The sequence below is a fragment of the Salmo salar genome, chromosome ssa10 (genome assembly GCF_905237065.1).
Source record: "Salmo salar chromosome ssa10, Ssal_v3.1, whole genome shotgun sequence".
NCBI lineage: Eukaryota > Metazoa > Chordata > Actinopteri > Salmoniformes > Salmonidae > Salmo > Salmo salar.
The window spans coordinates 10,408,355-10,469,302 of NC_059451.1; the positions used below are offsets into that span (position 1 = coordinate 10,408,355).

Consider the following 60,948-nt stretch of genomic DNA (forward strand, 5'->3'; position numbering starts at 1 on the left):
ACTATTCTCAATTTAATTTTGTGTTTACTAATACGGAAAATTTGTTTCGGTTTAAAATGGCCCATTATAAAATGGGCAGGTGCAGGGTAAAAAATACATGTAATCCGTATGCACTCGAATAGAGAATGGAGGCCGCTTTTGTGGTTCGTTTTTCAATCATGCCGGGTCTGGTCTTATAAGAATACTTATTTTACTCCATGCATCAGCCACTGTTTGAGGAGCTTGCAGCCTATTGTTGCGCGACAGAACTCAGTATGCCATGGGCTCTCCAACCCTGTTACTGCAGCTACCCAGTGCTTAATTTGGGAAACCAAGTGAAATCTGTTCGGGAACATCGAGAGTAACATGTTTTCACAACTAAACATATTTCATTAATCTGTAGACAGCCACTCTCTCTGAGCACTTCAGTAAGGAATGAAGGAAAGCGTAACGTATGCGCTGGGAGTCAGGAAGCAAGTTTAGGGAGTGCATAATTGAATAAACAAATGAACAAAACAAGAAACACAAACAACGCACAGACAGGAAACTGAAACAACGACACCTGGGGAAGGAACCAAAAGAACCGAAGTTTACCTACACCTTAGCCAAGTACATTTAAACTGCCACAACATTGGAAGTATGCTTGGGTTTGTAATGCTTTTCGTAGGAGAAATATCAGAGTCAGGCGCAGGACACAGGGATGAGTGCAAACAAAACGTTTTTACTCAAAAACAATAATCCAACTTCTCCTACAGCAATAAAACATGGCTGGGAGAAACACCTCCAACAACCACAAAACAGGAAACAATCACGGACAAGACAAACATGAAAGCCAGAGGGTTAAATAATGAACATAATCAGGGAATATGAAACAGGTGAATATAATTAAGACAAAACCAAACGAACAGGGAAACATAGTACGGTGGTAACTAGTGAGCCGGTGACGTTGATCGCCGAACGCCGCCCAAACAAGGAGAGGAGCCGACTTCGGCGGAAGACGTGACAGGGTTATTGTCCATTTGGAAGACCCATTTGTGACCAAGCTTTAACTTCCTGACTGATGTCTTGAGATGTTGCTTCAATATAACCACATAATTTTCCTCCCTCATGATGCCATCTATTTTGTGAAGTGCACCAGTCCCTCCTGCAGCAAAGAACCCCCTTAAACATGATGCTGCCACCCCCATGCTTCACGGTTGGGATGGTGTTCTTCGGCTTGCAAGCCTCCCCCTTTTTCCTCCAAACATAACGATGGTCATTATGGCCAAGCAGTTCTATTTTTGTTTCATCAGACCAGAGCACATTTCTCCAAAAAGTACGATGTTTGTCCCCATGTGCAGTTGCAAACCGTAGTCTGGCTTTTTTATGGCGGTTTTGGAGCAGTGGCTTCTTCCTTGCTGAGAGGCCTTTCAGGTTATGTCGATATAGGACTCGTTTTACTGTGGATGTAGATACTTCGTACCCGTTTCCTCCAGCATCTTCACAAGGTCCTTTGCTGTTGTTCTGGGATTGATTTGCACTTTTCACACCAAAGTACGTTCATCTCTAGGACACAGAACGCATCTCCTTCCTGAGCAAAATGACGGCTGTGTGATCCCACGGTGTTTATACTTGCGTACTATTGTTTGACAGATGAACGTGGTACCTTCAGGCGTTTGGAAATTGCTCCCAAGGATGAACCAGACTTGTGGAGATCTACAATTTTTTCTGAGATCTTAGCTGATTTCTTTAGATTTTCCCATGATGTCAAGCAAAGAGGCACTGAGTTTGAAGGTAGGCCTTGAAATACATCCACAGGTACACCTCCAATTGACTCAAATGATGTCAATTAGCCTATCAGAAGCTTCTAAAGCCATGACATCATTTTCTGGAATTTTCCAAGCTGTTTAAAGGCACAGTCAACTTAATGTATTTAAACTTCTGACCCACTGGAATTATATTATATATTATGATACAGTGAATTATAAGTGAAATAATCTGTCTGTAAACAATTGTTGGAAAAATTACCTGTGTCATGCACAAAGTAGATGTCCTAACCGACTTGCCAAAACTATAGTTTGTTAACAATAATTTTTTGGAGTGATTGAAAAACTAGTTTTAATGACCCCAACCTAAGTGTATGTAAACTTCCGACTTCAGCTGTATATAGGGCAGGTAATCAACGAGGTGATGGAGTCCAAGGGAGTCTAATGATGTGCAGGTGCGCGTTACGATGGTGACAGGTGTGCGCCATAATGAGCAGCCTGGTGACCTAGAGTCCGGAGAGGGAGCACACATGACAGAGAGAGAAAAAGAGATGGAAACGCATGGTGGTGAGATATTCTGTAGCTAAAGGTAATGTCAGCCTATTAATGATGAAAATATTAAAAAATGACCTATTACAAGGCTATTCAAAATCCAAATCCACTATTCATTCATCCTTTACTCTCCCAGACTCATGGATTGAAGGTTTGGAGCGTAGAACAAGGTAACCAATCCCTCCAGTATGCATAATAATACAGTCCACACTCAAAGGCGATTACTAGAATTTGTTGAATTTTGGAGTATAGCTTAGACCAATTATGTACTAAAGACATCTTAAATCTATGCATTTTTTAAAATGTTTTTCTGCTGTGTGTAAGCTGGAGGCTATTTGGCTATGTATTGTATAACAGCACAATCACTATTTGAATTCATTTTTTTTTTTTTCGGCCTTGGGCATATGCATAAGCTCTAATATATGCGTATGGGTGTTTTTGAATTGTCATCAACATAGAAAGCTCGGTCCATTTTGTTGTGTTTGGCTTTGAAACAACATCCACAACGTCCATGTTTTCCACTCAGTTTCAACCTGTCGTTGAACTTTCTTCAAATTGATCATCACAGTGAGGGGAGTTTTAAAAGCATGATACTGTGTTTGATATCATTTTTGATTGCTTTGGCATTGATGTCAGAGTGGTTAGAGGGACAACAGAGCGCTGAGTACCAGCGACCTGACGTCATTAGCAAGTTGGGTACTACCAATGCATGTCCAGGGAGTGTAAAAGGAGATTACCGTGACTCAATGGTCACGTGGAATTTGACTGTGGTCATGACTCATGACTGCCGGTGTGGCGGTAATACATTCACCGAAACAGCCCTAAGCACAATGTACTGTCAGATGCTATAACAAAGCTACAATCAGCATATTTCTGAGTTATAATAGTGCATGGAAAGTATACAAAGGGCATGTGATGTAAGACCTGGCCAACAAAGAGGGGAATGAATCTGTAATGGAGATGAGATAGTGAGGTTGGAGAGATGAGTGGTGCCGATAAGTGGGAAAAGTGTTAGAGGGGGCTGGGAGGCGCTGACGGAGGCACTTCTGCCAGCCGCTGGCCTTCTTGAGCATGTCAAAGGCTTTGCCGAGGCAGTGATATTTGCCACTCCAGGGGAAGGCAGAGATGGCTAACACTGCACCCCTCTCTCTGTGTGTGTGTGTGTGTGTGTGTGTGTGTGTGTGTGTGTGTGTGTGTGTGTGTGTGTGTGTGTGTGTGTGTGTGTGTGTGTGTGTGTGTGTGTGTGTGTGTGTGTGTGACAGGGCCGTTTGAGTAAAGAGCGGTTCGGTGGCGGTGCCCTCCTGTCCAGAAACCAGTCCCTGGAGGAAGAGTTTGAGCGTGCCAAGGCGGCTGTCGAGGTAAGCGGAGGGGGATTTCAGACACATCACACATGTATAGGGTCAGACAACTGCACCTGGGCCTTTTCAAGCACTTAACTCTTGAATTGTTCCTAAAGATAGACACAGGGTTGCTATATTTCTCAATATTATAGCAGAACTCGAGGGCACAGAGTGAAATAAGATGAGTGAACTTTGTTAGTAATACAAGGCACTGCTTCATGTCATAAGTTACTTTGCCTCAGACCCGAAGACTTCCCAGCGCTAATGCATGGACTTAAGCATAGTGTGCCAACAGTCTTATGGTGTGCAGGATATCGGGTTTCAAACCCTGCCCAGTCACACTCAAAGTAGAGCTTCTTCACCCTCACTGTTGAGTCTCAATAGTCTGTGCTAGCTTTCTGAAGTTCCAAGTAGCCATCCATCATCCATTGCTTCTTTCACCTATCATGTGCCCTCAGGTCAGTGCTATTGAGATGCAGCCCTTCGGTTCTGGATATAGGCCGATGGATTTGCTGATTGGTTCATTAAGGTTTAAACCAATAAGTGACAGCGATGTCACATATTGCAATAAACCTGAAAACATTGACAGAGGAAGTTTCTAATATCACCTTTCAACTTCACTATAAAGCCCATTATCCTAACCATCTTTGATAATAGCTGTTATGACACCACTGTCTACCAAAAGCTGCTTTGAGGTAGATTTATTTTTGACTCATCAAGCCCTCCTATCTCTGTGCAAAATGATCTCTATTATATCTAAGACAGTGTGCTCTCTCACTCCGCTGACACTCGCTGACAGCTTAATAGTCTATGCTAAATGCACCAACTGGGGTTCATTGGGGGTTTGACCTAAAAAAATATGCACAACCAGTGGATTCCCCACCTGTTTAGCACCCCCAAAAATATATGGTTTATTGATTTGTCAGTTTGCAAACTATATATATGAAATCCTTGAGTTAATAAAGCTGCATACTGTACCAACATGGTCTACTGTCTTTCTTGTGTAAGGCAACTCCAAAATGCAGGTGTTTCATCCCAGCTCGGTGCTTTCTGTGGTGGAGGGGCAGCCAGCAAAAGCACAGTTTGTAGGCGTTGGTAATGTTCTCTAGTTGCACCATGATTGGCTCAGTGTTCTGTCACTCATGGGGACTCTACATCACTACAGAATCTACAGGGCGAGCGAGGCAGTTCAAGCCCTCTTGGGTGCTGCCGTAGATTTACAGTAGAAGCCCCGTCCAGGCTCAAGGTCATTGCAACAGATACCATTACATCAAATCACATGTTTATCTACCGTAGCTTTGATTGGACTGATCATGTCAACATCCTACTTTCAAAATCTTACACGGCTAGACAAGCATTTATCATCATGAATCGCATCGATAATCTACCCAGCAAATCGCATATCCAAAAATAAGTGGTTTGGAAGGAATCAGTGCCTTACTGTGAGCGTCACAAAGCAATCACTATTGCGCTCACAGTAAGCCACTGATTCCTTCCAAACTATTTATTTCCGAATTTGTTAGTGTGTGTCAGTGGAGAGTGTGTGTGTGTGGTCCAAGTCTGGGTTTAAGGATTAAAAACATCTGTCTGAAAGGGTCTCTTTTCCAAGCTTAGAAGGATAAACATTCCCACACCACACCATGGGTCAGAAAAGGTTGAATACATTGACTGTGCTGTAAATCCAGCATGACTTCATCCAGAGAATGCCAGACTTTGATGACAAAGTTTGATGACAAAGTTTGCCCACAAGAAGGACCGGCACGCCACCTTCCTGTTCAAGTGAGCACAGCACAACAACGGTGACTCTAAAAATGTCTTGTATGTTACTGCATAAATGATGTAATATGCCAGGGAGATATGCATACTGTAACTGAGAAAGTAATACTAAGTGTATGTTGTGTAGTAAGCTGTTAGTAGCCCATGTGTCTCACCATAAGAGTTGGGTCCCTCTCCTGTAGCCTACTGTTCTGACTTGGTGGTGCACATGTAGCCTATAACGTTAGCCTGTTTTAGAGAAATGTCATCATTGAATATTGTAAGAGCTGTCATTGTCTGCTTATATGCCGTTGTTATTTATCCTACGGTTCTGACTTGGTATACAGGGAGAATACTGTAAGAACGACCCATGTTCTGAATTCTGTCACTGTCAATTTCAAAAGCCCTGAACAAATAAGCATATCGACAACGTCCCTCTTAGCTCACTTATTATTGTCTTGATCGAAATTACAGCTTGCCTCTTATCTGCTCATCGTTCCTTTATGCTATAGTTTGTACATCTCCATTGTTATATTGCTTATATACAGTGCATTCGGAAAGTATTCAGACCCCTTCCCTTTTTCCACATTTTGTAACGTTAGCCTTATTCTAAAATGGATTAAATTTTAAAAATCCTCATCAATCTGCACACAATACTCCATAATGACAAAGCCAAAACAGGTTTTTAGAAATGTTTGTACATTTGTTAAAAATAAAAAAACAGAAACCTTATTTACATAAGTCTTCAGACACTTTGCTTTGAGACTCAAAATTGAACTCTGGTGCATATGGTTTCCCTTGATTATCCTTGAGATGTTTCTACAAGTTGATTGGAGTCCACCTGTGGTAAATTCAATTGATTGGACATGATTTGGAAAGGCACACACCTGTCTATATAAGTTCCCACAGTTGACAGTGCATGTCAGTGCAAAAACCAAGCCATGAGGTCGAAGGAATTGTCCGTAGAACCCCGAGACAGGATTTTGTCGAGGCACAGATCTGGGGAAGGGTACCAAAAAATGTCTGCAGCATTGAAGTTCCCCAAGAACACAATGTCCTCCATTCTTTAATGGAAGAAGTTTGGAACCTCCAAGACTCATTCTAGAGCTGGCCGCCCGGCCAAACTGAGCAATCGGGGTAGAAGGGCCTTGGTCAGGGAGGTGACCAAGAACACAATGGTCACTCTGACAGAGCTCCAGAGTTCCTCTGTGGAGATGGGAGAACCTTCCAGAAGGACAGCCATCTCTGCAGCACTCCATAAATCAGGCCTTTATGGTAGAGTGGCCAGACGAAAGCCACTCCTCAGTAAAAGGCACATGACAGCCCGCGTGGAGTTTGCCAAAAGGGACCTAAAGACTCTCAGACCATGAGAAACAAGATTATCTGGTCAGATGAAACCAAGATTGAACTCTTTGGCCTGAATGCCAAGCGTCACGTCTGGAGGAAACCTGGCACCATCCCTACGGTGAAGCATGGTAGTGGGAGCATCGTGCTGTTGGGATGTTTTTCAGCAACGGGGGCTGGGAGACTAGTCAGGTTTGAGGGAAAGATGAACGGAGAAAAGTACAGAGAGATCCTTGATAAAAATCTGCTCCAGAGCGCTCAGGACCTCAGACTGGGGCAAAGGTTCACCTTCCAACAGGACAACGACCTTATGCACCCAGCCAAGACAACAAAGAATTGGCTTTGGAACAAGTCTCTGAATGTCCTTGAGTGGCCCAGTCAGAGCCCGGACTTGAACACAATCAAACATCTCTGGAGAGATCTGAAAAAGCTGTGCAGCGATGCTCCCAATCCAATCTGACAGAACTTGAGAGGAAATACAGAGAAGAATGGGAGAAACTCCCCAAATACACATGTGACAAGCTTGTAGCTTCATACCCAAGAAGACTCGAGGCTGTCATTGCTGCCAAAGGTGCTTCAACAAAGTACTGAGTAAAGGGTCTGAATACTTATGTAAATTTGATCAGTCTTTTATTTTTAATAAATTTGCAACAATTTCAAAAACCTGTTTTTGCTTTGTCATTATGTGTGTAGATCGATGAGGGAAAAGAAAACATTTTCAAACAAATTTGCTACATTATCTCTGGGACCCTCAGGATGACAAATTAGAGCAAGATTATTGAATGTAAGTACATTATTTACCTTCAGAGGTGAATGTATCAAACCAAGTGCTATGATATTTTTTGGTCAACACATATAGATTCAATGGCTGTAAAGATGGGGAGAGGTCTATCCATAACAGAAATGCTCTGCTTTTTTGACACCGCACTCCACAAATCAAGTCCTGCAGGCTTTTTATCTTATCTTGATTATTGTCCAGTCATATGGTCAAGTGCTGCAAAGAAATACCTAGTTAAGCTGCAGCTTATCCCTCTTTATTGTAATCAGAGGGTAAATATTAATACTATGCATGCCAGTCTCCCTTGGCTAAGAGTTGAGGAAAGACTGTTTCTTATAAAAACAAGAAGTGACGCAGTCAATGTGTTGGAAATTCCCAATTGTTTGCACTTACCCCACCAGACATGCCACCAGTGGTCTTTTCACAGTCTCCAGATCCAGAACAAATGAAAGGAAACACTCTCACAGAGCCGTGAGTGCATGGAGCTCCCTTTCATCTGATACAGTATAGCGCAAGTGAACAGCAAATCTGGTTTTAAAAAACAAATAAAGCAACACCTCATGGCACAACGCCTCTCTCCCATGTGCCCTACTTGTGTGTATGTACTGACATGTACTGACATGTATGTGTCAGTACATACACACAAGTAGGGCACATGGGAGAGAGGCGTTGTGCCATGAGGTGTTGCTTTATTTGTTTGGATGCATGCAAACACACACACTACATGTTAATGTTTTTAAATTGATGTAGTCATTATGTGTCAGACCCCAGTAAGACAAGCTGTCGCCATTGGCGTCGGCTAATGGGGATCCTAATAAATCTAGTAGACCATAGACTAATACAGGGTTTTCCAAACCTCTCCCGTAGTACCCCCACTTATTTGATCTATTCCAGTACAAACACACCTGATTCTACTAATCAAGGGCTTGATGATTGATTAGTTGATGGCAATTCCACGGTAACATTAACCAGGTTTCCATCATGTTTTATGCGAGTGAAGTACATGTCATGACAGGCCTGATGGAAACAGAACATTTTTTGGTAAACTTTGTTGACAAACTAAATACGTTAAACAAGGTGGGATTTTTTTTTGGTCCGTAAAATTAATTATGCAAGAAATGTTGGTGGAAACGCTTTTATGTGCAAATATTGATATAATAACCATATCGAAGTAAACTTGGAGTCACTTGGTGACATGTTGTGTGGTCCTAGGGCTGTTGCGTGACCGTATTACCGCCACAGCGGCGGTCATGAGTCATGAAGGCAGTCAAATTCCACATGACCGTTTAGTCACGGTAATTTGGCTTCTCCATGCTCTGATGCTGCTGATGGTCATTAGTAGCATACCGAACTTGCTAACTGCCTGGTACTCAGCAATCTATTGCCCCTCTAATCACTCTGACATCAATGCAAATGTATTTGAAAATATAATCAAACACTTCATGAGAGCCCATGAGCTGATGTTGCGCAACATTTCTACGGACTATGCAATTGCGCAAGAAAACAGACTGATGGCCTCTATTAAAAAGAGGAGGATCCCATCAGCTTTCTATAGGCTAGGCCTACTATATTTCTAAACTTTCTTAATATTAAGCACATTGCTTAACTTTACAACAGGAATATAACCTACCTGGCTGGCATGAAAATGAATCACAAGAAAGCGTCCTCCCATCGCTATTTAAGTGTGTAGATAACATGTTTTTTTTTGTTGCCTGCCCCTGTTTCCAGACAGATGCATGATAACGGTCCATTTTAAATCAAAACAAATGTAAGACAACAGTCATTAAGACAACAGCTTACAGATGGTAGGCAATTAAGATCACAGTTATGAAAACTTAGGACACTACAGAGGCCTTTCTACTGACTCCAAAAGAAGATGCCCAGGGTCCCTGCTCATCTGCATGAACGTGCCTTAGGCATGCTGCAAGGACGCATGAGGACTGCAGATGTGGCCAGGGCAATAAATTGCAATGTCCGTACTGTGAGACACCTAAGACAGCACTACAGGGAGACAAGACGGACAGCTGATCATCCTTGCAGTGGCAGACCATGTGTAACAATACCTGCACAGGATCGGTACATCCGAACATCAAACCTGCGGGACAGGTACAGGATGGCAACAACAACTGCCCGAGTTACCCCAGGAACACACAATCCCTCCATCAGTGCTTAGACTGTCCGCAATAGGCTGAGAGAGGCTGGACTGAGGGCTTGTAGGCTTGTTGTAAGGTAGATCCTCACTAGACATCACTGGCAACAACGTCGCCTATGGGCACAAACCCACCGTCGCTGGACCAGACAGTACTGGCAAAAAGTGCTCTTCACTGACGAGTCATGGTTTTGTCTCACCATGGGTGATGGGCGGATTCGCGTTTATCGTTGAAGGAATGCGCGTTACACCGAGGCCTGTACTCTGGAGCGGGATCAATTTTGTAGGTGGAGGGTCAGTCATGATCTGGGGCAGTGTGTCACAGCATCATCGGACTGAGCTTGTTGTCATTGCAGGCAATCTCAACACTGTGCGTTACAGGAAAGACATCCTCCTCCCTCATGTGGTACCCTTCCTGCAGGCTCATCCTGACATGACCCTCCAGCATGACAATGCCACCAGCCATACTGCTCGTTCTGTGCGTGATTTCCTGCAAGACAGGAATATCAGTGTTCTGCCATGGCCAGCGAAGAGCCCGGATCTCAATCCCATTGAGGACGTCTGGGACCTGTTGGAGTGGAGGGTGAGGGCTAGGGCCATTCCCCCCCAGAAATGTCCAGGAACTTGCAGGTGCCTTGGTGGAAGAGTGGAGTAACATCTCACAGCAAGAACTAGCAAATCTGGTGCAGTCCATGAGGAGGAGATGCACTGCAGTACTTAATGCAGCTGGTGGCCACACCAGATACTGGCTGACACATTATTCCATTAGTCACATGTCTGTGGAACTTGTTCAGTTTATGTCTGTTGTTGAATCTTATTTTCATACAAGTATTTACACGTGTTAAGTTTGCTGAAAATAAACGCAGTTGACAGTGAGAGGACGTTTATTTATTTTTTGCAGTTTATTAGCACTTGTGAATGATCCCCAGTTTAAGGCAAGAAGCACAGCCTATTTTCTAATCATAGTTGCACACCTCATAGCCTAGCCCATAGGCCTGTATGTTTTGATAAGGTTTGTATCACAACTAAAGTGGCCGAATAACTTCTTAAAATTAAGCACATTAATCCACTTTACAAGGGGTGTAAAGCCTAACTGGCATACATAAGCAGCACGTGAGTTTCAAGTTTTGGGAAGAGGATTTTCACCATAAAAATGCACCTTTATAATAAAGCATTACATGCATAATGGAATTTGTGGTCACTTTTGATAATGGTGTTTTCCCACTAATGGAACATTAGCTCTTACTGCCGTGTGCCAATTTGTAAGTCGCTCTGGATAAGAGCGTCTGCTAAATGACGTAAATGTAAATGTAAATGTGTGCACATTGCTGCGCTTATAATGTGAAGAAATAGCCAAATAGTTTGTCAACACTTTAAGCTAAATGTTCTGATCTGTTGCGTCAGCCACATTGCGTAAAGGTTTTGGGATGCTAGTGTTTGTATTAATTTGAAATCTATTGCATCCCACAACTGTCCCAGACTATGTTTGGAATATTTATCTCTCGCACAGAATAGGTCAAATTTTGTACTATGGGGATAGTAGATTGACATAGGCTAGTTCTTTTGCTGTTCTTTAGGCCTACTCATCTTGTTGGCTGACGGAAAGTAAATGTGGACAGTTCAACCAATATTAGATAAGGATGCGGGCATTTGCTTCCCGATGTGTCTGTCTTCACTTGTAGCCTGTGAGAAAGACCCAATCACATGATGGAGAGCCATGTGAGTGAGAGGTGCTTTAGTGTGCAGCACTCTGGGAGAAGGGCAGAACTCTGGGCCAAGGGAACAAAAGGCATGGATTTATTTTTTGGGGGATGCATTACAGCCACACAAAGGGGATGCCACCTGGAAATTCGGGGCATTATCAAGTGCTTGTCAAATTGGGAATGAGAGCCAAGTGTGTACAGCCTGTGCAAATGAACAAGTGTGTACAGCCTATGCAAAAAACAAAGCAGAGCTCATGCCTTTCAAGCAACATTTTTCAAATCATCATTAGTCGCATCATGCAGCCTTACAATATATAAAAAAATCTAGCCCACAGCCATTTGGCATAGCCAGATCAGGGCCTAACATAAGGACAACTCAAGAGTATGCTATTCTGTTCTTCTCAACTTTACTACATTTTCTTCATATCATGCTTCTTTAGACCTGTCTAAAATAAATAGTGGATTTATTCTGAAGGTGTAGGCTATATTACATGGATTTGTTAGACTTTTTAAAGTGTAGATGTTCCAAAGGTCTGCATCAGTGGCTTGTGTGGGAGCCAGGATATGCTAAATATGTTTGTTAATTATCTTGAGACCGACCAGTTATTTTGCTTGACATTCATGACTGCCACAGCCCTATGTGGTCCTCCCACTACAACTCCTTGGGAAAGCATGCAGTTTATTAGGCTACAGATGAAATAAGTTATGAACTTCACAGGGTGGTGAAAGTGCAAGGTGATGAGTATGATGCTCCTTTCCAAGGGTCTTATTCTGGTGGCATGATCATCGATGCTTTGCTGCCTTTTGTCCATAATAATCTCATCAAGTAGGCTATACTTTTATAATAAACCCATCAGTTGAGTTAAAAATGCAATGGAAACCCATTCAACTTTTTATCTGGTAAAAAGGTATTTTTATGTGCACTACTGTAACGGATGTCATAATGATTGGACCAAGGTGCAGCGGGAACGTGTATGCTCATCTTCCTTAATTGGTAAAAAAGAAGGAAAAAACAAACAAAACACATATACAAACACACCAAACACCACTAACAGTCATGTCATGTCATGTCATGTCATGTCATGTGTTCAGACACTAAACAAGGAGACAACTACCCACAAATCCCATGACAAAACACCCCTCTTAAATAAGACCTTCAATTAGAAGCAATGAAGAGCATCAACTAAACATAGAATTAGAAAGACTAGACTAGAACATAGAAACATACTAACATAGAACATAAACCAAAACCCCGGAACACTCTAAACAAACACCCCTCTACATAAACACATAGCCCAACAAACCCCGAACCACATAAAACAAACACCCCCTGCCACGTCCTGACTAAACTACAATAACAAATAACCCCTTTACTGGTCAGAACGTGACAACTACATTATCACACACAGCCTTTTATCTAAATCAAATGTTTTGTATGGCCCCTTTTTATAAACATAAATATCTACTCCGAATTAAGATTCAAAGATATCTGCAGAAAGAATGTGGTGTCAGCTATGTGACACCTTGAATTTGAAAAAAACAAGTATCTGGTTATAGAAAACAGTATATTTGCATGTTTGGGTATTATGTTACACACAGGCAATACTTACTAAATTTACAGATGGCAAATCATTTCTGCAAAACTTAATCTAAATATTTATATTAGCTGGTAGTGGCCTTTACTTCATTATTGTGTTTCAATTTTTTTCTAATACCTTAAGACTTTCTAGTAGATTTAAAAATAAACATTTTCCATCTGTATGACCAGAAAGCAATCAAATCAATTCCTATTTTGGAAAATGGTGAAAAAAATACAAACATATCTACTATGCCTTAATTTCCTCAAAATATAGACTCTTAAAGGCACTGCATGGTCAATTGTATTTACGGTTATATGGCCTCTGCAGAAGTCAGGACATTCCTACTTCTTGCGCTTCGCAAAACAGCGCAGAGCTGTTGAGCAGAGCTGTTTTGAAAGACGTTGTCAAGGACGTGAGTTTGTTTTTTTATACAGGACCTCCCGCCCCAACCTACCGTCAACCAATCTTGTCAATATGGATTTATACGGAACTATACAGAGCCCTCCGCATTGTTACAAAATTTGTGAGGCAATCCGGTCCGGAGCTCAATTTGGCCTCTGCACACCCTCCAATATAGAGCCTACGACCACATTTTCGGATCAAACATAAATTGGCCTTTAGCTTTCATTTGCTACCAAATTTGATATGATCCTATGACCATGGCCTGTGCAATCAGGTGTGCAAATACTGGAGTAGATCAAATAAGTGAATGAGCTGGGGGCTGGGAAACACTGCTGTAGTATAATTTCAAGGGCTAGGACAATACCAGTATCTGGCAAAGAAATAACACGAAGCGGATCTAACCTTCTTTAGGAAAACAGCCCTAATGTTGGAAACAAACATCATTGTGTTTTCATCCAGTGTCACATTTATTTATTTTCCAAACTATAGCGCACAATATTTGACATACTGTACAGCTGGTTTTTAAGGACCAAAGCTTCATGTTTGCTTCATGTTTACATTTTTGCCATGGGAAAAAAATGTGATACTGGTATTGTCACAGCCCTATTACAGTTCATATAAGGAAATCAGTCAATTTAAATAAATTCATTAGGCCCTAATTTCTGGATTTCACATGACTGGGGGGCATATACCTCCCCATTTGGGAGCCAGGCCGACCTACTGCGGAGCCAGGCCGAGCCAATCAGAATGAGCCCCCCACCCCCAGGTCCTGGGCTGGCGTTGCTACACGTGGTCTGCGGTTGTGAGGCTGGTTGAATGTACTGCCAAATTCTCTACAACGACATTGGAGGCAGCTTATGATTCAGTTCTCTGGCAACAGCTCTTCTAGACATTCCTGCAGTCAGCATGCCAATTGCACTCTCCCTCAACTTGAGACATCTGTGGCATTGTGTTGTGACAAAACTGCACATTTTAGAGTGGCCTTTTATTGTCCCCAGCATAAGGTGCACCTGTGTAATGATCATGCTGTTAAATCAGCTTCTGGATATTCCACACCTGTCAGGTGGATTGCTCACTAACAGGGATGTAAACACATTTGTGCACAACATTTGAGAGAAATAAGGTTTTTGTGCGTATGGAACATTTCTGGGATGTTTTTTTTCAGCTCATGAAACATGGGACTGGCACTTTACATGTTGCGTTTATATTTTTGTTCAGTGTAAATTGAACAGGGAAGATCTGAATTAATTTCCTGGATATAAAGAGCATTGTGGTGTTGTAATTTAATTCCACCCTCCAAATATGAAGTAAATCAGTGAATTTACATGTCTGAAAGTGTGTTTGGTGTTCTTCAAAGAGCTTTACATGTCCAATCCTTTATGGCTCTGTTGATGTGCAAAATCCCCTTATCGGCAGTCACAACAACAGGAAGTGGTTTGACAGATACACCGGGGATACACCTGTGGGGCTGTTCTTGGAGCAATATTAAGGTAGAAACAGATGGAATTAAACATTGAAATATATTGTACCGCTGTTGTGTAAATAGACACTATGACTTACTCTAAAACAGAACACTGATAGTTATCCGATAAGAAGAAAAATGAAAGGCCCTCGCACTTTCATGTCTGCCCGACTATGGTTCCGTCCGTTGTCAAGCGTCATTATAAAAAAGGAAAAAAGAAATTGCACAACCATTAATGTCTGTCCCTTAATCTTGGAGAAGAAAAATGCCAATTTGATAATGAAGTCTAAAACAAAAACTGTACAGTATAATGCACTAAGCTGTTTAGAGCTATACAGTTCTACATTATAGAGGAGACAGCAATCATTTGCTCCCAGAAAATTACTTAGACTGTATATAAAAATCTATTTTGACTGTATAAATTACCTCACTTGAGTTGGGGAAAGCACTACTTGCAATTAAGGACCAAACTATAAGGCTCTTGGTTCCAAACTCAGTCTGTTCCGTGGGCCAAGGACCGGTATTATCTTTGGCTGCGTTTCCATATTTACTTATACTGGCAATAATCTATTCATGGAGTAACGAATGGATCTCCTAAATTAATTTATGTTGTTTTGGCAGGCTGCGAGCACAAGACTGAATGCTGTGCGTTTCACATTTACACTTCATCCGAGCTAGTCGAATTAGAGTCGCAGGCAGAGGCTTGCTTCATTGATACATGGGATAAAAATGACCTGCTCTCTCAATCTCATTCCCACAAATGAAAACGCTGATATGTGTGCAAAATACACCATTGTCTGTGTTGCAAACATTTCAAGTAATCAGAGTGTGTTTGATTCGTTAGAATCTGTTATAAAGGTCCAAAGTGTCTTTATTTTACACAGACTGCCATCACATTGTCATGTGTCACGCTATTGAGGACTGTTTCACCCTTCACAACCATTCCAGTACCGTGGCACATATCATAATTGGTGCATGCACCCATGAAAGTAACATCCAAGAATGTAATTCGTTTGGCCGATTTTGTGGTGATGACACACAGCAATAGGACACTCGTGCACAAAAGCAGATCTTACGTCTTATACGCAGTCTTTCTCTAGCTACATGCTTTGTTAGCTCTGGAATCAGTTAGGATGAAGCCTCTGCAGGGTTACTGTCGCCAAATGAAATATTGCACCATTCCTAATTGCCTTTCTCAAAGATGTTGTAATTTCAATCCAAAAATGGCCCCAGGTCTGTGCTTGTTTAATCAAGGAATGACGTATGGTTGTATGCACATTCTATATGTCGTGTCTTTGGGTCACCATTAAACTGAAGACATGTTTATCAAAATAACTCCCTGTAATTATTATCACGCGATTAAACTGATTAATCGTTTAACTATAATTAACTAGGAGATCGGGGCACCAAGGAAAATATTCAGATTACAAAGTTATAATTTTCCTAATATAACTTTCCTATATTATAATATTATATTATAGTGTAGGCCGATTATCTTCTGGTTTAAATGGTGTATTTTACCTCGCGTCCAGTCTCATTCCAAACGTCGTAAATTGTTGTATCTGCACGAATCCAGCCTTTACTAAAGGTCATCCATACATCAATTGTCTTAAAATCATTTATTTACTAAACTAAGTAATTCACAGAAAGCATACAAAACAGTAGGTATCGTTACAAAGAATTGGTAGAGTAATGTGCCCTAGTGGGCTAAACAGGCATGGCTGGTGTCTTGTTAAACAAAGGGTCATAAATGGTCAGCTGAGGAGGCACACATAGTTCATTAATATTAACAATTGATATTCTAATCCTTTGCACATGAACGCTCACTCATTCGGGAACAATTGCAATCAATATATATTTACGCTCAGTGTGTCGTCAGGATCCTTGTTGGAGAGTCGTTCTGTTGGAGAGTTCTCTCTCTCTCTCTCGGTTAGAATGAATCTTTCAAAGCGACATTCATTAATGTCGTTATAGAATGGATGTTTCGTTGGTCTTCGCGTTCAATGATATAATTTACTTAGCTGCAGACTAATAATTAATATCAAAGACTTGTTCTTATTCTGTCGGTATCGATAGTCTAAAAGTTAACCACGTGGTATAGTTCACTTTCAGTAGATGAATTGGATGGTCAAACCTATTGGCCAACTCGCAATGGAGTGGAGGCCTGGTCTCAAGAAATAACTTCTAGGTGGGGGTTTTATAGGTGAACCTAGAACAGGCTTGTCACATGACGCCTGGTCCTGTCCGTGTCCCTGGGGGCGTGCCGATGACTGATTTAATCTTTGAACATAAATACATTCTATCACATTAACATCAGTACACAGCATCTCAATGTATCACAAATAGCTTTATCCTTATTAATACATTCTATACAACCATTTGGATGCAAGTCCCATAGCTGAGGCTATTATATAAACAGTTTTATGGTAATATGGCTATATTGTCTCTTCTGAGTATCACAAAATTGTACCAAGTGGACCAGTTCGTAGCTGGATTCTTCACCAATCTTCCATACCTTCTCCAGAACATAAATGTCATTCGGTTTCCCAATTCTGTGAGTTGGAAGAATGTCCTGTGTCTCTCTATGAAACCCCTCTGTGTCTCAACTGGGCCATATGGCAAGAGATTCTCCTCTAGAATTTTACAACCCCTTCACACAGGGCCTGGGTGGGGGGAGGTAGGTTGGGGGATGGTGCAAGGGGGAGGGGGTCAACTGTCCTCCCTGTACTCAAAGAGGGCAACATCATGACAAATCTTATCAAATTAAAATGTGTTCTCTCTACATTACCTTGACCGTTAAATGACTCATAACTCTGGGCATTTCCTTGTATAAAAGCCCCATGAGCACTAACATGTGAAATTCATATGAGCACATCAAATTAGGTGTCAAATGAAAGCCAAGAGTGTATCTTTGAGAAAGTAAGGCATACAGTGGCCTTTAGAAAGCATCAAAATTGATTAAATGTAATCTCACCCATCTACACACAGTACCCCATAATGACAAATTGAAAACATGTTTTTAGACATTTTTGCAAATGTATTGAAAATGAAATACAGAAAGATCTCATTTAAATAAGTATTCACACCCCTGAGTCAATACTTTGTAGAAGCACCTTTTAGCACCGATTACAGCTGTGAGTCTTTCTGGGTAAGTCTAAGAGTTTGTCCAACATTTGCCCATTAAGCTCTGTCAAATTGGTTGTTGATCATTGCTAGACAACCATTTTCCAGTATTGCCACCAATTTTTCATAAGAGTAAACAGGTTTTTAGACATTTTTGCAAATGTATTAAAATAAGCAGAAATACCACATTTACATAAGTATTCAGACCCTTTGTTATGAGACTCTAAATTGAGCTCAGGTGCATCATGTTTCCATTGATCATCCATGCGATGTTACTACAACTTGATTGGAGTCCACCTGTGGTAAATTCAATTGATTGGACATGATTTGGAAAGGCACACACCTGTCTATATAAGAAGCAAGATTCTCTGGTCTGATGAAACCAACATTGAAGCCTTTGGCCTGAATGCCAAGCGTCACGTCTGGAGGAAACTTGGCAAACCTACGGTGAAGCATGGTGGTGGCAGCATCATGCTGTGGGGATGTTTTTCAGCGGCAGGGACTGGGAGCTAAGTCAGGATCGAGGCAAATATGTACCGAGCAAAGTACAGAGAGATCCTTGATGAAAACCTGCTCCAGAGTGCTCAGGACCTCAGACTGGGGTGAAGGTTTACCTTCCAACAGGACAATGACCCTGAGCACACAGCCAAGACAACGCAGGTGTGGCTTCGGGACAAGTCTCAGAATTTTTTTGAGTGGCCCAGCCAGAGCCTTGAACCCGATAGAACATCTCTGGAGAAACATGAAAATAACTGTGCAGCATCCAACCTGACAGAGCTTGAGAGGATCTACAGAGAGGAATGGGAGAAACTCCCCAAATATAGGTGTGCCAAGCTTGAAGCATCATACCCAAGAAGACTCAAGGCTTTAATCGCTGTCAAAGGTGCTTTAACAAAGTACAGAGTAAAGGGTCTGAATACTTATGTGAATGTGATATTTAAGTTGTATTTGTTTTGTAATAAATGTGCAAACATTTATAAAAAATGTTTTGCTTTGTCATTTTGGGGCATTATGTGTAGATTAAGGAAAAAAAATATTTCATAAGTTTAGAATAAGGAAAATGTGGAAAGTCAAGGGGCAAGAAAACTTTCCCAAATGCACTGTTTGATGTATAATAGAATACAACATTCAAATGTGTTTTTTGTAATAAAAAAATGCTTTAACAAAATATTAAAAGGCCACTCACCAGGAGAAATATGCTACTGTATATAAAGAGGGACAATAAAAATAAAAAGATTCTGGAAAAACACCAGGTCTTGATGGTAAACCTTTTTATGTTCTCAAAGATCCATTATTAGCATGTTTTAATTACTCTTATACAAATGGTATACTTTGAAGTACTCAACAAGGTCTGATTTCATTACAACTTAAACATGACCCAGGTGGTAAGTATAAAGATCCAGTCCATTTAAAAAACTGGTGGCCTCTAACACTTCAATGTTGTGATGAGAAAATCCTGGCGACATGCATAGCACACAGAATAAAAAAAAGGTTTTACCAGATATTGTTCATCCTGATCAGACAGGTTTTTTTTTTTACATGGATGATACATTGGAGATAACATACGACAATTATGAAACATTGAAGATACCATGCATGGTCTTCATAGCAGATTTTGAAAAAGCGTTTGATAAAGTACGACTAGAATTTATATATAAATGCCTGGATTACTTTAAAGTTATGTACAGCAACCCCAGATGTAAAATAGTAAATAATGGTTACTTTCTCAGAATGTATTAAGCTTTTAAGAGGAGTAAAACAAGGCTGTCCATTGTCTCCATATCTATTTATTATGGCCATTGAAATGCTAGCTATTAAAATTAGATCCAACAAGAATATCAAGGCGTTAGAAATCCTAGGGATAAAAACAAGTGTCAATGTATGCCGATGACTCTGTTTTTTTCTTAAATCAGCAATCTGGATCCCTGCACAGTCTCTGATCTTGCTCAGTTGTGCACCGGGGCCTCCCACTCATCTTTCTATTCTGGTTAGAGCCAGTTTTCACTGTTCTGTGAAGGGAGTAGTACGCAGCGCTGTACGAAATCTTCAGTTTCTTGGAAATTTCTCGCATAGAATAGCCTTCATTTCTCAGAACAAGAATAGACTGACGAGTTTCAGAAGAAAGTTTTGTTTCTGGCCATTTTGAGCCTGTAATCGAACCCACAAATGCTGATGCTCCAGATACTCAACTAGTCTAAAGATGGCCAGTTTTATTGCTTCTTTAATCAGGACAACAGTTTTCAGCTGTGCTAACAACTGCAAAGGGTTTTCTAATGATCAATTAGACTTTTTAAAATAATAAACTTGGATTAGCTAACACAACGTGCCATTTGAACACAGGAGTGATGGTTGCTGATAATGGGCCTCTGTACGCCTATGTAGATATTCCACTAACAATCAGCCGTTTCCAGCTACAATAGTCATTTACAACATTAACAATGTCTACACTGTATTTCTGATGAATTTTTATTTTACTGGACAAAATGTTGCTTTTCTTTCAAAAACAAGGACATTTCTAAGTGACCCCAAACATTTGAATGGTAGTGGTTTTTTTCTAATTCAAGAATGATTGACAATAAATAATTGTCATCAAATTAAATGTTAATGTAAAATGAGTTAATTAACTGAATGTATCCTGTAACCTAAAGGCTTTAACAAAATATTCATACAAATATGAAAAGGCTGTCACGGATCCCTCCGGAACTGTGTCATTACACACACACCTGGTCCCCATTTCTTTGATTAGTAATTGTATAAGTGTGCCCTTTGTCTGGTCGATTATTGTTCCCATGTCCGTTGGTCATGTGAATACCTATACATTGGCTCAGCCTGTGCTGCGTGTTTTGTGCATTTGTGTTTTTACGGGTCTTGTCCCGTGTCGTTCTACAAGGTTTTCCCTCGCTCATTTGTTTGGGTACATCCCAGTGTTTTATATACGTGTTTGTTTTGGGTGTATTTAAAACCCAGATGATGTATTCCTGTGCCTGTCTCCAAATCCTTTACACCAGCGTGACATAGGCCTATCATAGACTAGGCCTTTACGTTGTAGAAAGAGGGACAATTCGTCAAGTTAGGTCTGTTAAATTAATGTAACGTTGGAAAAAGTGCATTTCAATCCAGTCAGAGTATTTCTTATATCTACATAATAAAAATGCTGTTTTGGGTATTAATTGCTTCTAATAGGTCAGACAATTATGCATTAACCATGAATTTATCAGACTGTATGTTTATAAAGAGGGACAGGACAAATAAATAGTAGGAATTTGCGTCGGCCTCAGCCATGCTTCCTGGCATGCGAGAGAGTTGAAACATCAGCACACACAGGTCCGAATAGTGTGTGTCAGTGTCCAATCAGAGACCCGAACATGATCTGAGAGTGTGATCTGGTCTTTGATTCTCGCACATCAGCTTGGGAAATTCTCAAGGGAGAGAGGACAGTGCATTATGTGAACATAGCACTGCATAAATTGGCCCCCCCAAAATATTACATCTTCAAAACAAAACTGGGGGGAGAAAAGTGAAACGGGCATCCATTAAACAGTAAATCAAGTCTGTTTGGCTTAATGTTGTAACGTAAAGACCCCTGCCAACTACACTGAACTTTACAACATGTAAAGTGTTGGTCCCATGTTTCATTATTAATTAAACAGCATGATCATTACACAAGTGCACCTTTTGCTGAGGACAATAAAAGGACACTCTAAAATGTGCAGTTTTGTCACAATACAATGCCACAGATGTCTCAAGTTGAGGGAGAGTGCAATTGGCATGCTGACTGCAGGAATGTCTAGAAGAGCTGTTGCCAGATAATTGAATGTTCATTTCTCTACCATAAGCCGCCTCCAATGTCATTTTTGGGAATTTGGCAGTACGTCCAACCGGCCTCACAACCGCAGACCACGTGTAACCACCAGCCCAGGACCTCCACATCCGGCTTCTTCACCTGTGGGATTGTCTGAGACCAGCCACCTGGACAGCTGATGAAACTGTAGGTTTGCACAACTTAAGTGTCAGAAACCGTCTCAGGGAAGCTCATCTGCATGCTCGTTGTCCTCACCAGGGTCTCGGCCTGACTGCAGTTCGGCTTTGTAACAGACTTCAGTGGGCAAATGCTCACATTCGATGCCCACTGGCACGCTGGAGAAGTGTGCTCTTCACGGATGAATCCCAGTTTCAACTGTACCGGGCAGATGGCAAACAGCGTGTATGGTGGGCGGGCGAGCACTTTGCTTATGTCAACATTGTGATAAGAGTGCCCCATGGTGGCGGTGGTGTTATGGTATGGGCAGGCATAAGCTATGGACAACAAACACAATTGCATTTTATTGATGGCAATTTGAATGCACAAAGACACCGTGAAGAGATCGTGAGGCCCATTGTCGTGCCATTCATCCGCCGCCATCACCTCATGTTTCAGAATGATTAATGTCGCAAGGATCTGTACACAATTCCTGGAAGCTGAAAATGTTCCAGTTCTTCCATGGCCTGCATACTCACCAGTTGTGTCACCCATTGAGCATGTTTGGGATGCTCTGGATTGACGTATACGTCAATGTGTTCCAGTTCCCGCCAATATCCAGCAACTTCGCACATCCATTGAAGACTGGGACAACATTCCACAGGCCACAATCAACAGCCTGGATCAACTCTATGCGAAGGAGATGTTGTTCTGCATAATGCAAATGGTGGTCACACCAGATACTGACGTTTTATTGGGGGGGTGGTATCTGTGACCAACAGATACATATCTTCTCACGTCACCCCGCTTCTCCGCTCTCTCCACTGGCTTCCAGTCGAAGCTCGCATCCGCTACAAGACCATGGTGCTTGCCTATGGAGCTGTGAAGGGAACGGCACCTCTGTACCTTCAGGCTCTGATCAGGCCCTACACCCAAACAAGGGCACTGCGTTCATCCACCTCTGGCCTGCTCGCCTCCCTACCTCTGAGGAAGCACAGTTCCCGCTCAGCCCAGTCAAAACTGTTCGCTGCTCTGGCACCCCAATGGTGGAACAAGCTCCCTCACGACGCCAGGACAGCGGAGTCAATCACCACCTTCCGGAGACACCTGAAACCCCACCTCTTTAAGGAATACCTGGGATAGGATAAAGTAATCCTTCTAACCCCCCCCCTTAAAAGATTTAGATGCACTATTGTAAAGTGGTTGACCAACGGGATATTATAAGGTGAATGCACCAATTTGTAAGTCGCTCTGGATAAGAGCGTCTGCTAAATGTCTTAAATGTAAAAATGTAAATGTAAATGTATTCCCAGTCATGTGAAATCCATACATTAGGGCTTAATGAATTCATTTCAATTGATTGATTTCCTTATATGAACTGTAACTCAGTAAAATCTTTGAAATTGTTGCGTATGTTGCGTTTATACGTAGTTTGTAGCCCAAACAATTCGGACGCTACAATACAGACAGAAGTTGGTCCATCGGCAGTACTGACTTCAGACGAGTCCCGTGAAGCAAATTGGAGAACACCATCGTGTTCGTGAGAGTCTCAGCTTTCCTTAGTGGGGTCATATTAGTTTCTAGCTCAAAACATTCACTGCAGATGCGGAAGGCCGACATCGGCAGAAGTGGTGGATAGAGATGCAGCCCATGCAAAAATATCTCCATCTTAAACAGACTGACAAAAAATCCCCATCAAAATCTTTCTAATTATATTGACAGGTGTGTCAAATGACTTTAGGGGGATAATGTGTTGTAAAATGTGTTGCATAGCAAACAGTAAACTCTTTATGACTGCTTTAAAGTAGCGTTGAAGTCTTGATTCCTAAAATCTTTATGATCTCAAAACTATTATGCACGTAAACAGAAATTACCCTCGCACCACGATTATTAGCATTCAAATTCCTTGTCCATGGGTTGAGTTGACTCTGTACACAACATTCCAAAGCGACATATTAGTAGCAATCCATTTCTAAGGGTAAAAGACTAATAGAAACCCTCTCCCTCACTGAATTCTACAACAAGTCTCTGTCATGCTATAAATATCTCAATTCCACTACCTTCCTACTCCCACAACGCTTAGCTACAACACACCATTTTCTCTCCACCTGAGGCATTCCCTCCCACTTCATCCCAAACCGAGCAAGTGAGGTTTCACAATTTGTCTCAATGTCAGCAGCCAATTGGGGAGGTGGATTGCTTTTAGGTTCGTTTTTGCTAGTCAACTTTCAGCGGATACCCCCATTAGTCTTTCATAACACCACCTGTTTTGTTGTCAGTGACTTTGTTAGTTGACCTTTCTATTCAGCAACATTTTTGTTTTTATTGATGGGGAACGTAACAAAATAATCAAATCAAATTGTATGTCACATGCGCCGAATACAACAGGTGTAGACCTTACCGTGAAATAACAATAACGAGGCTATATACAGGGGACCAAGTAAATGTGCGGGGGTACATGTTAGTCAAGGTAATTTGTTCATGTAGGTAGGTGTACAGTGACTATTCATAGATGATAAACAGTGAGTAGCAGCAGTGTAAAAACAAAGGGGGGGTCAATGTAATTAGTCTGGGTGTCCATTTGATAAATTGTTCAGCAGTCTTATAGCTTGGGGTAGAAGATGTTAAGGAGCCTTTTGGACCTAGACTTGGCGCTCTGGTACCGCTTGCCGTGCGGTAGCAGAGAGAACAGTCTATGACTAGGGTGACTGACTTCCTCTGACACAGCCTGGTATATAGGTCCTGGATGGCAAGAAGCTTGTCCCCTGTGATGTTTTGGGCCATACACCCTACCCTCTGTAGCACCTTACGGTCAGATGCCGAGCAGTTGCCATACCAGGCGGTGATGCAACCGGTCAGGATGCTCTCGATGGTGCAGCTGTAGAACCTTTTGAGTATTTGAGGACCCATGCCAAATCTTTTCAGTCTCTTGAGGGGGAAAATGTGTTGTCGTGCCCTCTTCACAACTGGCTTGGTGTGTTTGGAACATGATAGTTTGTTGGTGATGTGGACACCAAGGAACTTGAAGCTCTCAACCCGCTTCAATTCAGCCCCGTCGATGTAAATGGGTGGCCTGTTTGGCCCTCCTTTTCCTGTAGTCCACGGTCATCTCCTTTGTCTTGCTCACATTGAGGGAGAGGTTGTTGACCTGGCACCACACTGATAGGTCTTTGACCTCCTCCCTATAGGCTGTCTCATCGTTGTCGGTGATCAGGCCTACCACTATTGTGTCAGCAGCAAACTTAATGATGGTGTTGGAGTCATGCTTGGCCACCCAGTCGGCAATGAACAGGGCTGCGTGCTTAGTCCCCTCCTGTACTCCCTGAGAAGAACCGGTGTTGAGGATCAGCGTGGCAGACGTGTTGTTGCCTACCCTTACCATCTGGGGACGGCCCGTCAGGAAGTCCAGGATCCAGTTGCAGAGGGAGGTGTTTAGTCCCGGGGTCCTTAGCTTAGTGCTGAGCTTTGTGGGCACTATGGTGTTGAACGCTGAACTGTAGTCCATGAACAGGATTCTCACATAGGTGTTCTTTTTGTCCAGGTGGGAAAGGGCAGTATGGAGTGCTATTGAGATTGCGTCACCTGTGGATCTTTTGGGGCGGTATGCGAATTGGAGTGGATCTAGGGTTTCCGGGATGATGGTGTTGATGTCAGCCATGACCAGCCTTTCAAAGCAGTTCATGGCAACCAGTGTGTGCTACGGAGTGGAAGTCATTTAGGCACGTTACCTTTGCATTCTTGGGCACAGGGACTATGGTGGTCTGCTTGAAACGTGGGTATTACAGACTCAGTCAGGGAGAGGTTGAAAATGTCAGTGAAGACACTTGCTAGTTGGTCCGCGCATGCTTTGATAATACGCCCTGGTAATCCGTCTGGCCCAGCGGCCTTGTGAATGTTGACCTGTTTAAAGTTCTTGCTTACATCAGCTACGGAGAGCGTGATCACACAGTCGTCCGGAATAGCTGGTGCTCTCATACATAAAAGGGCATTTAGCTAATCTGGTAGGCTCGCGTCACTTGGAAGCTTGTGGCTGGGTTTCCCTTTGTAGTCCGTATTAGTTTGCAAGCCCTGCCACATCTGACAAACATCAGAGCCGGTGTAGTAGGATTGAATCTTAGTCCTGTGTTGATGCTTTGCCTGTTTGATGGTTTGTCTGAGGGCATAGCAGGATTTCTGTTAGTGTCCGGGTTAGTGTCCCGATCCTTGAAAGCGGCAGCTCTAGTCTTTCGCTCGGTGCGGATATTGCCTGTAATCCATGGCTTCTGGTTGGGATATGGATGTACGGTCACTGAGGGGACGACGCCCTCAATGGACTTATTGATGAAGCCGGTGACTGAGGTGGTATACTCCTCAATACCATTGGATGAATCACGGAACATATTCCAATCGGTGCTAGCAAAACAGTCCTGTAGCTTTGCATATCACAGTGCCATCCGTTTTGTCACCAAAGCCCCATATACTACCCACCACTGCGACCTGTACGCTCTTGTTGGCTGGCCCTCGCTTCATACTCGTCGCCAAACCCACTGGCTCTAGGTCATCTACAAGACCCTGCTAGGTAAAGTCCCCCCTTATCTCAGCTCACTGGTCACCATAGCAGCACCCACCTGTAGCACGCGCTCCAGCAGATATATCTCTCTGGTCACCCACCAAAGCCAATTCCTCCTTTGGCCATCTCTCCTTCCAGTTCTCTGCTGCCAATGACTGGAACGAACTACAAAAATCTCTGAAACTGGAAACACTTATCTCCCTCACTAGCTTTAAGCACCAGCTGTCAGAGCAGCTCACAGATCACTGCACCTGTACATAGCCCATCTATAATTTTGCCCGAACAACTACCCCTTCCCCTACTGTATTTATTTATTTATTTAGCTCCTTTGCACCCCATTATTTCTACTTTGCACTTTCTTCCACTACAAATCTACCATTCCAGTGTTTTACTTGCTATATTGTATTTACTTTGCCACCATGGCCTTTTTGCCTTTACCTCCCTTATCTCACCTCATTTGCTCACATTGTAAATACTTGTTATTCTACTGTATTATTGACTGTATGTTTGTTTTACTCCATGTGTAACTCTGTGTTGTTGTATGTGTCGAACTGCTTTGCTTTATCTTGGCCAGGTAGCGAATTGTAAATGAGAACTTGTTCTCAACTTGCCTACCTGGATAAATAAAGGTGAAATAAATAAAAAATTAAATAAATACAAATCTGCGTCATCAGACCACTTTCTTATTGAGCGATTCACTGGTAGTTCCTGCTTTAGTTTTTGCTTGTATACAGGAATCAGGAGGATAGAATTATGGTCAGATTTTCCAAATGGAGGGTGAGGGAGAGCTTTGTATCCCGACCTTCTCCCTCAGTATCTCCGTATTTTCTTCACGCGAATGACGGGATGTGGACATGTTCTCCGGAAAGCAGTATATCCTTTGTGTCGGCCTCGTTAAAGAAAAAATATTTGTCCAGTTCGAGGTGAGAAATCGCTGTTCTGATGTCCAGAAGCTCTTTTCGGTCAAAAGAGACGGTAGCAGCAACTTTATGTACATAAGTTACAAACAATGCGAAAAAAACAAACAAAATAGCACAGTTGGTTAGGAGCCCGTAAAACGACAGCCATCCCATCCAGTGCCATTATTTGTATTGTGCTGCTACAGTAGGAATACAGACAGTACACAATGATTTCCCATGAAAGTCCTAATAGTGTTGTCATTCTCTTGCAGACAATACCACTTGATGGCCTACAGATGCTTTTTGGAGTTTGTTCTACATGGTGGAAAAGCTAGGCACAGGACAGCAAATGCCCTTGCCTGCATGTGTTGTTGGGACCATTCAAGCAACTCGAGAGGAGCTGTGAAAGGTCCATAACAACAATCTCCCCTTGTACCAAAGTGACTTTGAACACTTAACTGCACCCCCACAAACACACCATATCATATGCAAGTAGTCCCTTTGTAGAACTGTAGTATTTATTATAGCCATTAGTGTCACGTCCTGACCAGTATAAGGGTTATTTGTTATTGTAGTTTGGTCAGGATGTGGCAGAGGGTATTTGTTTTATGTGGTTCGGGGTGGTGGTTTATTTAGTAGGGCGTTTGATTTATTATTTCCGGGTTTTTGGGTAATGTTCTATATTTGTATTTCTATGTGGTCTCTGGTCTTTTGTATTTCTATGTCTGGTTTATTGGGGTTGGACTCTCAATTGGAGGCAGGTGTTTTCTCGTTGCCTCTGATTGGGAGTCCTATATATAGGTATATGTTTGGTTTAGTGTTTGTGGGAGATTGTTTCTTGTTTTGCGTGTGTGAGCCTGACAAGACTGTTTTGTTGTTCGTGAGTTCTTCGTTGTTTTGTTATTTTGGTGTTCACTTTATTTTCAAATAAATATCAAGATGAGCATCCACATTCCTGCTGTGTTTTGGTCCTCCATTCCAGACGACAACCGTTACAGAATCTCCCACCACAAGTGGACCAAGCAGCAGAGTAAGGAGCAAGGGGTATTCAATATGGACTGGCGGGAGAAATGGACGTGGGAGCAGATTCTGGCCGGAGAGGGCCCATGGAGGAAGTCTAGTGAGGACCGGGAACGCTACTGGGGAACACGACTGGCGTTGAAGCCCGAGAGGCAGCCCCAATAATTTTTTTGGGGGGGGCACACGGGTAGTTTGGCTGGGCGAGGAGTGAGCCCCAGGCCAAATCCCCGTACCTTTTCTGGGCAACCAGTGATTGGACAGGTCCCGTGCTTCAAGGTAATGGGTACTGTGGCGAGGCCAAGTATTTTTAGGCCGGTACGCGCAATACCAGCGCCCCGCATTTGCCAGGGGGAAGTGGGCATCCAGCCAGTAAGAGCGATGCCAGTTCTTCGCTCGAGACCGCCAGTACGCCTCTACGGTCCAGTGCGTCAACCCAGTCCGACTCGGCCTGTTCCCGCTCCCCGCACTAGCCCTGAGGTGCATGTTCCCAGGCTGATACCTCCAGTACCAGCACCACGCATCAGGCTTCCAGTGCGTCAGCCCAGTCCGACTCGGCCTGTTCCTGCTCCCCGCACTAGCCCTGAGGTGCGTGTTCCCAGGCTGATAACTCCAGTACCAGCACCACGCATCAGGCTTCCAGTGCGTCAACCCAGTCCGACTCGGCCTGTTCCCGCTCCCCGCACTAGCCCTGAGGTGCATGTTCCCAGGCTGATACCTCCAGTACCAGCACCACGCATCAGGCTTCTAGTGCGTCAACCCAGTCCGACAACCCAGTCCGACTCGGCCTGTTCCCGCTCCCCGCACTAGCCCTGAGGTGCGTGTCCCCAGGCTGATACCTTCAGTACCAGCACCACGCATCAGGCTTCCAGTGCGTCAGCCCAGCCTCGAGAGTTCGGCAATAGTGTGCAGTCCAGAGTATCCGGCAACAGTGTGCGGTCCAGAGTATCCGGCAACAGTGTGCGGTCCAGAGTATCCGGCAACAGTGTGCGGTCCAGAGTATCCGGCAACAGTGTGCGGTCCAGAGTATCCGGCAACAGTGTGCGGTCCAGAGTATCCGGCACCAGTGTGCAGTCCAGAGTATCCAGCAGCAGTGTCTAGTCCGGAACCGAGGGAGACTGCCTGCGACCCGGAACCGAGGGGGTCTGCCTGCGACCCGGAACCGAGGGGGTCTGCCTGCGACCCGGAACCGAGGGGGTCTGCCTGCGACCCGGAACCGAGGGGGTCTGCCTGCGACGCGGAACCGAGGGGGTCTGCCTGCGACCCGGAACCGAGGGGGTCTGCCTGCGACCCGGAACCGAGGGGGTCTGCCTGCGACCCGGAACCGAGGGGGTCTGCCTGCGACCCGGGACCGAGGGAATCTACCTGCGACCCGGAACCGAAGGGGTCTACCTGTGACCCGGAACCGAAGGGGTCTGCCTGTGACCCGGAACCGAAGGGGTCTGCCTGTGACCCGGAACCGAAGGGGTCTGCCTGTGACCCGGAACCGAAGGGGTCTGCCTGTGACCCGGAACCGGGTGAGTCTGCCTGTGACCCGGAACCGGGTGAGTCTGCCTGTGACCCGGAACCAGGTGAGTTTGCCTATGACCCGGAACCGGTGAGTCTGCCTATGACCCGGAACCAAAGGAGTCTATCAGCAACCCGGAACTAAGTAAGTCAGTTGTCGATCCGGAACTAAAAATGATTAACTATGTATTTAATGAGTCTGCCTACAGTGTGGAAAGGAAGAGGTCTGCCTACGATCCGGAACAAGGGGAGTCTGCCTACGGCCCAAAACTAATCAAGTCTGTCTGCATTCTGGAGGACAGTAGGCCGGAGCCAGAACCACCTCCTGTATAGGTGGGTTGGGGAGGGGAGGTGTAGCACAAGTGCCGTCGGTGACGGCAGCCACCCTCCCTTCCCTCCCTTTAGTTTAGGGGGATTTTTTTGTTGTTGTTTTTTTTTTTTTTTATTATTTATGAGGTGCATCCGGGGTCTGCACCTTTAGGGGGGGTACTGTCACGTCCTGACCAGTATAAGGGTTATTGTCACGTCCTGGCCAGTATAAGGTTAATTGTTTTTGTAGTTTGGTCAGGACGTGGCAGAGGGTATTTGTTTTATGTGGTTCGGGGTGGTGTGTTTGTGTAAAGGGTGTTTGATTTAGTATTTCTGGGGTTTTGGTTGATGGTCTATGTGGTTGTATTCTATGGTTAGTCTGGTGTGTGTGTTTCTATGTTTGGTTAATTGGGGTTGGGACTCTCAGTTGAAGGCAGGTGTTGTCTATCTGCCTTTGATTGAGAGTCCCATATATTAGGGTGTGTTTGTGTGTGTGATTTGTGGGTGATTGTTCTGTGTTTTGCCTTGTGCCTTACCAGACTGTTTTTGTTGATCGTTCGTGTTTTGTTATTTTGTACGTTCATTTTGAAGATAATTAAAAATCAAGATGAGCATTCACGTACCTGCTGCGTTTTGGTCCTCATTCACCGACAACAGCTGTGACAGTTATTTGTTATTGTAGTTTGGTCAGGACGTGGCAGAGGGTATTTGTTTTATGTGGTTCGGGGTGGTGGTTTAGTAGGGCGTTTGATTTATTATTTCCGGGTTTTTGGGTAATGTTCTATGTGGTCTCTGGTCTTTTGTATTTCTATGTCTGGTTTATTGGGGTTGGACTCTCAATTGGAGGCAGGTGTTTTCTCGTTGCCTCTGATTGGGAGTCCTATATATGGGTATGTGTTTGGTTTAGTGTTTGTGGGAGATTGTTTCTTGTTTTGCGTGTGTGAGCCTGACAAGACTGTTTTGTTGTTCGTGAGTTCTTCGTTGTTTTGTTATTTTGGTGTTCACTTTATTTTCAAATAAATATCAAGATGAGCATCCACATTCCTGCTGCGTTTTGGTCCTCCATTCCAGACGACAACCGTTACAATTAGTATACTTTTCTTCTACTGTATAAATTGCCATAACTGTTCCTGCATACTGCTTTGAAAATGAACCTGTCTCAAGAGCAAATAAACTTTTGACTTGAATACAAGCCATGTCTACTTATTGTATATTGACAGACTAATCGGTTTTATTGAAACAAGTTAACTTGCCAACAAATTAAAGTTGAAATGATACATCAACTCCCGCCATTATTTGTTTTAGCAGTAAGATTGTAGCTAGTTAATGCCAAATATATTTCATGAATATCACAATGAATTGATCCAGAAGTTAACGTCAACTTGGTTTCGGATGCAGTTGGAATCATTTAGACCAACGGGGGGGCAAATATGTTTTCTTATTTTTCTTAAAATTTTTATCCTGTTTTAGAAAAAAAAAAATGCTTGGAAAGATCAGAGGTTGGACCTAAGCAAGTGTTTAAATACTTCCCTACACATATAGAATATGATCTGGCCCGCGAGACATAATAATAATATTTAGTGGTATCCAATTGGTAGTTAGTCTTGTCCCATCGCTGAGAGGCAAAGGTCGAGAATAGTGGCGTCCTCCAAAACACGACCCAGCCAAGCCGCACTGCTTCTTGACAAAATGCCCGCTTAACCCGGAAGCCAGCCGCACCAATGTGTCAGAGGAAACACCGTACACCTGGCGACCGTGTCAGCGTGCATGCACCCGGCCCGCCACAGGAGTGGCTAGAGTGCGATGGGACAAGAAATTCTCGGCCTGCCAAACCCTCTCCTAACCCGGACGACGCTGGGCCAATTGTGCGCCGCTTCATGGGTCTCCCAGTCACAGCCAGCTGTGACACAGCCTGGTATCGAACCCGGGTCTATAGTGACACCTCAAGCACTGCAATGCAGTGCCATAGACCGTTGTGCCACTCGGGAGGCCCCCACAAATTGATTTTAACAAACAATTGGTCCCCAAAAAAATGCGGCCCTCCGTTGAATTTCAAAATCCTGATGTGGCCCTCGAGCCAAAAAGTTGTCCCACCCCTGATTTAGACATTCGTCAGTACACTTGCAGAAAATAAAACTTTATATCCAACTCCATTATATACATCATGTACAGAGCTAGCAATATCTATACCACAATGAAGTTGTGAGCATACTAGGCATTCTATAACATCAGTCTTACTGAAAATGTATGTTGCGTTGGCTTTGTTCCAGACCGGGTCCGGAATGTTCTTCAGCTAGTGAACCTCGTGTTGGGCAATGTCAGCTGGTCTGGCAGAATTTAATGCGCTCATGACCTTGGATTCAGACTATACACTTTTGCTCTTGCCAGCTCTGTGCAGTCTTTTCCTCTTCCAAGTCAGATGATGTTGAGCTTGTTCCCGGCTGAAAGCTTTCATCCAATGGGTCTCCAGCACAGGTGTCAAACTCATTCCACGGAGGGCCGAGTGTCTGCGAGTTTTTGCTCCTCCCATGTACTCGAATGACGAATTAAGGTCACTAGTCAGGAACTCCCCTCACCTGCTTGTCTAGGTCTTAATTGAAGGGGGGGCAGCAGACACTAGGCCCTCCATGGAATGAGTTTGACACCCCTGGTCTACAGGATCTGTATTACTGAAGCTGGTGTCAAGGTCATCAGCAGCAGCAAGATTAGTCTGTAGGGCATACACTAGTCAGTGGTTAGCCAACATTTTACTATTTTGTCACCATCAATACACACTCACAAGGTACTATATCCACCCATCCCCCTCGTGTCAATAGAACATGCCGACTAACCTTCACACACAATACTGACACCAGTCAGTCAGTTACCCACACCCTTTCCTCCTTACTAATAACTGCTTTTCTCCAATTTAGAAAACGCTTTGCTTAAACAATCAACAAAGCCGCCATAATACAGAAGTTGTAGCCTACTTATAAACTTACCAACTATGACAACAAAACACGGCCCACGTTTATGCCCAGCTCCAATATATTTATATTTATTCATGGAGTCATGGAAAGATGCAGCAAAGATGACTTACACTAGTTCCTGGTGCTGCGCTTGATGTTGATGTAGCTACAGATGTCGATAGGCCAGTCACGTTAGCCTCTGGGTAGTTAGTTAGCTAACGGTTAGATATAGTCCGGTAGGCTGTAGCTAACGTAACCTAAGGTAGCTAAAGTTAGCTTGCAAAGTTACAAATTACATCGCCAGATAACATCTGTCTAATTACATTGATTTGCTTTGGAATGTCTAGCCAGCATATTATGAAAGCTAGGTAGCTAGATTTTGGTTTAGATAAACAAATGTAGTTTGTCAGCTAGTTACCTCTGCTCGACTTCTTAGTAAGGTAATCGATGAAATGTTACCCTAGCAGCCTGTGCTTGCTTGTAGTTTGCACATCCAGGTACTAAGCACCACACCATGACTTAACTTTAGCTGTTGTAAATAAATAGTTCTTCACAAGCCAATGTTCTATGAACGAGTGGCTGGTCCAGTGAGTAACGTTCGCTACCTGTTGACACCCATTCTTAAACGGATCCACCTTGACAGGGGCAGTACCACATCCTGAAATCGCTATGAATTCTGAGTAACATTTTACAATACAGTTCCATTTGTAAATTGTTTATAAAGGGGTTATAATTACGGTTATTTAATCATTTGGAAATTGCATTATAAGTCATTAATAAATGGCTATATTGCATTGGTAAAAATAGTGCAATAACTGGTCAGTGTTTGCCAAATAGTGAGCCAATATTTACTTAGTTATTACCCATTTATAAATGCACCAATAATATGGCTTGATCTTGAGATGAAGCCTTCATTCCTGGAATAAATAAGTGTACCAATGCATCATCAGGGTTTCAGATGGGGGCAAGACACCAGTGGAGGCTCCTGAGGGGAGGATGGCTCATAATATAGCTAATGAAATGGCATCAAACCATGTGTTTGATGTATTTGATACCATTCCACCTATTCTGCTCTAGCCTATACCATGAGTGCGTCCTCCCCAATTAAGGTGCCACCATCCTCCTGTGCAAGACACATTATGGGAGTTAACCATTGGTCTGAAACCCAACTATTTCTGTTCCTGGGACACAGCAACAATGCACTACACAAAGAAAATAGAAAATAACTTTTTTTTTAACTGTGCGACCATTTGAAAATAAGGTTGCATGATGATACATAATGGTAAAATATTATACGCATTTGTAAGTGCATTTATAAATGGTTAATAGCTGGAGGTAAAGAGTGACTAACTATTTGACAAGCACTGACTGGCAAGCGCACTATTTTTTTACCAATTTCTTATAACCCATTTAATGGTTTATAATGCATCTACAAATGATTAAATAACCATTAACGTAATTACAAACCCTTTACAAATGCAACCTTATTGTAAAGTGTTACGTGAATTCTGGATATTGTGATTGGCCTACAATCAGAAAACACAGATGGCCCTTTTCTACCGGTGAGATGCAGAAACGCTTGTATTTGCGTGTAGTGATTTTTATGACATATATGTTAACATATTTATGAACATATACAGTGAACGAGCAGTGGTGAAATTACCCTTTAAGAGAGAAATAGCAAAATAGCATTCTATCAGTCTCTGGCTGGGACAGTGAATCAGAAAGCAACCGAGTCAGTTGGTAAGGATGTTGGATCTTAATTTGACCCCTTTCGTCGCTGGAGGAAAATATTTAGAATCGCCCGCCTGAAGGCAGATGGAAGCGGTGTTTGTAGGCTATAGAATAATATATACTGAACAAAAATATAAATGCAACATGCAACAATGTCAACGATTTTACTGAGTTAGTTCATATAAGGAAATCCGTCAACTGAAATAAATTAATTAGGCCCTAATCTATGGATGTCACATGACTGGGCAGGCGCGCAGACACGGGTGGGCCTGGAAGGGCATAGGCCCACCAACTGCGGAGCCAGGGCAAGCCAATCAGAATTAGTTTTTCCCCACAAAAGAGCTTTATTACAGACGTTTCATTAGCTGTCCGGGTGGCGGGTCTCAGACAATCCCACAGATGAATAAGCCAGATGTGGAGGTCCTGGGCTGCCGTGGTTACACATGGTCTGCGGTTGTGAGGCCGGTTGGACGTACTGCCAAATTCCCAAAAATGACATTGGAGGCAGCTTATGGTAGGGAAATGAACATTCAATTATCTGGCAACAGTTCTGGTGAACATTCCTGCAGTCAGCATGCCAATTGCACAGTCCCTCAAAACTTGAGACATCTGTGGCATTTGTTGGGTGACAAATCTGCACATTTTAGAATGGCCTTTTATTGTCCCCAGCACAAGGTTCATCTGTGTAATGATGATACTGTTTAATCAGTTTCTTGATATGCAACACCTGTCAGGTGGATGAATTATCTTGGCAAAGGAGAAATGCTCACTAACAGGGATGTAAAGAAATTTGTGTCCAAAATCTGAGAGATGTGTATGGAGATTCCTGGGAACTTTTATTTTACATGTTGCGTTTATATTTTTGTTTAAGTATAATGTGTCAGTTCAAGTAGCCTATGTAGGCTACAGTGCGTCTCATGTGAATTCTTATGTGAATATCAACACTTTTACATTTTTGTAGGGGGTAGATGTATTTTTCGCTAGGGGAAAATCTGTTTCTTTACATCAATTGTTTTATATGTTCAAGGCAAGCATTAGGCTGAATACATTTGTGGTAGCTTCAGTGTCTGTGTGGTCCTCAGGTTACAATCTAAGTAACAGTATAGATTTTCACCTCTGCAAATTATACATAGCCTAACTATAAAACGTGGGCGAGCTTACACACTGGAGGAAAGTTTATCATTCTACAGTAGGCCTACAAACATCCTATTATCGGTTTTCACACCTTTCATGATGTGACAATGGATAGGCTAATGGGTAGCCTACAAAATGTAGACTATTGGAATATAATCAAATAACAAGGGCCCTATTGCAACCATCGAGTATCGCCAGCTGATATCTCGTTAAACCATCAATATGCGCTAAATTCACCCACACAGCTGATCTCAATTGCAACCATTAATGGTCACATCATTACCGCTCCCTAAAAGATGATGTCGGTGTTACCTTAGTCAGAGATATGTATATAATGATGAAATGCTCATGTCTCCACAAGCATAGGTCTGCATATTAAGCCCATAGAAACGCATTGAGCTTATTCTGGACAGATTCTGGCGAGAATGAGCCATCTTGCTTCACCTCTTACTCCCTGCCTTAGCTCTGCTTGCAACCAAAGTCTTTCAAGATATGTTCGCCCTCTGGTTGGTATTGTCATCGGAACAACTTAGTCCTTTTTGGACAGAAAGTACTTCCTTGTTTACCACGGTAAATCTACTGTGGCACTTTACCCGACACTTTGTATGAATGGAGACTTATGTTGGTGTAGCCTACTGTGATTTTATTTGTTTACTATTTATGCTATCCAAAAGTGTCTTGTATGGTCATTTCTTTTCAAGATCGGGGGTAAAATATTCTTGGACTGTCCATATTTGAAATGTGTAACTAAATGAAGTCATTCGGGGGATTGAGTTATTTGTGCCAGAAGGGTTTGGGCCGGAATCGAACCCATACCCACACAGTAGGCCTATATGTGTGCCCTGAAGGGAGCGTCCGAACCGCTAGACCACCCCAGGCCACAATTAGACAAAAGAGTGATCAAGTTAAGATCTGACATCTGTAGCCTAAAGTGTCGAATTTGTCTTGGCAGGAATTTGATTGGCAAGTCATAGACATGTCAAAATGCACTCTATTTTCGGGATTCTGGAGGTGTCGGAAAAGTTTGCTCTTTGAAAGCAGATGACTTGCTCACTTTTCAAATTTTTCTCTTTGCTCACTGGCCCATGGAGTTATCGACAGTGACATGCTTGGAGGTCTTTGGCCTCAGCTATACCTTAGCTATAAGGTGAGGGCTAATAGACATGGCCTGCATGCTTAGACAAAGTCAGACAAAAAAGCAACATCAGCACAACACTTCTCATGACCTGTTTCTGTCCAAAGGAAGAGATTCGATACCTGCCTCAATTTGTAACAAGCGTTTGATGTAATTTGTGTTTTCTGACCATCCTAACTGAAAAGTTGTTTAACTCCCATTTTGCCATGATACCAAAAAAATAATTAGAAAGACAGTAAATAATGAGACACATAATGCACTATTTACCAAATCCCGACTATAGGAGAGAAACTAAAGTACAGATCTCACCAGGATGAAGTTCTCTGCATCCACTTGATTTTCATTTGACGGCACTTTGCGATCCATAAAATAATTTAGAGGACAGAAAAATCAGCAATCCCTTGAAAGGTTGGACCATAAAACATACTAGCAAGAATCAAAACAGTAACAATCAGCAGCTGGAGAATTACCCAGACCAGAAAGCTTCCCTTTTTCAAACATCTTTCCCTTTATCTAGGAATGATCAAGCAATTGAGTTCCATCCTCCCAATCAAAACATATGACCAACAATTGGTCAGCATTCCACCACTACAAATACAAGAAGGTGTGACCTAAGGAAAAGGTGCTGCTTGTTTGGCATCAAAGGATATGTAGTTATAACACCAATCGAGGTGGCTGTTTGTTGTGTCTAGAGCTTTGCACATACAGTGCAAATTCCTCGACATCAATCCATTACTGAAATGTCAACAACTGAAAGGTCAAAGGTCTAGCAAATTGTTGACATTTGAACGCTGCCTTTACATGTAATGGTGATTAGTCACCAGAAGTCCATACATTACACAACCCGCCAATGAAAGAGTGAGATGGAGGTGACATTTCTGTGGCAGGGGAATGCAGCATTCACAAAGTATCAAAGCAATCAGTCCTCTGTTTACTAATCCGCCCACCTTTCCCTTTCTCCCACCCTCAAAACACCATCCCTCCACAGTCAGACACAGAGTTCTGGGACAAGATGCAGGCAGAGTGGGAGGAGCTAGCGCGACGGAACTGGTTAACGGAGAACGAGCAGGCCCAGACCCCCTCCAGTGTGTCGCCTCACGAGAAGGTTACTATTTTCACCTTTGACCTCTGCTATCATAGTACTCTGTCTATACACCCTGTTTAGATGCCAATTATTTGTTTCCTTCGCATGTGGACATGTTCTACTTAATGAAGGGGAAATATAGCCTATGAACTTGATGATATACAGATGTGCTGTATATACAGTATGAACTGATTTAACCCAGTGCTTCCATAATGTTAGAGACAGGTCGAAATTTACTGTGGGGGGCTAGTCCAATTCAAGGTGTCATAAAAATAATGCATGACCCTCCACTTGTATTGTAAAAGAAATTGAACACCCTCAACCCTCATAGAATTAACTGAAAATAATGTTTACGACCACAAATAACTGTTTTGACCCTGTGTTTATAAACACAGGGTCAAGATGGCACCGGAGAACAAGGCTGACGTTTTACGTATTCCTAACCAATTGTGTTTTTTGTTTGTTTCTTTGCGTTGTTTGTAACTTTAATTATTATTGTACATAATGTTGCTGCTACCATCTCTTATGACCGAAAATAACTTCTGGACATCAGAACTGTGATTACTCACCACGGACTGGCAAAATCATTTTTTTCCTTTAACAAGTCCGACAAGCCCGATGTGAATGATATACTGCTTTCCCGGGAACAGGCCCAGATCCCCGTAACTTGCGTGAAGAGAAGGCGGAGAAAAGGGGGCCAGAGGGCAGGCTGCCTTCTAAGAATTTGTAGGCGATCAAATAAACCCCACTTCCTTCCATTCTGCTAGCAAACATGCAATCTTTGGAAAATAAAATCTATGACCTACGTGGAAGATTAAACTACCAATGGGACATTCAAAACTGTACTATCTTATGCTTCACGGAGTCGTGGCTGAACGACGACATTCTCAACATACAGCTGGCTGGTTATACGCTGTATCGGCAGGACAAAACAGCGGCATCTGGTAAGACAAGGGGCGGTGGACTATGTATATCAGAACAGCGGGTGTACGATATCTAAGGAAGTCTCGAAGTTTTGCTCGCCTGAAGTAGAGTATCTCATGATAAGCTGTAGACCACACTGTCTACCTAGAGAGTTTTCATCTGTATTTTTCGCAGCTGTCTACATACCACCACAGACTGATGCTGGCACTAAGACCGCACTGAATGAGCTGTATTCCGCCATAAGCAAACAGGAAAACGCTCACCCAGAGGCGGCACTCCTAGTAGCCGGTGACTTTAATGCAGGTAAACTTAAATCCATCTGACCAAATTTCTATCAGCATCTTAAATGTGCAACCAGAGGGGAAAAACTCTGGACCACCTTTTCTCCAGACACAGAGACGCATACAAAGCTCTCCCTCCATTTGGAAAATCTGACCATAATTCTATCCTCCTGATTCCTGCTTACAAGCAAAAATTAAAGCAGGAAGCACCAGTGACTCGATCAATAAAAAAGTGGTCAGATGAAGCAGATGCTAAGCTACAGGACTGTTTTGCTAGCACAGACTGGAATTTGTTCCGGAATTCCTCCGATGGCATTGAGGAGTACACATCAGTTATTGGCTTCATCAATAAGTGCATTGACGACATCGTGCCCACAGTGACCGTACGTACATACCCCAACCAGAAGCCATGGATTACAGGCAACATCCGCACTGAGCTAAAGAGTAGAGCTGCCGCTTTCATGGAGCCGGACTCTAACCTGGAAGCTTATAAGAAATCCCGCTAAGAACCATCAAACATGCAAAGTTTCAATACAGGACTAAGATCGAATCGTACAACACCGGCTCTGACGCCCGTCGGATGTGGCAGAGCTTGCAAACTATTACAGACTACAAAGGGAAGCACAGCCGAGAGCTACCCAGTGACACAAGCAAACTACTTCTATGCTCGTTTCGAGGCAAATAACACTGAAACATGCAGGAGAGCACCAGCTGTTCCGGAAGACTGTGTGATCACGCTCTCCGCAGCCGATGTGAGTAAGACCTTTAAACAGGTCAACATTCACAAGGCCGCAGGGCCAGATGGATTACCAGGACTGGTACTGCGAGCATGCGCTGACCAATTGGCAAGTGTCTTCACTGACATTTTCAACATCTCCCTGTCCATGTCTGTAATACCAATGTGTGTTAAGCAGACCACCATAGTCCCTTTGCCCAAGAACACCAAGGTAACTTGCCTAAATGACTACCAACCCGTAGCACTCACGTCTGTAGCCATGAACTGCTTTGAAAGGCTGATCATGCCTCACATCAACACCATTATCCCCGAAAACCTGGACCCACTCCAATTTGCATACCGCCATAGCAGATCCACAGATGATGCAATCTTTATTGCACGCCACACTGCCCTTTCCCACCTGGACAAAAGGAACACCTATGTGAGATTGCTATTCATTGACTACAGCTCAGCGTTCAACACCATAGAGCCCTCAAAGCTCATCAATAAGCTAAGGACCCTAGCACGAAACACTTCCCTCTGCAACTGGATCCTGGACTTCCTGATGGGCCGCCCCCAGGTGGTAAGGGTAGGTAACAACACGTCTGCCACGCTGATCCTCAACACGGGCCCCTCAGGCGTGCGTGCTCAGTCCCCTCCTGTACTCCCTGTTCACTCATGACTGCAAGGCCAGGCACAACTCCAACACCATCATTAAGTTTGCCGATGACTCAACAGTGGTAGGCCTGATCACTGACAACGATGAGACAGCCTATAGGGAGGTCAGAGACCTGTCAGTGTGGTGCTAGGACAACAACCTCTCCTTGGTGTCCACATCACCAATAAACGAACATGGTCCAAGCACACCTAGACAGTCGTGAAGAGGGAATGACAAAACCAATTCCCCCTAAGGAGACTGAAAAGATTTGGCATGGGTCCTCAGATCCTCAAAAGGTTCTACAGCTGCACCATCGAGAGCATCATGACCAGTTGCATCACTGCCTGGTATGGCAACTGCTCGGCCTCCGACCGCAAGGCACTACAAAGGGAAGTGCGTATGACCCAGTACATCACTGGGGCCAAGCTTCCTGCTACCCAGGACCTCTATACCAGGCGGTGACAGAGGAAGGCCCTAAAAATTGTCAAAGACTCTAGCCACCTTAGTCATAGACTGTTCTCTCTGCTACCGCACGGCAAGTGGTATCGGAGTGCCAAGTCTAGGTTCAAGAGGCTTCTAAACAGCTTCTACCCCCAAGCCATAAGACTCCTGAACATCTAATCAAATGGCTACCCAGACTATTTGCATTGCCCCCCCCCCTTTTACACTGCTGCTACTCCCTGTTGTTATCTTTGCCACTTCAGCATGCTTTTGTGGCACAGTCGATGCCACGCAGGGCTACAGGCTAGGGTAGAAGGTTCGCTGACCACCACAGACGAGCTCCCTCTCCTTGCCTGTTTCATTACACTACGATCAGAACCGGCTGCAGACAATGATCAGCTATGGGGGAATCAGATTTTCGACATTTATAAATTATATAAAATATATCTAACAAATTTTCCACCAACAGGTTTCTGTGCCAATGCACCACAACCAATAAACAAAGCATACCGACTTTGGACACTTCAATACCATGGTTTGCGTTTTCAACACCACAATAAATAGACTATGTAAATCTCGACAAACAGAAAAGACTTCCCTCCCTACCTTGTAGGCTTACCCAGTATTCGAAGGCTTGGCTTGACAATCTCCAAATGTCATTAAACATTTTGGTGTTTTGTAACAGATTTTTTTCTTTACAGTCATAAATTGGCCACTGCACAGTTTGGAATGATTGATTTTATTTGTCAGTTAAAAAAATACAAATATACACAAATATTTTGCACAATAGCGTCAGGGACTTTTTACATATACAATTGCATAGATAGACACATTACAGATATAGAGTTGAAATAATGCTCAACCTCCAGATGAGTATGAGGAGGGAGTTTAATTACAATTCTTACAAGCTTGTTTGGCTTGAAGCTTATTCTTTAGATGTGTGGGGCTGCTGGTGAACCATGATATGCAGGCATAATCAAAGTGACACTGGACTAGCGCACTTGCCAGAGTCTTTAGGGTGTCTATTAGCGAGGTTTCCATCCAACACTTTCCTGTGTTTCGATGTGTAGCATATGAAAAACTTTATAGCCTATTCTTCTTATTGGTTTTTAGGCTACTTTCCTAAAACAATGATTGTCCACCTCATGGTTCAGCTGTCAGAGATTTGAGCACTGAATGTATCAGGGCATTGCATACATGGGCCTATAGGCTTAGGTGTCCACTGTGTGATATTAATATTTTAATAAATATATAGCCTATATAAAGGAAGAAAAGATGCGGCCTAACCCCAGAGAGATAGAGATACAGTATGCATGTGGCATGCTACGACACCGACATGCTTTCCGTTTTTGGCATATGTCTACTGCGTCTGCTATACAGATAAAAAGGTACAGAAGGAGGTAAATTAATACATTTTCGATCCAAATATTTTGTATAAAGATAAGCATGATATTCTTACATTAGTAGGCCTGAAACAATCTTTGTCCCCTCAAGTTCAACTTTCGGTGTCAGTTGGAGCGCCAGTGTGCACTGCCTTCATATCATAGGCCTGCAGTAGCTAAAGCTTAATAATAGCCACACCGTACGAAACCTTCACAAACGTTTCTAAACTTTATTAGGGCAATATCAAAAGTAAGTAAAGTCATTGTTTATAGGGAAAATACGAACAAAAGAGCAAATGTAAACCAGGGGAAAAATGCACTAACCTCCCCTGTGGCCCCCACCCCCACCCCAAAAGCAAAAAATTCTGTTTGACAACCCTCCCCAGTAAATTGTGATCTCTCTTAGTTGTATATTTGAAGGGCAGGCATAGATAATAGATACAAGATAAGCCCACCCAACAATAATCCCACTCAACATTGGGTTCTGAAACTTCCTTGCTCCCGTTAAATTCATACAGTAGCTGAGTTCATGTTCATATCAGTAATCTTTGAATCATTAGAACAGTTAGATTATCCGTGACCTCTCTGTGTGTATCCTACTCCTCCCCTTGAATTTGCAAATCCACCATGACTTAGAACAAGCAATAGCTAGACGAGATGGTTTCAAACCTGGAACTCATAAGCATATGCTTACTTAGGTGCAACGCAAGCTGTGAAAGCATATGGTTGAGCTACAGTGCATTCGAAAAGTATTCAGACCCCTTGACTTTTTCCACATTGTTACATTACAGCCTTATTCTAAAATGTATTACATCGTTTTTTTCACTGATCAATCTACACACAATACCCCATAATGACAAAGCAAAAATAGGTTTTTAGATTTTTTTAGCATATGTATTAAAAATAAAATGCGTAAATATCACATTTACATAAGTATTTTTTTTATTTTTCTTGGGGGGGGCTGTGGGAGGGGTCTCAGATGGTTGAGGGACAGCTATTGGGGAACTGTGGGGGGATCTTGGAGGGTTCGGGTCCCCGATTTTGCCCTTGTGGGGGGATCTGTCAACGTGCCCTTGAGCAGGGCATTGACCCTGGATGCTTCTGTGTGTCGCTCTTCTGTGTGTTGCTCTGAGTCTGTTGGATGACTGGTGTTGGGTAGTTGTTGAGCGGCTTCACTGCAAGTATATTGTTTGTTCAATAAAAAAAAAAGTATTCAGACCCTTTTACTCATTACTTTGTTGAAGCACTTTTGGCAGTGATTACAGCCTCAAGTCTTCTTGGGTACCTGTATTTGGGGAGTTTCTCCCATTCTTCTCTGCAGATCCTCTCAAACTCTGTCAAGTTGGATGGAGAGCGTCACTTCACAGCTATTTTCAGATCTCTCTACGACATCCCTATGGTGAAGCATGGTGATGGCAGCGTCATGATGTGGGGATGTTTTTCTGAGGCAGGGATTGGAAGACTAGTCAGGCTTGAGGCAAAGATGAACAGAGCAAAGTACAGAGAGATCCTTGATGAAAACCTGCTCCAGAGTGCTCAGGACCTCAGACCGGGGCAAAGGTTCACCTTACAGCAGGACAACGATCCTAAGCACAGAGCCAAGACAACCCAGGAATGGCTTCAGGACAAGTCTCCGTCTGTCCTTGAGTGGCCCAGCCAGAGCCTGGACTTGAACCCGATCGAACATTCTCCCATTCTTCTCTGCAGATCCTCTCAAGCTCTGTCAAGTTGGATGGGAAGCGTCACTTCACAGCTATTTTCAGATCTCTCCAGAGAGATACGCCATCCCATCTGGTTTGCGCTTAGTGGGACTATCTTTCTTTTTCAACAGGACAATGACCCAACACACCTCCAGGCTGTGTAAGTGCTATTTGACCAAGAAGGAGAGTGTTGGAGTGCTGCATCAGATGACCTGGCCTCCACAATCACCCGACCTCAACCCAATTGAGATGGTTTGGGATGAGTTGGACCACAGAGTGAAGGAAAAGCAGCCAACAAGTGCTCAGCATATGTGGGAACTCCTTCAAAACTGGTGAAGCTGGTTGAAAGAATGCTAAGAGTGTGCAAAGCTGTCATCAAGGCAAAGGGTGGCTACTTTGAAGAACACAAAATATATTTGTATTTGTTTAACACTTTTTTGGTTACTACATGATTCCATGAGTGTTATTTTATATTGCTGATGTCTTCACTATTATTCTACAATGTAGAAAATAATAAAAATAAAGAGAAAGCCTTGAGTAGGTGTGTCCAAACTTTTGACTGGTACTGTACATATTTATTAAAATATTAATATCATACAGTGGACACCTAAGCCTATAGGCCCATGTATGCAATGCCCTGATACATTTAGTGCCCAAATCTCTGACAGCTGAACCTTTCGGTGGACAATTATTGTTTTAGGAAAGTAGCCTAAAAAAACAATACAAATAATAGGCTATAAGGTTTTGCATATGCTACACATCGAAACACAAAGTGTTTTTAAGGACATGTAAATGTCGCTCATTTGGCCAACATCCCTCGTTTATTAATGGCATTGGCTGTGCCAGGTTGGATCTGAATGCATATGGATGTCCGTAAAATTTCTCAAATGTCCAGTAAATTAAAATCATCCTAAAGGAAACTCTGAAATGGCATATTGTTTTTTGATGATTTTTGAATATTTGCATAAAAATCTGTCGCCAATTGGATGTTAACCTCGCTATAGACACCCTAAAGACTCTGGCAAGTTCGCTAGTCCAGTGTCACTTTGATTATGCCTGCACATCATGGTTCACCAGCAGCCCCACACATCTAAAGCATAAGCTTCAAGCCAAACAAGCTTTTACTTAAACTCCCCTCTCATACTCATCTGGAGGTTGAGCATCTCTGTAATGTGTCTATCTATGTAATTCTATGTATATATGTAAAAAAAAATACATAAAAAAATAGGGACCACAATGGAAGTCCTTGACTTTATTGTGCAATCCCAGTCACTTTTTAAAATCTTTGTGTATATTTGTATTTTTTTTAACTGACAAATAAAATCAATCATTCCAAACTGTGCAGTGGCCAATTGATGAATTCAAAAAGTTAAGAATTACATTCAGAGATTGTCCAGCCAAGTCTTCAGAGCCGGCTGCAGACAATGAGGTTGGGAGGGATGCACTTTTTTGGGGGAAAACGCAAACCATGATATTGAAGTGCCTGAAGTCAGTATTTTTTGTTTATTGGTTGAGTGGTCCATTAGCACAGAAACATGTTGGTGGAAAATTTGTTTTGTTACATTTTATATAATATAGCATCAAAATGTTCAATCTGATTTACCCCTAGCTGATCATTTAATATAGCATCAAAATGTTAAATCTGATTTACCCCTAGCTGATCATTGTCTGCAGCCGGCTCTGATTGTAGTGTAATGACACAGGCAGGGAGAGTGAGCTTGTCTGTGGTAGTTGACAAACCCTCAAACTTTTGGCCTGTAGACCTGCGTGGCTTCAACTGTGCCACAAAAACATACTGAAGTGGCAAAGTTGATATCCATGTTTATAAACACAGGGTCCCTACAGTTATTATTTGTGGTCGTAAACATTATTTTTAGTTAATTCTATGAAAGGGGAGGGTTTTTTACAATACAAGAGGAGGGTTTTGTGATTTTTTTTTTCATTTTTTACATTGGGAAGGTTGGTACATCATTTTTATATGACACCTTGAGTTAAATTTTGATCTGTCCCTTAATAAACCGTGGTATCAATCCACAATGGACTAGGACAAGATAATTCACGCCCCTAGCCGAATTGGAGTTGATGACAACGCAAAGACTGTCGTTCACTTGCTAGTCGGAACTAGGTAACTCTGAAATTTGACTTGCTAACCTAGGCAGAAGAGTCGAATCCCAAGTTTCCCATTTGGGAGGTACCAGAATCAACCCATTGGAAGCTTTACACAAATAGTTCATTTTAACTCTAACGTTCCAATTTCCGACTAGCACGTTAACGCGGCATTAGCTACAGAACTTTAGACAGACGCATGCAGTATTAAGCCAGGGAACAACTTGATTAGCCAATGAGTGGCCAAGCCCTTGTCACCACTACAACTTGTTTATTCTTTAAAAACCAGCCCTGTCGCACTATCGCCAGCTATTGCGCTCATAATAACAGCTGTGAAAATAGGAAACATATTTCTGACACACCCCCGGACCTATAGTGCTACCGCCAGTGCTTAGATTTACCATTAGGTTTGTTAAAATAGAGCCCTGGGAGTTTTGCTTAAATATTGTATTCTAGAGGAAAGTTTCTCAGGGTCACCATTTTTTTTTAAATACAGAGTCAGAGCGCTGACATTGCTGATGTTCCCGTTACTGTTATTTTATTCCCCATTGGTGACAGGGCTACTACTTTCACACGGACAACCCCTACAAGGACTGGCCCAATGCATTTGAGGAGGGGTTTCGAAAGTCCAAAGAGGGAGACCTGCCCAACGCTGTCCTGTTACTGGAGGGGGCCATTTTACAGGATCCCCAGGACTCAGAGGTGAACAGGCACAGGGGGCTGATGAGACACAGGCACAGCAATCACACACATTTCCAGCATGACTTTCACACAGGACCATAATATACTGGCAATCAGCCTGTTCAGATAACACCATACTCAGAACTTCACAAATCATGTGTATGGTCAACACTCAGAGAGTGCTAAGTGGCCGACGCTGATTGCTAGTGGCGGATTGGGGAATTCTGTTAAGTAGAGTGGTTTACTGTAGCAAAACTACGCTTTCTTCATCTCCCAATGAAAATTGTCAATTTTCCCAATGGGGTGAGTAATAGCTATTTTCTCATGTTTTTCTCTCCTGCTCATTTCCTCTCTATTGTAACAGCAGTAATCTCTTTACAGCCTCAGAGAGCCCACATTAATAGAAAACGGAACTCGGGAATGCCCTAAAATTATTCCACAGTGTATGGAACTAATATGATCACAAAAGTCCTCCTAGCGTGCTTGGTTGCTTATCTCTCTGCTGCAGAGACCTCTGGATAGTTTGTAGCTAATGTCACCCTGACATCGATACTCACAAATTCAGTATCAATGTCAATTCACAAAATAAACCAGAATGCGGATTAACCTGCATAGATCATATGTTTCTTCACAGAGACTGAAAGATGGATGTAATCTAGTCTGTTTGGATTGCAGATTCAGCAACTGTCCAAATGCAATCCTTGGATGGTATGGAGATTCAAAGTTGGGTTTCAGAACTTATCAGGTACACCTAATGAATTTGGTTGGTTGCCAAGTGTCTCGAGTGAGCCTTTCCAAAAGTAGTATGTGAAATATGCCCCGCAACTTGATCTCATTAATTCATTCTTATTGGCTCTTCAGAACAATACAATACCAGGATGCATCATCTTAATAGGAAACCCCCAATACCAGACTGAGGAGGAGGCTCAGCAATCCTAAATTAACTTGGCTGGCAGAACACTACTGTTTCTGTAAGAAGACAAACCTCAAAGCTATTCACCTTGCAATATTAACTGCTTCAATTGTATTTTGATGTGTCCTAACTTCACCTTAGACAAACTTCAGACAAAAGTTTGTATTGCAGAGACTGTTTGAGATACAAGATGCTTCCTGACTGTTCTGTTCTTTACCAATGGCAGAAGTGGCTGTGTGAGTGGTACTTAGAGCATTGACTGCGAGTGTGTCATCCTATGCCTCAGAGAGTGCTGAGCTCTGCATCTGGACCACACCGTGTCTCCTTGGAGAGGGTGTTAAGCCCAGGTGATGACCCTGTTGTTCAATGCTTCCTATTGTCTCCCCAGGCTTGGCAAGTGTTGGGGACCACCCAGGCCGAGAATGAGAACGAGCAGGCTGCTATTGTCTCCCTCCAGAGGTAAGGAGGTGTTACTGCGCAGCGTGGACCCACAGGCTTCACCACAAACACGGCAATACACTGCACGCTCTGTAGTTTCGAATATTCCTCAACTGCTTCAGAAATGTATAGCCGTCTGTGGTAAACCGTGGGGTGTTGGGTTGAGCATGCAGAGATTAACACAGAGACCGGGAGGTTTTAGTCAGAAAACACGACTTTAGTAGGCCATAAAATAAACTTAACAAAGAAAATCACATAGGTTTGGCTTGGTCCTTCTTCTCAGCTTTGGCTCTGTGTCTGTCCCTCCCGGTTCTCTTCCGCGGTGTGCCACAGTGCTCCTTTTATGTGTCCTCGCCGCCTGGTTGGCACTTCCCCCTAATTACCTCCATTTGGAGCCATCCGTGTCGGGGTGCCCAGCTCGTGTACTCCCAGCAGAGGGAGCCAACGTCGCAGCACGTACCTCCCCTCTAATACCACCCCCCGGGGTAAACCTCCCGGGATACCACACATCTTAGATGAAAACCCTTTTTTATGTTAAAGTTAGATATTGTATCTAAGGTATTCAAAGCCCTGTTTCTAGGCTAAGCTACTACTACATTTTATCGACTGGCTCGGTCTACAGCCATGAAGAAAATACATTTTAATGATTTTTTTTCCTTTGAATATACATGCCACATGGTCCAGTGGATTATATCGGGGAGCCAAAGGTGTCGTGCTCCACAAGTGGAAAGATGGCCCATTTTATATTACCTTGTCAGAAGGCACGCTCGGTCGGTAGATAGGACAAACAACAGATCAAGCAACAGCTTGATCCATCTGTGAGAACGTAAACACTTGCAAGGAAATCAAAAGAGACACAGAACAGCAACACAGACAGTACTTTTACGCTCAATGCACATCCACAAATTGCTGATCCAATTAAATGTGCATTTCATAAGATCCTAGGCCAGTGCTTGGATTTCATTCACTGCAGATGAATGCAACCATCTTGTACAAAGGAACAACATTAAATCAAGTGCATTTGGGTTAATTAATCATTGATATTAAAACCAATGGTTTAAAACTGTAACGCTTTTATATAATCTCCTCAGAATGACTCATCTCCTGAAATCCAGCACTGTTCCGTTATTAATACCACACTGCTTTTACATTTAGTTTTTGCTGACTTTTAATGTATTCCTGAGGAGCCTGGATTAGAGAACTCTGAGAAAAAAAGAAAAGTTCTAGCAGATAACACGTTATCTTAAAAGACGAACGGAGCTTCTGCACTGTATACCAATTGTAAACTAACTTTATAGAACATTCAGAGACCCATGGCACAGTAGCAAGTCTGCCATAAATAATTTGGTTTTCCTGAGATAACAAGGAAGTTGTAGCATGGACTGTCACAAATCTCAGTGGAACATTTGATGAAAGCCAAATCATGGTTTGGCTCTTCCCCGAGTGCTCGCTAATCCTTGTTGTTCGTCCAACATAGCTCTTTTAATATCTCATAATATTATAGTTCTGATGCAACACTGCGAACAAGACAAAACCTTTTTCTAAGTGGAGAGTAACAATTGCAAGCCCCAAAGTAACTCCTATGAACCAAACGCTTTTGAAGGCAATATGCTTGCCTGGGATACTTGTATGTCACCCCAAGAGGGGACTAGTCTTTGCCACCTGACCCCAGCCTCCTGATGTTCCTTAGCTGTGGCCTGTCCAAATTAGTGTCTGTCAAACCCTTTGAAGTGCTCACTACCCCTATTCACCCCCTCTTCGCCCCCTCTCTCTGTATCTCCAGGTGTCTGGAACTCCACCCCAACAACCTCCAGGCCCTCATGGCCCTGGCGGTGAGCCTGACCAACACGGGCATGAGGCAGGATGCCTGTGAGGCGCTGCTGTGCTGGCTCCGCCACAACTCCAAGTACAAGCACCTGCTGAAGGGCAAGAGACACCTGGCGGGCTCCCCGGGCTCCCAACGTGGGATGTCTCGTGTCTCTACTGTGGGCAGGTATGAGAGGTGTAATATAAGGACTGGATAGCACTAGCAAAGATCCCATAGGTGTAAATGCATGCTCATTTTGTAGGAGAATCGTATAGGAAGACTACAATACGGAGAAAGAGGAGAAATGCAGGCCATTCAGGATTACACAGTTAACATTGGAGAAGTATGCTCCAGGGCACCTTCATTCAAGAGCACTAAATCTGACATCTATCACTTTTTTAAAGCACATTGCTGGCATTCTCTCTCTCTCCTTTACAATCTCTTAGCCTGAGCACTGTGACAATATTACGGAATGGCTCATTCATGCATATTTTATGCTACGGTGTGCTTTATTCTCAGTTATGTTATTTTTAACAGTTTCATTTTAGAAACTCAGTTGTTTCAGTGCAATGACTATTACCTCCTGTCATAAATGAAAGGAAACGTTATTTCAAGGTTTTTCAACCACAGCTGGTGTGGGCGTAATTTCCTTGCCGATCGAGCAAGCGTGCTCTCACGTGTATTCAATGTTAAAACAACCACAATTCAGGGTGCTCTTTCCTTTTCAAGGCATACTTTTAGGTGTCACATGAAAATAATGATCAGTTAGGAGCCTATACAGTGGGGGGAAAAAGTATTTGATCCCCTGCTGATTTTGTACGTTTGCCCACTGTCACAGTATCCAACGAAGGTGGCGCCCCTCCTCGGTCGGGCGGCGCTCGGCGGTCGTCGTCGCCGGCCTATTAGCTGCCACCGATTTATGTTTCTGTGTCTTTTGGTTTTGTCTGTCTATCCCGCACCTGTTTCGTGTCTGTCATGAGTGGGGGGTTATTTAGTGTGTATTTTCAGTTTGGGTTCTCGTGCGGGATTGTTTTATGTCAACTCTGGACAGTTGTGAGTGAGTGCTGCGCTCGTTGCTAATTATATTTACCGGGCTGCGCCCCGTGCGTCTTTTGTTTTGGGAATGTGTTTTCCCGAGTTGAATTTATGTGCGCCCTGTGCCTTTCGGCCTCTTGTGTTGTTCCCGGATTTTCTATTAAAACCCACTATTACTCCGGACCTCTGTCTCCTGCACCTGATTCTGCCTCTCTACTGATCCTGGTAATCGTGACACCCACTGACAAAGAAATGATCAGTCTATCATTTTAATGGTAGGTTTATTTGAACAGTGAGAGACAGAATAACAACAAAAAAATCCAGAAAAACGCTTCTCAAAAATGTTATAAAATGATTTGCATTTTAATGAGGGAAATAAGTATTTGACCCCTCTGCAAAACATGACTTAGTACTTGGTGGAAAAACCCTTGTTGGCAATCACAGAGGTCAGACGTTTCTTATAGTTGACCACCAGGTTTGCACACATCTCAGGAGGGATTTTGTCCCACTCCTCTTTGCAGATCTTCTCCAAGTCATTAAGGTTTCGAGGCTGACGTTTGGCAACTCGAACCTTCAGCTCCCGCCACAGATTTTCTATGGGATTAAGGTCTGGAGACTGGCTAGGCCACTCCAGGACCTTAATGTGCTTCTTCTTGAGCCACTCCTTTGTTGCCTTGGCCATGTGTTTTGGGTCATTGTCATGATGAAATACCCATCCACGACCCATTTTCAATGCCCTGGCTGAGGGAAGGAGGTTCTCACCCAAGATTTGACGGTACATGGACCCGTCCATCATCTCTTTGATGAGGTGAAGTTGTCCTGTCCCCTTAGCAGAAAAACACCCCCAAAGCATAATGTTTCCACCTCCATGTTTGACGGTGGAGATGGTGTTCTTGGGGTCATAGGCAGCCTTCCTCCTCCTCCAAACATGGCGAGTTGAGTTGATGCCAAAGAGCTCCATTTTGGTCTCATCTGACCACAGCACTTTCACTCAGTTGTCCTCTGAATCATTCAGATGTTCATTGGCAAACTTCAGACAGGCATGTATATGTATTCTTGAGCAGGGGGACCTTGCGGGCGGTGCAGGATTTCAGTCCTTCACGGCGTAGTGTGTTACCAATTGTTTTCTTGGTGACTATGGTCCCAGCTGCCTTGAGATCATTGACAAGATCCTCCCGTGTAGTTCTGGGCTGATTCCTCACCATTCTCATGATCATTGCAACTCCACGAGGTGAGATCTTGCATGGAGCCCCAGGCCGAGGGATATTGACAGTTCTTTTGTGTTTCTTCCATTTGCGAATAATCGCACCAAATGTTGTCACCTTCTCACCAAGCTGCTTGGCGATGGTCTTGTAGCCCATTCCAGCCTTGTATAGGTCTACAATCTTGTCCCTGACATCCTTGGGAGAGCTCTTTGGTCTTGGCCATGGTGGAGAGTTTGGAATCTGATTGATTGATTGCTTCTGTGGACAGGTGTCTTTTTTACAGGTAACAAGCTGCGGTTAGGAGCACTCCCTTTAAGAGTGTGCTCCTAATCTCAGTTCGTTACCTGTATAAAAGACACCTGGGAGCCAGAAATCTTTCTGATTGAGAGGGGGTCAAATACTTATTTCCCTCATTAAAATGCAAATCAATTTATAACATTTTTGACATGCGTTTTTCTGGATATTTTTGTTGTTGTTCTGTCTCTCAGTGTTCAAATAAACCTACCATTACAATTATAGACTGATCCTTTCTTTATCAGTGGGCAAACGTACAAAATCAGCAGGGGATCAAATACTTTTTCCCCCCACTGTATAATGAATTCTCCACTTTATAGGAAAAGCATGACTATCAAATCCTCTAGTCAACAGTGAGATGCAGCCCCCTCTAACTCTCCCTTCACTTCTTCCTCCTCTCACTCGCTCTCTCCACCTCGCTCTCTCTCTCTCTCTCTCTCTCTCTCTCTCTCTCTCCCCAACTCTATCTTCTCCCTTCCCCCGCACTCAATCGGTGTGGAAATCGAATAAAGTGGACGCAGGGGGATGAACAGCGCTGTGAAAGGACTCTCTCAAGAGCATTACTCTGCTGGTTGCCAGTCTGTCTCTACTCCATATAGGCTCTAAGCCAAGTTTGTCTGCCCACAGCTCCCAATTGCTGGAGGTCAAGGAGTTGTTCCTGGAGGCTGCCCAGCACAACAGGGATACCGACCCGGACCTGCAGACGGGCCTGGGCGTGCTGTTCAACATCAGCGCTGAGTTCAACAAAGCTGTGGAGGCCTTCAATGCTGCCCTGTCGGTGCGGCCAGAGGTAGGGGGGGGCAGTGTAAACACTTTACACACAAACGTGCATATGAACGCGCACACACACACACACTATGCACATGCACACACACACACACACACACACACACACACACACACACACACACACACACACACACACACACACACAGATGACTGATCAAGGTCACGAATCCCCAAAACACGACCCAAGATCGCGAGAGAAAGGCAGAGTTCATGCAAACAGAATCACTGAGGCACACCAAACTGTCACACAAATCACTGAAGCACTTCATCCCAAACTTGAGAGAAATCCACTCTCATGAACTCCTGATTCACCCTCCCTGCACTACAGCCTCTGCTTGGTGCAGCTCAAGCCCCTATCCTTTAACACTAGGAGAGCAGAGAGCGTTGACTCAAAACAAATGTACTTTATTACTCTGCTATTTTTTTACTGTGCCTTCAGGAAGTATTCACACTGCTTGCTTTTTTCCACATTTTGTTGTGTTACAGCCTGAAATGAAAATTGATTAAATAGTGATTTTTGTGTCACTGGCCTACACACAATACCTCATAATGTCAAAGTGGAATTATGTTTTTAGAAGTTTTTACAAATTAATAAAAAATTAGAAGCTGAGATGTCTTGATTCGATAAGCATTCAACCCCTTTGTTATGGCAAGCCTAAATAAGTTCAGGAGTAAAAATGTACTTAACAAGTCACATAGTAAGTTGCACGGACTCACAATATGTGCAACAATAGTGTTTAACATGATTTTTTAATGTCTACCTAATCTCTGTATCCCACACATACTGTACAATTATCTGTGAGTGTCACGGTTGTCGTCGGTAATGGAGGACCAAAACGCGCAGTCTGTAAGCTCATCTTGACGTTTATTAACTTCCCAAAATGAACACCAAAATAACAAAACAAGTGAACAAGTGATATACAGACAGTCTGACAAGGCTAAACTCAGAACAATCTCCCACAATTAAACAGACAAACACACCCAACTAATATAGGACTTCCAATCAAAGGCAACACCACACAGCTGCCTTCAATTGGAAGTCCACCCCAATTAACCAAACATAGACATACAACTAACTAGATCAACATAGAAATACGTGAAACTCAAACAGTGCCCAAAAACCCCGGAATACTAAATCAAATGCCCTTACTACAAAAACACCACCCTGAACCACATAAAACAAATACCCTCTGCCACACCCTGACCAAACTACAATAACAATTAACCCTTATACTGGCCAGGACGTGACAGTGAGGTCCCTCAGTCAAGCAATGAATTTCAAACATAGATTCAACCACAAAGACCAGGGAGGTTTTCCAATGCCTCTAAAAGAAGGGAACCTATTGGTAGATGGGTAAAAAAAGCAAACATTGAATATCCCTTTGAGCATGGTGAAGTTATTAATTACACTTTGGATGATGTATCAATACACCCAATCACTACAAAGATACAGGTGTCCTACCTAACTCAGCTGCCGGAGAGGATGGAAACCGCTAAGGGATTTCCCAATGAGGACAATGGTGATTTTAAAACAATTATGAGTTTAATGGATGTGATAGGAGAAAACTGAGGATGGATCAACAACATTGTAGTTACTCCACAATACTTACCTAACTGACAGATTGAAAATAAGGAAGCCTATACAGAATACAAATATTCAAAAACATGCATCCTGTTTGCAACAAAGCACTAAAGTAATGCAACAAATGTGGTAAAGCAATTAACACTGTATTCAGGACACAAAGTTATGTTTGGGGAAAATTAAATACAACACAGTACCACTGTCCATATTTTCAAGCATAGTTGTGGCTGAATCATGTTATGAGTATGCTTGTAATCATTAAGAGACTTACCCAGAAAGACTCACAGCTGTAATCACTGTCAAAGCTGCTTATACAAAGTATTGACTCAGGGGTCTGTATTTAATTTTCATTAAATTTACAAAATTGCCTAAAACACGTTTTATCTTTGTCATTATGGGGTGTTGTGTGTAGATGGGTGAATACGGTAGTGTTCTTTGAAATAAATTATTTTATATTCTAAGACCTTCATAAATACAATCAAATGATTATTTTTGCAATACCATATCTGAAATATATTTATTAGACTGTTAAAATGTTGACGTTAAAAAGAAGCTTTTCTTATGTTAACCCTGTCCTGCAGTGGTGAGCATATCAGCACAAAAGCCAAAGCGCACCGTATCAGGCCGTGTCCCTGTATATGCAGATATAGCCCCAAGTGGGAGACGCGTACTCAACGAGAGGACTGACTTAATGATGCAACTGAACAGTCCTCAAATTATCCTTGGAACTTCAGCGTTGCTAGGTTTTCACAGGGTGTTTTGCCATGTGAGGTAGAAATAATGTACCACGAAGCGTACAAGTCCAATCACAGTAACTAAATTACAGTCATTTACACACCCAAGATACTGTGGAAGAACAAGAACATTGTAGTGTCGAAATTGACGTTATATCACAGACAAAATTCTACTTAATTTGACTTGCAATACTTCTCTGCCAAAGCAGGCACTGTTAGTTTCTGATAGGACTTCGCATTACACTACACAACAATTATCATTAGCAACAAATATGTTCCAATAGTAAACCATTTTAGTGATGTAGTGCCTGATGGAATGAATCACAGTGCAAAAAAATCTGTGGTTCGTTGGCCCCAAATCTGCCAACAAACCACATACCCTCAGTCGACAGTTGCTAGGTTCACAGACCATGACACCATCTGACCCTGTCTGAAACCAAACGTCAAAACCAACCACTATACTATGTGTCATCATTCTCCCCTCCGGTGTTGACTCCTTCCCCCTGTCTGTCTCCTCTAGGACTACCTGCTGTGGAACCGCCTGGGTGCCACACTGGCTAACGGGGACCGCAGCGAGGAGGCAGTGGAAGCCTACACCAGAGCCCTGGAGCTCCAGCCGGGCTTCATTAGGTCCCGCTACAACCTGGGCATCAGCTGCATCAACCTGGGAGCGCACAGGTGGGTGAGCAAGGGGGCAAGGGGTGGTGGAGGAGGGGGGGGTTGTGGGTGGAGGTCTAACTAAGAGCCAGCTGGTGCTCTCCGACACAGCACCTGGCACCGCAGCAGAAGGCTTTGAGTTTCTGCTCTGGTAGAGTCATTGGAGGGGAGTGAGGCAGAGACACTGAATAACATTGAGCCTAATAATGTTTTCTTAGACTTGAAGTTCAACCACTGTAATGTTACAAGTATCAGCAAAGTCCCTATTAATATGTCAAACACATCGGCCTTAAACCTAGTAACACTCGCTCTAATGTAATGATAGCAAATAATCACAAGGTTCTCTAATGGTCAAGTCTTCCTCGTCTTTTAGGGAGGCGGCCAGTAACTTCCTAACGGCCCTGAGTCTGCAGCGGAAGAGCCGGAGTCGGCAGCTCTCGCACCAGGTCATGTCGGGGAACATCTGGGCCGCCCTGCGGATAGCCCTCTCCATGATGGACCAGCCGGAGCTCTTCCAGGCGGCCAACATCGGAGACCTAGACCTACTCATGAAAGCCTTCAACCTGGACATGTGAGTGGAGATGAGCATGGAGACAAGGCTCTACTCTCCTACCAACAGCCAAGAATCCAAAGTGTACAGATGGAAAGAGCGGTTTTGTCCAGTTGATGACTAGTGTGTGGTCTTTTTTGCACGCACTACAAGAACTTGCCTATCTTTACTACTCCTAAGTACCTCTGCGGTCTTGAGTTCTGCATGTGCTTGAAGAAGAGACTATTTTGCGATGAATTTGCACTGCAATTTGTGATTTTCCAGAAGATCACAAGGACGGGCAAAGATTGTACAAGTAGGGGAGAGCGGGGTAAGTCATGCCAATGGGTTGGTTGAGCCACCCCTTGTTTCTAGGAAACCATACACAAAATTAATCATGTGACCAAATATTTAGGAAGGGGTTATCATTTCATGAAGTCTGTGAAGAAAGAAACCACATGGAACAGGTGGTAAGGAAGTTAGGTCCATGAAAACGATTTTCACAAAGTCAAATTAATGTATTATTATAGGTTTCATGATGCTTGTATCTAAACCAAAGTAGATCGTTTTAAGACTGGTTTATAGATCAGTTTGGGTCTCTATAAGCTACAATATGAGGTCCTTAACCTAGCATGAAAGTGCATCATTGTAGCTGTGTGGCCTAATATAGTCAAAATGGTTGCTTTGGAGTAAATTGTGCCATTTGGTCAGGGACAAGTTGAACCAATGGCTAATCAGTATATCCCATACAAATGATGCATAGTATTTTGTCAGTTGTCATGCATATGAACTCGATAGTGCATTTCTATTGTTACAGAGCAGACATCATCATGCCCTGTGCATACAAACGTTTTTTTTTTAAACCTGGGATCTAGCCCCACGAGGTTCTTGAAAGAGCAGCCAAGGAAGTGAGAGAAGGGAATAAGTCTATTTGAGCAGCAGCAAGGGATGAAAAAAGAATGACAATGAAGACCAAAAAGAAAACAAAGATTTACCTGTGTGCTATGATAGAGTAGCAGAGGCACATAAGGTCTTGTCTGATGACATGGAGTCTGAGCTTGCTAAACAGACCAGTTTTATGGGCTTAGTAGCAGAGAACTTGCCTACGAATTGGTACATTGAAACATCATCCCGGTCCCTGAAATCTTACCCCAAGGTGTTTCCACTTACCCTGTCCCCTTGCTTAATTTACCCCATACCTGGGGTAAGTTATGCCAAGAGACCATTTTTTTGGGACATTCTGTTTTCAAAACATACTGTATGTTTACATGAATTCAGATTATTTCCAGGGATACACAACATCCTGAAATATATATAGATATCTTTGTTAGAAAGAATATGATATTCCCCTTGACGTAGTGATGCTGAATGTAAAAAATGTCTCAGCATACCCCACTCTCCACTAATGCCTTAAAGAACACCGAAATTAAAACAAGCGAATTGCGTGGAACTGAGCTAGAGAGAGAAAGAGAAATGCTGAGAATACTGTTGCTGAACAGTGTTGAGGTTTGACAAAAACGGTTTCCTCATCCAACTACAGTACTTCAGAGTGTTCGGATTGTCACACCCATCGACCTACAGGAAGGATTTAGTGAGTGACATCAAGACTACACCATAAACTGTAGGACTCAAACCGTTTTCATCAGAAAATCAAATGTTCCTTTTTAGAGGTGGTTTTATCCTCTTTTTAGGGAGGAAAAGCACTGCATGGAAACTAAAGCATTTTCCTAAAATAATTCAGTGGCACAAACTTACAAAAGTTTTTAATTCTTTAACTTTTCTTGCACTTTGAAAACAAACTGATAATTTCCTCCTATCTTACTGAAATTTGCAGATTGTGAAGCCTTACTCGAAACACATGCTAAAACAACATTTACACATTTTTTTTGCCAACTAATGTAAGTCATTTTCAGATTCATTTTTGACTTTCTTTAATACTTGGCATCCTCCGAATCCTTCATGATTCGTGGTGTGCTCAACTCCGTATTATATTTGTCCGATTTTCCCTTACTCTCATTGGTAGATTTTTTTTAAAATTTCACTCAGATGTACTTCACGTGTCAGAAACACATTCCGTTGAATTTGTTCAGGTTTGTGCTTATGGCTGGGATGACTTTCAAACTATTCACTCATGTCATATTACTAAATCAAAAGATTAAGCTTTGTAGTGAATGGATTTGAGGCATTACACTATTTTCTAGAAGACAGCGTTTTTGTGCAACATGTTGTATTGCTTTACAATATGTAAAAGGTAATGTTGAAGGTCAGAGGGCCCTCAAAGGTTACAAAACATCACAACATCTCATGTTAATGTCAGGTTTATCTAAACACAGCAAAAAAAAGAAACGTCTTCTCACTGTCAACTGCATTTATTTTCAGCAATCTTAACGTGTAAATATTTGTATGAACATAAGATTCAACAACTAAACTGAACAAGTTCCACAGACATGTGACTAACAGAAATTGAATAATGTGTCAAAGGGGGTGGTGAAAAGGGGGGGTCAAAATCAAAAGTAACAGTCAGTAACTGATGTGGCCACCAGCTGCATTATGTACTGCAGTGCATCTCCTCCTCATGGACTGTGCCAGATTTGCCAGTTCTTGCTGTGAGATGTTACCCCACTCTTCCACCTAGGCACCTGCAAGTTCCCGGACATTTCTGGGGGAAAAGGCCCTAGCCCTCACCCTCCGATCCAACAGGTCCCAGACGTGCTCAATGGGATTGAGATCCGGACTCTTCACTGACATTCCTGTCTTGCAGGAAATCATGCACAGAATGACCAGTATGGCTGGTGCCATTGTCATGCTGGAGGGTCATGTCAGGATGAGCCTGCAGGAAGGGTACCACAAGAGGGAGGAGGATGTCTTCCCTGTAATGCACAGCGTTGAGATTGCCTGCAATGACAACAAGCTCAGTCCGATGATGCTGTGACATACCCCCTAGACCATGATGGATCCTTCACCTCCAAATCAATCCTGCTCCAGAGTACAGGCCTCGGTGTAACGCTCTTTCCTTCGACGATAAACGCAAATCCGACCATCATCCCTGGTGAGACAAAACCGCGACTCGTCAGTGAAGAGCACTTTTTGCCAGTCCTGTCTCGTCCAGCGACGGTGGGTTTGTGCCCATAGGCAATGTTGTTGCCGGTGATGTCTGGTGAGGACCTGCCTTACAACAAGCCTACAAGCCCTCAGTCCAGCCTCTCTCAGCCTATTGCGGACAGTCTGAGCACTGATGGAGGGATTATGCGTTCCTGGTGTAACTCGGGCAGTTGTTGTTGCCATCCTGTACTTGTCCTGCAAGTGTGATGTTCAGATGTACCGATCCTGTGCAGGTGTTGTTACACGTGGTCTGCCACTGCGAGGACGATCAGCTGTCTGTCCTGTCTCCCTGTAGCGTTGTCTTTGGCGTCTCACAGTACGGACATTGCAATTTATTGCCCTGGCCACATCTGCAGTCCTCATGCCTCCTAGCAGCATGCCTAAGGCATGTTCACGCAGATGAGCAGGGAACCTGTGCATTTTTTTTGTGTGTGTTTTTCAGAGTCAGTAGAAAGGCCTCTTTAGTGTCCTAAGTTTTCATTACTGTGACCTTAATTGCCTACCGTCTGTAAGTTGTTGGTGTCTTAACGACCGTTCCACAGGTGCATGTTCATTAATTGTTTATGATTCATTGAACAAGCATGGGAAGCAGTGTTTAAACCCTTTACATTGAAGATCTGTGAAGTTATTTGGATTTTTACAAATTATCTTTGAAAGACAGGTTCCTGAAAAAGGGACGTTTCTTTTTATTGCTGAGTTTAGTTACACAGTGAGATAAACATTTAGTTGTTTGCACATAAGCATTGGTTTATGTAGGAAGTAAATGCAGAGCTAGTGATGGTTCTTTGCT

General features: G+C 43.1%; 1 protein-coding gene across 1 annotated transcript; it reads left to right on the plus strand.

Moving 5' to 3' along the window:
- Window positions 1-3,056: 3,056 nt before the first annotated feature.
- LOC106613494 (PEX5-related protein-like) lies at window positions 3,057-59,492 on the plus strand. The gene is made up of 9 exons (XM_045688604.1): window positions 3,057-3,074; window positions 3,539-3,634; window positions 38,090-38,206; window positions 46,951-47,094; window positions 48,375-48,445; window positions 50,208-50,417; window positions 53,393-53,555; window positions 56,391-56,548; window positions 56,901-59,492. Exons 1-9 carry the CDS (start codon window positions 3,057-3,059, stop codon window positions 57,100-57,102), a joined length of 1,179 nt encoding a protein of 392 aa, XP_045544560.1. The 3' UTR covers window positions 57,103-59,492.
- Window positions 59,493-60,948: the final 1,456 nt, after the last annotated feature.

Excerpts from the sequence above, each read along its gene's own strand:
- LOC106613494 (XM_045688604.1), top strand. Across the intron at positions 3,635-38,089 it reads GTGCCAAGGCGGCTGTCGAG|TCAGACACAGAGTTCTGGGA; the intron begins GTAAGCGGAGGG and ends ATCCCTCCACAG. Across the intron at positions 53,556-56,390 it reads CCCTGTCGGTGCGGCCAGAG|GACTACCTGCTGTGGAACCG; the intron begins GTAGGGGGGGGC and ends TGTCTCCTCTAG.